Here is a 72,089-nt window from a genome sequence, read left to right on the forward strand (position 1 = left end):
TATAGTCACCACAGTTTGGTAGCTACAGGGAATCAGTAGTTCGATTTGTATTCCAAAACTTGTTGCCCACACATTATACTGACAATTTCTTTTCTCTTCTGATGTGAAGACTATTTTAGGGGAACATCAACAGGGTCAAACCCAGTCTCTGCATCCACTCCCTTTGGTTTACGGTCAAAGCTTCCAGAGTCCGACCGGCCGTCACTACAAAACCCCCAACGACTCCGCTTAGAAGTGCAATTTGCATGATCCTTTCTGCAGCCAAATAGCCATCCAGGAGTCATTGTATTTTTCTCTTTGTCTGAACACACATTGTGTGTGACAGCAAATAGTCCAACCAGCTACTAGTCTTGGAACGTCATGACAGCCCCATCCTCCACCTAGCTTCCAGAATAAACAGCTGCTCTGGCCTGATTGTGTCCTGTCAACGGGGACTGCAAGCTGCATACTTCGTCTATAGTGTGTCCAAGATGACGCTCTCCCCAGTGGACATATACTGTGCCTTCACTAATTCATACTATTGTTGTTTTCTCTGAGAGGGAGTAGACGTAGTGAAGCACAAATAAAGAAGCTTAATAATGTAAGAATGGATCTTGGGAGATCCCAAATTAATATTGAGAAAGATACTTCTGGATTTATCAGATTTGGCCCTGGAGGGAGGATGTTCTTTGATGAGTTCTGCAGTTTGTAAGCCATTAGACGGACCCATTATCAACACTGTTGTCGTCACTTCAAATTAAAATGTTCACGAAAGACTGTAGACTTGTTGAGAGACCTGCTGTTTTTCGATTTCATGGATTTGGACTGAATTAAATTTCGTCAAATATTGCGCACATATCTCATTGTTGAACACCTCATTCCAAAAGCATCAACATTGTAATGCTTTTATTGGCATGACACAACCTTTAGTCAGGTAATCATGAGTGAGGTCAGCCACTGACACTGTGACACAGTCTAGCTCACATTGGCATCCCAAGTCATCCCCAAGGTGTTGAACAGGGTATCTTTACTGAAGTCCTGAGGTGCTCGTTTTTTACTTGAGTGATTCTATTTTATTTTGCTTTATACTTGGGCAATATTGTCTTTCTTACTCAAAAGGATTTTCTTATAGCTGCGAAAGGTTTGAGTTTAATGTGGCTGACGACACTGTTTATGGCGTATGTGCATTTTGTTTCATCGTGTGTCACCAAACTCTATGTATTTTAAATACAGAAATGTAAAACTGTAATTTGTCCTACAACAAAACCAACACGGAAGAGAGCGAAATGTTAGTCAAGTCCAGTCTAAAGTCCAGGTCAACACCTGTGTTGGTAGACCATGGGTGTGCTGGGTCTTTAAACTACCCATCAATTTATACAATTGCTCAAGTTAGCGCCACCTCAGCGAGCTGCCTTCAAATACAGCTTATATTTTAAGGCATCAATAATACTCTCCTGATGTAATACATTTGATAAAAATAATCCACTGATGTGGGACCCCCATGGCTGAGGGGTTAGGATGCCAACCATTGACTGAGGCATTCTGCTTCAAGTCTGGCCATGGAGCTTTAAAAAGAACCTTTTGCTCTCTTATTTCTTGCCTTGAACAAAGGCTTTTTTTGCCCAAAATAACTGGGGTTCAGTATTTTGCCTAAGGGCACTCTGACATACAGACTGAAGGGGCCGGAGATCAAACCACCGACCGTCTGATGAATGGACGACCTGCTCTACCTCCTGAGCCACAGCCACACCTTCTGACCATGCAAGTAAGCAAGCAAAGCAATCATTTTTGGATGACCTAAACTTGGGTGACTTTTAATATTTTACACATCCGAGAGAGGGAAAAAAAAAAAAAAAAGCTTCCTTTGTGATACATTTCCGTTTGCGTCAAATAAGGTTCCTGCAGTCTCAGTGCTATAAATAATGCACAATATTTGAGAGCATTGTTTGGAAGTATCGGAAGGGTCTCCCCTTCTCCCTCCCTCCCTCCCTCGCACTCACACACACACACACTTGCTCTGCCTCCCCTCCACATGTCAAATAACATGACATTCAAACGCTCAACATGAACCGCAATCTCCCTTTAGATCCTCTCCTGAGTGATTGAAGCTGACGTTGACTTATGAGGCACATTTCTCCGTTCTTTTTATGACGAGTCACTCTTGAGAAGTGACACTGTGGAGGCATGAAAGGGAAGGAAAGAGTAATTTTATGCTAATGGTCTCCCTTGGGAAAAAAAAAAAAAAAGAAGGGGGGGGGGGGGGGGCTGATGGTGACCTCGCAATCACTTGGGAGGGAGCGACACAAACATGACTCACAAGAAGAAGAAAAAAAAAAAAAACAATCCCACAACACTGTGTCTCCAACCATCCCTGAAACTGATGTTACCATTAAAAACACTCTTCTAAATATAAGTACTGTTTGCTGAAGTATATATGGGGGAAACACTGTTATATATTTTGACAAAGCTGTATTAATTATTCATCGTATTTGTCAAACAAACCGTCTGTTGCTGCAGAACGGAGAATTCTTATATATGAGGATGATCAAGCTTGAAGATGCCTTGCTGTTTTTATTTTTTTATTTAGTTTTGGCAGTGTGCTGAGTCTGTTGTGATTTATTGTGCTTGCATTTACTTAACGAAAATGGAAAGATTCAGGGAGATATGACTTGATATTTATATTCTCTGCTCGGCAGCCAGTTCAAGCTGACAGAGGGAGGATTTCAGGAGTACAAAGTATGGCTTGAGAGCGGTATGTGCACTGTTCATTGATTGTCTACTTGTTAATTAAGTATTAAACATCATACTGGGCATAAAGATTAGCCCAGTACAGAGGTACATAGCTCCAGAGCAGTCCTTGTTTTTATTTGGTTTCTGTTGATCTTTAATATCATTCATTTTCACTTTCTGAATTTTTTTTGAATGCTCACTTTGGTGGATTATTTTACTTGCTAAATGCCTTCGTGTTTTTGTTTTGGAAGGATCAGTTTCCCATTTTTGGGGAAAATACACATTTAAATGAGGAGATTCTCATGTTTGTATAATCTGGACAAAAATTAAAGTATTACTGCATGTGTCAGAAGTATTTCTTCTCTGGGCCAGATATATCTATGAGAAGAAATACTTCTGACACATGCAGTCATTTTTTATATATATATCTATATATATATATATATATATATAAAAATATGAGTGTAATTCATTAACAAAAAAAAAGTAAGTTTTGTTACCGTTACTCTTTTAGGAAGTGGTTTGTTAGTTTGAAATGATTAAATATGAGGAGGCACAGAGCAAAAGTGACATGAATCTGTAATTTAAGCAATTATGTTTTAATACGATGCTGTATTCATGTCATCTTGTCATCTTGTCACTATAGCCCTGACTGTGTAAAATCTATTTTTCTAGGCCACGGGAGTCTTCAGCTTGTTTGGGCTCTCCATCTAGGCCATCAGGGAGTCCACCGGGGGCTAGACAAATCCTGATTCCAGATAGACAGACTGACACACACACACGTACGAGCTCGGTTCCAGTATGAAGCAAGTTGCTCTGTCAGTGCACCTAGGGGATAGCTTTAGCCACCAGCTGCCAGTCCCCAAATCCACTGACTGATCCAGTGCCCAGACTGTCAGGCCCTGCCCAGCCACTGCACAATCTTTCAACCTTCCCCTGCCGCTGCGAAGCCTCCAGTACTTCACGCTGTGTCTATAAAACCAGCACATGCTTGAATTAAAAAAGGAAAGGGAAAGGAGGATCGTGTGCACAAAACCTTTAATGTGGCTCGAGAGATCTAACCCAAAGGTAGAATAAGTGACAAAGTTGGCATTCGATGGAACATCAAGCTGTTTAATCATCAAAGCATGAAGGAACCGGAGTTTGGCACCTGATGCTTCTTTGGATTTGAGCAAAAATTTAAAAAAAACTGCTTTTGTTGTTGAAGTCGAGCTGTTGCATTGAATACTGGAGCATCTTAACATTGCTAATTGCTAGGAAATATTGTTTCTGAGTTTGTGTCAGAGGGTTGGAGGCAACAGCTTCCTTTCGGCTGTCTCCCTGTCATAGAAGGCTTTTGGCTCTGAGCACTCGACATGTCAGCACCCTTGATGCTGCATACATTTTCCTCTGTCACTTCATCTGACTTCTGATTTGAGACATATAAAAGAAACCGGCTAACTGAATTGATTTGTACATGCTGATATTCTCATTCGGATTTTTTGAATATACTGTAATTATCTTGACTATTTAAATAGAGGGCAAATGGTTCCTCTAGTGACTTGCAAATCCATTATTGCCTGCCTAATTGGCTTGGCAAGCCTCGCCCCCTCTTTCCCTTGCTTGTTCGCTCAAAGATTAAAATCCAGCAGTGATTCTTAATTTGAAATGGAAGAAAGTGCAGTCAAATGATTAGCCAGAACTAAAAAAAAATAAATAAATAAATAAAGTAAAATCTTATTTAAGCATTGCACAGCACACAATGTGCATCGGTGAACTTCACCCCAAATGTTACAGCATATTAACAAAAACTGCAAAACGTCTTTGGTATGAAAGCCTTTTCAATTCATGCTCAGGCTTTTTCTTTGCTTGCTCAGTCATATGCAAAAAGTTCTCTGTTTATAACAGCTTAGAAATTCAAAAGCAAACCCAAGATTTCAAGTGAAACTAGTGCAAAGAAGGCACAGAAAGCAGTCCCTGCGCATGTACAGATAAATGGAAATAAAACAGTACAGATCCATGTGACCTTGCATCCACTTCTTTCAGCTGTTGTTTTCTACCCTGAAGGGCTTCCATGAAGTGGCAGTTAATGGCTCCCGTTTGAGTTTTCATGGAAGTGCTTCAGGGAAGTGTCCACAAACCAAAAGTCGAGCTTTGCACTTGTGTCTTGATTGCGAGAATTCTCATTTATCTCATGGTGAGCATGTTTCGTTTCACTTTTCTGGCACATTTGCTGACAGGGTTTTCAAGGTTTGGAGAAGCTGGATACATCACGGGGCCTTTCATTGACCATTTGACTTCACTCTGTTTGGGTTTCACTTATTTTAATATAAGGATTTATTACATCTGTTGTATGTCTTGTAACTTCTTTGCTCTGCAGCTATCTTGGCCAGAACACTCCTGTAAAAGAGGTTTTTAATTACAATGAAAGATTTCCAGCAGCACATGGTGCAGTGGTTGGCACTGTACGAAGGCTCTGGGTTCAAACCCACCCACTCTAAATTGCCTGGAGGTGTGAATGGTTGTATGTCTCTGTCAGCCCTGTGGTTGACCTGCAACCTGTCCAGGGTTGAACCCCATCTGTTGCCCAGTGTCAGCTGGGATTGGCTCCAGAAAGCTACAACCAGCAATTGATTATCTTAACTTAGCATGAAGACAGGAGATTCCCTAATTCACATGTTGCATGCCCTTAATCCGTACAAACACGTCAAGTTGCGTTTTGACGTGGAGTTATGTGTTCAAACTATCTATTTCCAGGATTTGTGGACTTCCTAGACCAAGAAATAGTCCCAGCGAGACACATGGGATTACTTTGCTCCTGATCTCTTGCACCTGTCTTGGGTGTGCAGGACCTTTGTAGAATTTGTTGCCAGCTGGTATCTTGCCCTGGATGAAAGCAGCCTCTTCTCTGACCCTGTTTACAACCTTACATAATGTCCCATGGAAGAAAATGAAAAGAAAATGTGTCTGTGCAAGTTTAAACAGGCCAGGCAGACACATTTAAACAGCAAGGAAGTGTTTGGATGTGTTGGAAACTGGTTTTCCATCAACTTTACAGCAGCGGTTTGAAAAAAAAATCTGACTGCCAGGCCCATTGGAGGTTATGTACATTTATGATTTGGAACCACTATCGTGCCACAATCTGAAAATATTTTCTGCCCACATTAGACTTTCATTGCTGGGTTGCATTCCCATCTTTATAGAGAACATTCTCACTGCACAGCACGATACCCTTGCTCTGCTGTGATTCAAATTTAATCCATATCCTAACCATTTACTTGGTGGCAGTGGTGGTATTTTCGCTCTCGCCTTGTTTGTCATTGCAACAACTTACAAATGACCCGGTCCCAAATCGTTTTTGAGACAGAACACCACTGTGCAGTCAGTGCTTTAGTGTTTAAAGTGTATTTGGCGGATTGTAAATCAAAGCTCCTTTATGCGGATCATGTTCCTTACATCCACTCTTTAATAGTGGAATTAAATAAGGAGCCAAACATCTTGAAAGCACGACATGGATTTAGTCTGCTAATGATTGATTTCTTGACAGAATGATTAACTGACAGGCCGGTGAGTTAAACTTACAAAAGCACACTTTGTTGCCTGTGCATCAAGCCCTAAAGTGCTCTCATAACCTTAAAAGCCTTCATGCTCGCTGACTACAGTCAAATGAATGGACTTGACTTGGTTGTGGTTCATTGCTTTTGTTCCTCCGCACAGGGAGCTAATAAGTCAATCCCATCCACTCCCTGATACAGTGAGGATGCACTTATCGCATTGTCAGCAGCTCGTTTCATTAAAGCCCCTGGTTAAGTTTGCATGTTACCGATTCAACATTTTTAAATTACCTCGCTCGCGCTGGCTCGAGCCAAGTCATGGTAAAAAACAAAGGCAAGGGCTCCCTGTGCAACCCCTCGTCGCGCTTTGACCATCAATCATGGCTGTCAGAGCAGCTGTGCACTCGCTCTTTGGTGGGAACTCACACCAGAGCTCTACATCATCCGGAGCTGTGATGAATGCGCAGGCTTTAGCTCTGCTGCTTTTGATGAGAGGCCATGCCATCGACAGGTAACATCATGGCAAAAGCAAACGCAACGGATTATCACGTGTCAGGATGGGATTGATGCAAAGAAAACAACGAAATTAAGACAAATACAATCACAAGCATATTGCCTTTCTTTTTGCTGCAAATGTCGAATTAAAAGGTCCCATGTCATCCTATCACTACTTCAGTAGAACTGATCGCTGGCTTTCACCACACAGTGCATGCCAGTTAAGATTTCGGTCTGACAATATTGACGACCTGATGTTAAGCAGGTATAATAATAGTGTAGCATCTTGGTTTAGCTTGTTAGCATGCTAACACTGGCTACATCAGCGCCAAACACAAAGTACATCTGAGGCTGACGGGATTATCATTCGTTTTTAGTCATGAAAAGGGAGAAGACGAATTGACATTTTGACCTGATGATGACAATAACTGAAAAACTGAGGGATCACCAAAGTTAGTGCAATTCATCTAAAGGGGGACACGGGTATCTCCATCGAATTTTATGGCAATCTATCCAACAGTAGATGAGGCATTTCACACAAAACCACATGTTAATCGGATCTGAAAGCGTGGCCATACTGAATAAATGAACACACATATCACACTGACCTGTGCCATGGCTGGAGATGCTTGTCTTCGGCGAGGCATCTGACAGCTGGCAGTGATGATGATGATGATGATGATGATGCTACTGGCAGCTGGTTTTCCAGGTTTGGATCAGTCAGTCTTGAGCAGAACTGTCTTTGCTGGAGTCAGTTTTGAAAAAGCGTCGCTCACAGCAGCAGGTTGTTGCTTTGCAGCTCAGTGATCTCACGTTGCAGGTGCACGTCAGCTGATTCCACATGAAACTGTTCAGCAAAGACGTTCATTTCCTTTTGTTTAGCTTTAATTTCACGTCAAATGATTTCACATTTGAAAGCAGAGAGCTGAGAAGTTGGCTGGAGCTTGACGTTTAGCTCTGAGAAGTACTATTAATGTCACCATGAAGGGCACTTCTTCATAAATTGTCCCTCTGAATGAGGCTTCAGCTTGTTAGCTATTAGCTTGCTCACCATAACACTTACCTGCAAACTCCGCCGAGTCCTCACATCCAAGTTGGCACGTTTGGAGCTGTAATAATACTTTATATAAAAACTTAAAAAATACGCTTGTGGCCATTCCTCCTGAAAAGTGCGACACTCCGCGTCGACTTCCGTTGTGTTGCAAGGCACCACGACGCACTGAAGCGCTCGCAACCGCTCCGCGTGTGTTGCGTTCAGGGACCGCACGGAAAGACCTGTTTTCGAATATTTTAAGTTATTTCATTATTGATTGTTTTTGTTTGTTTGTCTGTCTTTTGTTTGTTTGTTTGTTTGTTTGTTTTATTACTTTTTTTTATTAATTACCTCGCAGGCCAGATCAAACGCTCTCGCAGATCCAGAAGCCTGAGGATCTGTAGGATCAGTATTCAGAGAGGCCTTCCAGGTCACAAATTATTAGTGTTAAAATTGAAATTTGATTTAAATAGTACATTGTCCTTTATGATATTTGCATTAAATGTTTTAAGGCAAGGACCATATCAATTTTGGTGGCATGATTGGTGGAGTGACACCAGCACAGAGCAACAGAACGCTTTCACTTTCCCAGCCTATTCATCCTTGGTTGTCTCATTAGGCTTCATTCCATTACAAGGCCAAATAGGGCTTCCAGCGTTTAGTCATTGTTTATGTAAAGCAATTTCTCCCAGAGAAATTTTGCGTAATTCTTATTATCAGCACAGAAGATGTGCCAGTTGGATTGTACTGTCAAACTTAAATTGTTTTCTAATTCCATATTATCAGCATTTCGAATGGATCCTGGCCCCAAAGACCTGTTCGAGACCTATCGGGCTATGACGGAAATTGCAAGCAGCACCAATTGGCCTCTGGACACACAAACCAGATGAGACCTCACAAGTTAATCATAGCACAATGCATGTCAGGCTCTCTGCTGACAAAAGAATTTGCCTTCTATTATGGCACACAGTTAAAATTGTCAATACACCTCCTGCATGATGATGAGTCCAAATTGTAATTTTTAGAAACAATATGAAGTTAAATAGTTGTGGTAGCTCAGGCCTTTAGATTGTAACTTTACTCTAATGCTGTCATCGTAAATATACAGTATATTGTTACATAAGGGCACTACCTATTGCTAACATCATTGAAAATCAGGTTCTAAGTCTGATAAGATTATAAGGGTTTCATTTTTATTTTATTTTTCAAGCTGATCTCATGGACCTACATGGATGCAGTAGAATAAATCATGCTTACTGAGCACACATTTATCCACTTATATTTACCACAAGCGCGCTAAGCCCCTCACTGAACTCTATTCATCAAGCAGAACTGTAAAATTAAATGAAATTTCTGGAAGATTTGTTCTTAATATACCATTGTCAAATAAATTACAAAAGCAGCCGATGGTGCAGTGCTGCATTGTATATTCCCACTGAGATGTTTTCTTTTAGACACATTTCATTATATCCCCTGCCCACTGCTTTTGGCTCATAGCCTGTCTACCGGAAGGCTTTTTCTGCGATATCAAAGACGAGTGAGTCCACAATTCCCAACTTGGGTACGAATGCCATCACAACTAATTTCACATCACCATATTCAGACTGAAGCGGTTCTGTGTTGACAAAAGCTCATGATCATGGTCTACCAACCCCGCTTTGAACAGCTTTTCCATTTTTTAAAAAAAGAAAGTTACACTTTTCAATGTCAAATAGGAACAAAAAGTTCATTCTTGATTGGTTGAAAGCAGATTTTGTGAAGACAGAGCTCACTCTGATTTGCAGGATGTGAACTAAACCTTTGTTCTGATTCATAGTGTTTGTCTGGCACGGTCATGCCAGCAGGTGCCAACGGTGCCAAACCATGCCAATAGGCCAGCAAATCTATGCCAAATTAAACAGAAAGTCGAGCTAAAATAACTTTAAAAATTGAATGGATTTCAGTTACTTGACCCGAGCTTAGACACAGGATGATATACATTATTTAATAGTGATTATGCTAATGGTGATGAGCTAAAAAAGCTTTCACGTCATGTTGAAAGAAACATTAAGTCAGGTTCGTGTAAAAGATACATGTTAAACTCACCATAGCGTGAACTTTCATTAGCATTTAATTACTTCATCATTTGCCCCAGACCTCATTATAATATTATGTGTTTTGTGCAGCTGATCAACAACAATGTTTTGCATGTTTCTATTAACCCATTAGCCTTTGAGACATTCATGTTCATGCACACACACACATACACAAACACAGCAACATCCATCTGTGTGTACATACAAGTATGTGGATGCACACAGAAACATTCCCAGACACACACCAGTGTGCAGACAAACTTTGACACAACAAAGTTTATATCTATAAAACTTGAGCAAACACACCACCATCATCATCCAGGCGCTACTTTATCAAGGGTATCTACCTCCCCCATCAGCAGTGCACAGTGTTGTTTAAGGCAAAAAAAAAAAAAAAGATTTAGGACAGCTACTCTCCTCTCTTTGATGCCACGATGCCTCTCAGGGGAACCAGCCACAGTCCCTTCCAGAGGGAGGGAGCAAACACCCTGCTGCATTACTTTCTCCATCGCTGTATCCCAGCCGGGGTTCCATAGATACCGATTTGCCCATCCCCACAGGATAGACCACTGTTAATACGATTACAGAGCTAGAGACTTTAAGATAATTCAATGCATCTCCATGGCTAATTTCAGTAAGGCGGCATGGATGCCACATCCGCTTATTGTCGCTCCTCGCATGCTAAAGAGAGCATAAAAGTTGACTTATTACCACACAATACTGACTAAGTGGGAAATCTCTTTGGACATGGCGGCCCACCATATGCTAGATTTAATTCGATTTTCTGTTCAGGCTTTAGTTAAGTGCTTCTAAACTTTCTTGTCCCACAGCAAGAGGGTAAGAGGGCAGCTGTGGCTTTGACTTGATTTGCTCTTTCAACAAGGGGCAAATAAGCCATGATTTGGTAAAATACAGAGCGCTTAGAGCAACATGGCAGCATTAGTAGGCTAAAGTATTTGGTGCAAAACTGGATTAAGCCTAATCCTACACTACATTCATTTCTTTCAATGCAGATCTCTGGTAAATTTATGTTTTCTGGGACTATAGGCTTAATCCATGTACTTGTAAGCATCCAGAAAGAGATTCGAAGTGTCCAAATGAATGTTTGCTTGACCTTATTTGTCTGATGGAACTTTAATATTCACCCTACTGAGTTAAAAAAAAAAATGGGTTAAAGGTTATTTTCATGAAGAATATGTCGCATTATGAGCGAGTACAGACCAAGCCTGTCAGTTCAGAGGATTCTGAGTTGGATGAAGCCTCACCTCATTGAGAAGGAGGGCGTAAACAATACGCTGCTAATAAGAAAATATGTTCCAGCAGTGTCGAGCGCGCTGCAATCATTTGAAAGCTGTCTCAAGGAATATCTTTCCAGGCTGAATAATGAAGGGACATGATGAATCCAGGATGAGTGTCAGGCTCTAAGGAAATCAAAAGCTTGCTGAGAAGAATCCAAAGTATGATGGCGTTACGATAATAAAAGAAAGTGTCCGGTTGTGACTTTCAAAAGCATGGAAATAAGATGCCCGGCTTGGTAGAAAATAGCTAAAGCTCTGAGTGACAAATCAAATGGTTTGTTGCTGCTGAATTAAAATACACTGACTTACAAAGTGCAGCCTGGAAATGCAAGCCTGCCAAGATGCCTTTTTCATCATTGTGCTGCCCTCTACGGGTCTTCTTCCAGCCTCCCTCTTCCTTTTTTCAGCCCCATCTCCCCCCACCCAACCACCCCTCCTCCTCCACATTACCATACCCCCTTAAAGAGTATTGCACGCATTAAATTGCTTTTCATTTGCGCGCTGTGACAGTCCTGAGATGGGGGGGATTTATGCATTTTTACGAGTGATTTCGGCTGACATACTATGGTAATTGTTTCATAATATGTCCATCGCTGTAGGGGATGCGCTGGTTTGCACCAACCAAGATCAAGTTCCACTAGTTGAAACGTTGGTGGGAAGATAAAGCTTGTGTATATACATAGGATATCTTGTGACCAATGCAGGACTGGAGAAACAGGGGGGATCGGATTCTTGCATCGGAGGCAAAAGCTGGAGGAACATATCCGCTGATCTCCGGTCGATTTGGACGGTCTGGCAATTGAAATAAAGAGACCTTGGGCAGATCTATACATAAACTGGTACAAGCTGCACCACTGGCAGCAGACGAGGGGATTCGTGCCTCTCTCCTCCGCTCCGTCAGTGCGCATGGATGAAAGTCACAGTTAAAATGCATGCGGCAAGTCTCGCCTGATGTGGGATTAACGAGTTTTCATTCGCTCCCCTTTTCTTCACCATGTTCGAACTTTGGTTTTGGCTCTTTTTCCGAGATGATGCTGCTAATTTCAGTCGCCGCTGGAAGAAGACAGGATCCCGTTTTGCCGCGCTGGCTGTCACGTTATTGGCCTGAATGAGACTGTGTATGTGCTCTTCGATGCCTGGTTTATGGAGCTAAACGCCGAGACTTGACTTTAAGGATTTTTTTTTTTTTTTTTTTTTTTTAATCTTTTTGACAGCCGACGGAAGGGCGGACATCACGAAATCCATGTTTGCACTGAGGTTGGAGAAAAAAGAAGGGGCACAGCCGTGATTTTCGGGATGCTTTGGCGTTCACCGGGATCGGAACGGTAAGGTTTTTCCCCCTTTTCTCTCTCTGCTGCCTGTCTGCGCTCAGGCGTCATATGCTTTAACATTTTTTTTGGGGGGGGGATCTGTCCATGGTGCTGAAATCTCTGTTTCTCGCCTTGCTGAAGTTGATCCGGATTTAAGATGCTGTTGAGCAAAGGTGTCTGCGGCTGCTGTGGCAAAAGCAAGCACAGAGCCTACATTTCTATGCTCACGTAGATCACAGTTTTATTCGTGCCAAATAACAGCCCACACTGCCTCTGCACAGGGACACCCGGCGAAGATCGACGCACTGGTTTGCAAGTTATCTGTATTATATCCAGAGGTGGTGGATATTTCTTAAGGTTATGGCAAAAAAAACACCCAAAAAACAAAAACCCTCAAACGTAAAAGAAAAAAATAAATGGAATGAGGTGAAAGTGGGTGTACCGCTCTGATCCAGCGACCACACAGTGGAAGCTTGCATGTTAAAAATGCGCATATTTGGGGAGATTTACTGGCTCGATGTGTAGGCTTTTGTGTTCTTTTAAGGAGCGCACACAGACCAAACGTGTGTGTGTGTGTGTGTGTGTGTGTGTGTGTGTGTGTGTGTGCGTGCGTGCGTGCGTGCGTGCGTGCGTGCACGCGCGCTCACGCTTCTGTGGCGAGAGAGAGAGAAGGAGAAAGAGAGAGAGGGGGAGAATCTGTAACCTTCTATATAGCAGATGCCATACAGAATACTTGATTACAGAATTATTTACCTCCCTCCCGTCAAAATGCAATTTGGATCAGAGATCCGCTATGAGATCAACAACACTTGCTTATTTGCCTTTGATCAACTCCTCTCGTTTCTTTTTTTCGCCCGTGGGCAGAAGAAGGGCTGCGACTGTCGCCTTCTAGGCTGATATTCACATTTTCTATCGCAGGCCGGATTTTAAGATGAACACTGCCTGCTTCTCTCAGCCGATTCGTTTATGAGAGCCGGTGGCATTCTTTTTTCCTTTTTTTATTCTTCATTTTTTTTTTTGACTCTGGATCGTTTTGATCACAGCATAAATTCCCCGTCCTCATGCTGTTTGTTCGGAGGTGGAGAGCAGAGATCTGACAGTTTCCCCACTGTTACCAAGTCGTCGCGTATGCGGGGTGAGTCTGTTTCGGAGATAGGAGTTGCATCTTTGAGATTTTAATGTGAGTTTGGGCGCAAAGGTTGCATCGCCAAAAACAAAACAAAACAAACAAACAAACAAACAAGATGCCACATCATGTGTCACCCGAAGCGACGTGGCTTGAGATATTTTGACAGTGAGCCGTTTTTTTTATGTGTGGAAATGCTCAAGGGATTGAATTAGCAGATGACCAGATCTATCAGTCTGCACACGGTGGATGGCGAAGGCTTTTTTTTTCCTCTCTCTCTCTCTCCCTCCCTCCCAAGATGGATTGGAATTCGGGCGAGCTATCAAAAATGCGCAGTGGCCATCCACCGCGGGTAGTTGTGTTATCAACTTGATTGTATATTATCGTTTAAGTATGCATGTATTAAATATTCATCCCGGTCGCTTGTTTTCTGGCGCCCTGAAAACCGAATTGATCATACGGACATAAAACATCTGCATAATGAACAAACATTAATAGGCCCACTTGTCTTTGCTTGTGTGTGTTTGTTATGAATGTCTAAGACTTGTTCATCAGGGGTTCTTTTAGGAACCGATTGAAATATGTGCCTTTGGTAAAGACTACACATGTGTCACATGTATTTTCCATGGTTTTTAAAACAGAACCCATGCTTTTCTTTTCCTCCTTAGATGACACCTCATACTGGTACCGCACTTGAGTGAGCTGGGGCATCCTCTCCCAGGAAAAATGCATATCTGGATCCTAAAAATAATCCTTCTGATTGCATCATCTCTGAGGCTGATCGAGATGTATGACAATTATGGGGAGATCTGTCGAAACCTGTGTACATGCGAGGAGAAGGAAGGGATCCTGACGGTGAGCTGCGAGAACCGGGGGATCATCAGACTGACGGAGGTCAGCCCGGTCCATTTCTCCATGTACCACCTCCTGCTGACAGGGAACCTCCTGAAGAAGCTGTCAGTCAATGATTTCATCAATTACACCGGGGTGACCATCCTGCACTTGGGGAACAATGATATCTCTGAGATAGAGTCAGGTGCCTTCAATGGACTCCAGGGATTAAAAAGGTTGCACCTGAATAACAACAAGATTGAAGTTCTGAGGGATGACACCTTTGCAGGACTGGAGAGTTTGGAATACCTACAGATTGATTATAATTACATCACCAATATAGAGCCCAACGCCTTGAGCAAACTGCACCAACTGACAGTGATGATTTTGAACGACAACCTGCTCTCTGCCATGCCCCCGAATATCTTCAGGAATGTTCCCCTTACGCACTTGGACCTGAGGGGGAACCGGTTAAAAATGTTCCCCTACATCGGCCTCCTGGAGCACATGGACAAAGTTGTGGAATTACAACTAGAGGAGAATCCGTGGAATTGCTCCTGTGAGCTCATCGCTCTGAAGGCTTGGCTGGAGAGTATAGCCTACACAGCTCTGGTGGGAGAGGTGGTGTGTGAGACACCATTCAGGCTCCACGGTAGGGACCTGGATGAGGTGTCCAAGCAAGAGCTTTGCCCAAGAAGACCCCTAGAAGACACGGTCAGGCCTGCACCCCCTAGCAGCACTAATGGATATTACCAGACCACACCTGCTGCTGTCACAGCCTCCGCCACCTCCTCGGCTGTTTTTAGGTCCTCTTCTAGGCCTACCAAGGGCACACGCCAATTTAACAGAACTAGGTTAAAGCCCACCTCCCGAATACCAGGCGGTAACCCTTATAACTATGGCCCCATCATTGCTTTTCAGACCAAATCTCCTGTGCCTTTGGACTGTCCCACTGCCTGCACGTGTAACTTGCAGATATCTGAAATCGGACTAAATGTCAACTGTCAAGAGAGAAAGATTGAAAGCATTTCTGATCTGAAACCCAAGCCATACAATCCTAAAAAGATGTATCTCACTGGAAATTACATCCCTGTGGTACGGAGATCAGATTTTGTCGATGCCACTGGATTGGATTTGCTTCACTTGGGAAACAACAGGATAAGTCTGATCCACGACCGGGCCTTTGGGGATTTAACCAACCTGCGTAGGCTGTATTTAAATGGTAATCTCATGGACAGGCTTACAGGAGAAATGTTTTTTGGTTTGCAGAACTTGCAGTATCTTTATTTAGAGTACAACAAAATCAAGGAGGTTGATGCGGGCACTTTCCGCTACCTCCCTAATCTCCAGCTGCTCTTCCTCAACAATAACCTCCTGAAAACCTTACCTGTGGGCATCTTTTCCAGCCTCTCCCTGTCTAGGCTTAATCTGCGTAACAACCATTTCCAAAACCTGCCTGTGAGTGGTGTTTTAGATCAGCTGAAGCTGCTGGTGCAGATAGATCTGTTTGAAAACCCCTGGGACTGCTCCTGCGACATAGTGGGGATGAAGATATGGCTTGAGCAACTCAGCGCAGGCACTGTGGTTAACGAGGTCGTGTGTGAGACGCCCAGACGTCACACAGGATTGGACCTGCGCTCGATCCAGTCGGAGCAGCTCTGCCCAGACTACTCTGATGCTTATGTCTCGCCTACTACCCCTACGGATGAGCCCATGGACGACCGGGTCGTCACTACAGATGCCCCGCAGAAGTTCAATACCCCCAGCAGCACCGTCCCCCTCTCTGTCCTCATCCTCAGCCTCCTGCTTGTTTTCATCATGTCCGTCTTCGTGGCCGCAGGGCTGTTTGTTGTAGTGATGAAAAAACGTAAGAAGTCACAGAGTGACCGCACGAGCACCAACAATTCAGACGTCAGCTCTTTTAACCTGCAGTACAGCCTCTACAGCAACCGCTCTGGCCCCAAAGTCAAGGCCCCAGCCGGTCACGTCTATGAGTATATCCCCCACCCCATGGGCCATATGTGCAAAAACCCCATTTATAGGTCACGAGAAGGGAACACAGTGGAGGATTACCGCGACCTCCATGAGCTCAAGGTCACGTACAGGAGTACCCCGGATGAAGAGAGGGATAGCAGTACCATGAGGAGCCCTACGTACAGTGTTAGCACCATCGAGCCACGTGAGAACCCCTCCCCTGTCCAGGATGCAGACCATTTCTTCAGAGGCATCCTTGAGCCCGATAAGCAGCCCCCCCATCAGTCCATCGCATCCATCCCAGCAGGCGCCAATTTAGAGTACAAGTACACAGGGCCTGTGTCATACACGTACAACCCAAATTTTGATGTCAGACGGCAGTTCTTGCACCCGGAGAGGATAAGAGAAACAGTGCTCTATGGCACAGCACCCAGTACTGTTTATGTTGAGCCCAACAGAAATGAGTATTTGGAGCTAAAAGCTAAACTTCAGTCCGAGCCTGATTACCTCGAAGTTCTTGAGAAACAGACCACCTTTAGCCAGTTCTGAGCAACAGAGTCATTAATGTAATGAAGCATTTTCTCTCTTGACCTTCTTTGAAACAGTGGCTCAGTTTATAGGGTGCCTTGGCACAACACAAGCAAAAGCAAAAGGAGTTTAAAACGGGGTGTGCCGAACAATCTTATTCTTATTTCTGAAACATGACATTACAGGAATGGATACAGCTTTCTGAAACATGGATGAACAAAATTGCTCTACTTAACTGATGATGCAAAATCTATTTTTCTATGGTGAAGATCGAATAACACACAAAATGTAAGTGTACAGGTAAATCTTACCCAACTTCATTTTCAGGAATATAACCATACATAAGGTATATTGTGAATCAGAAAAGAAATGTTTATAAAAATCACTCCTGGACAAAAACACTGTACAGCAGATCATCAAAACTGTGTAGGACTATTTTCTGCTGTAGTCTGTAAGTAAGTATTTATTGATATAATCTGCCATGTCTTTTCAAAACTTTTGATTCTACATCAATATTACCTGTGTCATCATACTCCATGATCCTCTGGAAAGGCTTATGTTTGTAGTTTCATTTACTGTAGCTCTGCATTGTAAAAGTGGCTTTTTTTGAAAGTGGCACACCCCCAGTGTTCAAAAAAGACTGCGTCATTTGAAGAAGATGAAAAAAAAAAAAAAAGTGTCTTTGTATGCTTTCTGCACTTTTTGGAATTGGAAGGCACGTTAGCCTTCACTGAGCTCTCATAAAGAAGATTATTATATTAAAAATGAATATGGGTATTCATTCTTAATATGTAGAACTGATATGTTATCAAAACAAAAATCAGAAATGATATTTGAAGTATTAATTATGTTGTGTAATACTGATATTTTAATCAATGTAACACCTATTTTTATACAAGCATTCGCAGATTCTCTATCCCTTATCAATTTTCTTTGTTTTGATTGCTTTGCACTTAATGCACTATATTGACCAAACTATGTTATTGTCATCAAATAAACATGATGTCAGGTTCATATAATGTGCTTATGAGGAAACTAAGGCTGGTTGTTGATAATATGAAGAAGGCTATTTGGGTGTGGTCCAATTTCTGAGATATTGCAAAAGAGTGGGTGAAAAGTTATTTTATTTTATAATCAAATCACAAAACATTGGCTGATAAGAACTGCCTGTGCTGTGCACTCAGTCAAAGACAATAAAGATACAGAACATATGCCTCACTCAAAGGGGCAGAGAGTGACTCAGTAAGGATTAGAATCAATGGCTTTCAGTCAATGAGTATTATCTGAGGCTGTCCCTTTGCAATTATCCCATGACAACAGCACCCACATTGCCGCCTGGCAAGTGATGAGCTGGTCATTTAAATAAACATCATTGGAGGTGACTTGAAATTAAATGCTATTTTCACAATCTGACAAAGTCAGTTCACATAAACTTTGACACTGATTGAGACTTACAGCTGCTGGGCTTTGGTGTCTCAACCATTTCTATTTCTATTCTTTGAACTGGTTTGTGTCAGTGAGCATCCTTTAGGTATCTTCCTTTACTTAAAAAACAATATGAAGGAAATATTGTGTGCTGCTTGGTTTGTCACTTGTTTTCTTTTTTGTTAAGTGAAATCACATCCCTTTTTGTCCATAAAACTAATGTCAACGTGTTTTTAAAATGTATCGCTAATACTTTTTTGTTGTTATAAAGGAAGAAAAGAGGTGGTTTGGGGAAATATCAAAATGCTGCTTTCTGTCTCAGGCAGCTGGAGGGGCGTATCAGTGTCTGTGTTTGATTGACAGCAGCTGGCAGGCTGAGTACCGGTGTTACACCGTAGGGAATGAGAGGCAAAGTAAACAAATGTGCGCTGTAGTTTACGTGTCATGGGTAGACAGTGTGTTAGTGGTATTGAAGAATAAGGACCACACTAGCATCTAGCCAAAGTGGCATTCGCAGGTACGGTCATATGCCGTTTAATATGCTGCAGCTAAGTAGCTATTTTAGCCTGACTGACGTTAGCAGTGCACCTTTTTTTTCCAAACTTGCTCAACAAGCTAAGGTGCAGGACAAGACGTTCAGTCTGTGTCTGGGTCGGTGTGACCCTCTGCCTGTGACCGAACTGTGATGTCACTGCTTCACGCAAGATATGATTGGCTGTACGGTATGAGGGGGCACCATCATGAAGCCAAAGGAGAACACAGCCTGTGTGATTCACAGAGCAGATGTGTATGTTGTAGCAGATATGAACACAATAATTTAATTTCATTTGGGCTTTATGTTACTGTTCACTTGGCCCACTTCTATACAATATGCAAAGCAGGCTGATAAAAATGCAAAGGATGCACAGTGCCACCGTCTTCAGTGTACAGCGAGCATCATCGTTTAGGAATTCAGTGTTCGCCAACTTTGACAGGCAGGGGTCTCTCTGCAGAGGAGGCAAAAAAATAATAATAAAATAAAAAAATCTTTATGTCCGTTAGTCTCTCATTTGGATGATTGTGAATTTCTAATTACTGCAACAATTGCATGTGTCCTCTGTCAGCAAAGACCTGCGAAAATAAGCGTATTTTTAAGCCATTTTCACTTCATTTCAGTGAGGCGCCAGCTGCCTTTTCTCAATGACAGAAAACTGGAAAATGAAACCTGCCTGCTCAGGGTCCTTCTTTTGTTGGATCTTTTCATAGAAGCCCAGAATGAGAACAGAAGGCACCATTTGGGAGATGAGGAGTCCTGGAACCGAGTGTAACTGTGGATGTGTCATACATGTAGCAGGGGATGTGAATCATAGCCAAGAAGTGTATGCAGTCGGCCAGCATTGGTGGCCTGTGGGATTGCTCAGTGTTGACATTTTTTGACATGGATTTGTTTATTTATTATTTATTTTTCTGATGCTAACATGGAGCGATCATTCACAGTTTGCTGAGATGCAACAAGAAGGGATCATAAACCAACCTGGTCAGCGCAATGACAGAATGTTTAAAACGTAGCCCAGATGACAATCTGCCGTTTTGTCTTTTATGTTGTTTTAAAAAAAAAAAAAATTTTTCAGGCTGATTTTGCTAAATTCACAGAACTCCTGTGCAAAAACTCATTGAGCACAATTGCGTAATCACTGAATCATGCATTCCAAATGGGCTTGTTATATTGTATCTATGTGTATGAACATCCCTCCCACCCAAACTCCCAGCGTGGAGGTTTATCACTGTTATGACCCAACACCCTGTCCCAGAATAATGGGTGCATGAAGCATCCTACTGCAGGAGGCTCGAGTGTGTGTGTGTGTGTGTGAAGAGAGAGAGGGAGGGGGAGACGCTTGCCAGTTGAAATAATGCTTTTAATCAGCCAATGGGTCTTAACACAAATGGAAGCATCAAGGAAGGGCAAAGAGTACATGATACCTTTCTGGATTATTCCATTTATAGCCTTTTTGTTTTAAAGTTTGTATGATGAAGCTCTGATGTTCCCTCAATCACTCATGACGCTGTGATGCAGCTGCACGTGTGTTGCTACGCAGTCTGCAGTTCAAACTATTCAAGAACTCCCAAAAAGCAAAGAGTGAGATTTCTGCAGTGGTCGACATCTGTATTCGGAAAAGGAATCAAGTTCTGAGGTGAAATATCTCGGTTTGTGTTGCCTCATGCTACACAAGAGCCCCCCTGATTTATGGCTCAACCTATTGTGTGGAATCTGATGCGGGGCTGACGCAACACACGGCGTGATGTACGTGCAGATGTAGCTGTCACAGAAGTCTCACTCTTCGCACGGCCGCGTACGGCAGCAGTTCAGAAGACGGCGTCTGCATTTGTTCTCAGAACGGCACAACACATACTCCAACTTCTCTTAGATGAAGAGGTGGGAGAGACAGTGATGGACAGTTTGTGTTCCAATATTCTCTCACACGTTCTGCTTTCGCACCATTTGAGAGTTAATCAATGTGGAATGGTACAGTGCATGAAACCCGTCCAAGCTGCTCGTGTTGGCTCATCGCTCGGCTATTTTCAGTACACTGAGTTTAACTTGGAAGCAACTATTTTCCAACAGTGGCCTGGAAATATCCGGCTAATTTAACATTTTCTGTGTTTGATTTAGCGGTGACTTGCTATAAACTGTGTTGCATCACTTGTCAGATGCTGTTGGCAGAATTTTCTGTTTATGGTAAATAAAATCAGCTTGATGCTACACATGCACAGGGCTGGATAACGCTGCTCAGAGGGCCCTCATTCACCCGCTGTTCCTCCCACTGTCTCTGCATTGCGTTTGCGTGCTGTTGCAGGTGCAGCTGGAATATTGCTCTGTTTATTTGTGGTAATTTGATTAAAGATAAGTGTGTCTAGGGATATGCACCATGCAGGGATCATCTTAACTGAAATATTTAAGGTATTTAATAAGATTTAGACTTTGCACAAGACAAGGGGCCACCTTAAGGCCCTTATTGTTTCTGAAATTTGCAGTTCAGAAAATTCCACATTAACTGCCATTGAATCTTGGACCTGTGGCACCCCTAATTGTCTGGGTCCCTGGACAGTTGCTTACTTGGCCAAGTTGATAATCCAGCTCTGTGCATGCTGTTACGTAAAACAGGTACAAAAAGGCAAGAATTTCGGTTGCATCATTTATCAAAAAAAATTACTGTTGATTCCAATTATTGTATTTTTTTTTTTGTCTAAAATCAGGTTGATGGTGGAGAAAAATGTACAAAAAACTGCAACAGCATTGTCATATGGAGTAAGGGACCGATTTGACATGACTATATGATATTTGATTGTCAATGGAGGTGAAACAATTGGTTGATTAATCAATCGTTCGATCAACAAAATGCCACTAACTAACTAACTACTCAGTCATTTCCAAGCAAACATGCCAAACATTTGCTGGTTGCAGCTTTTGAAATGTCAGGATTTGCCGTCTACGTGTCTTATATGATGATAAACATAATATATTTCTTGACAAAACGAATTGGCCATGAAAATAGCTGCTAATTGTTAGCTGCGGCTCCAGATGTAAATTCAGCATATAGCTTATTGTGACTGACAGCTTAACTGACACTGTGTGAACTCTCTTGATGGGACAAGCCTCAACCATCTGCTGCACGACTTGCAAGAATGCGTTTTTTTTTTTTTTTTTTTTAATCAGTGCACCCCCACATTTGGACTGTGCCACCTGACATGGCAGCAATATACGTAAATTATAATTAGGCTAATATGTGGCCACCCTCTGTACGCTCAGACAGATAGAGTGGGTGGATGTATTCCATATGCTCAAGCGTTGCCCCCTCCCCTTGCTGGATATGCCTCATCTTCAGCGCAGCCTCACTGCTTACCTGCCACCCAGTCCCCATGATGATGTGTGCAATTGAGTTCAAGGAGATCTGGGTAATTGAGAGGGCAGGGATGGCATCTGACAGGCACCGATGGCTCCAATGATTACTTTAATCAGAGTGGTTAATGGAATTCCTTCAGGCATGTAGAAATGCTCAAATGTTCATCAGCACTCAAGCAATTTTTATCCCCAACAACACCTCCTCTCTTACCCCATGTTGCCATAATTACTGATCACTTTTCTTTCTTTTTTTACGCTTGCAGTTTCCCTGTAATGCTCTGCTAATGTGTTTGCTCCTGCCGTCTTGTTTGAATCCAAGTTGTGAATCATTACAGGAGGACGCTGGATTGTTTTCTGGTTAAAATGCATTATGTATGAAATGTTTTTAACGTGAAATGTCATGGCGAACCTGTGAGCACACACAGGGACAGTTAAAGACTCAATCCAAGTTAAGCAGCACATGCTCACGGAATAGAAAGATCGCTTTATGACTCATGGAGGTATTTCCAATCAAGATAAGGCAAGATTGTGATGATTAGCTTTTCTTTATTTGGGATCATGATTAATTTTCCTCTTGGAGACCATTAGCTTCTTCAGTTCTAATATCTGTTCCATCATTAGCTCCCCAACTTGACTATTCATTATCAGCTGTGAACTTAACACTCCCACTGTCCAGCCTGTGCCGAATTCACTTCAAGGAACCATCCACAGCACTGAAAAGCACAGCCTGGATCGAGACTCTAATGCCATCTGCCGAATAAACATGCCCACTGTGGCTGGCTTTCATTCTGTTTATTTTATAGGCCTGGAGACATTTTTTCCCACTTGTGATACACATGTTGACAGAATGTGACAACTAAATATGATTTTGAATTCTGTGTTTTTTTTGTTTTTTTTTATGTATATATATCTGGAAATAACCTGGGTATATCTTGTTTGTAAAGAGTGATGACATTCCCTTTGGCTGTGATTTTTTTTTTTTTTTTTCTATGGACCTATGCTTATCATGCTCAAGTCCACAAAAGAGTAAACACATGTCAGCTAAACAGCATGATCTGAAATATTTTCATCTCCTGGATCCAGTTCCTCATTATTTTCCTATATGTTTTGTCTTTTTTTTTTCCTTGAAAGAAAAGAAGTAAAATGTGATAAGCTCATGATTATCAAGAAAATTAATGATGACATTTGTTTTAATATGTAGATGTGTACTTAAATTCTTGTGGATGCGGGCTTGAATATTTGATCTTCCATCATTTGATCCAAACGCAGCAATGCAAAAAATGTTCTGCTTGCACGTCTCGTACACACCACTGCATATAGTAAATGTAATCATGTGAGAGAAAGATGGCAATTTCATGTACCTGATATCCTGCCATTAGCGTTAAAGAGATTTTTTTCTCGCCTTCCAGTCCAAACTGAAGAGCAGATAATGGAGTTAATATGAAGATGGATATTCGAAGCACAAAATGGATACCAATTATTCTGTCACCTGCGGATGCCATCTGTGGACTGTTTCCATGTCATGTGAGAAAAAAGGATAAGCTGACATGTGTGCATGTGGTTGGAGACGCGGTAGGAGATACTGTATACAGTATATGATCAAAGCTGCTGAAGAGGTGTCTTTATGTCGGTGTCTGCGTGCACATGGAGGAAGAGAGATAGAGAGATGATACAGTATGTTTCATCTTTTATTTAGTCTTTCTTTTTGTCAGGGTTTCGCTTTCTGTCTGCAGCACACTACCTTGCTCTCTTTCTCTGCTCCCACCGGGCAGCCTGGTTGTATTCATCAGGCCTCCCGTTTTGTTTGTTTGTTTATGGCGGCTGCGCCCGTTGATCCGGAGCCGCAGTAACCCTGTCGTTTGATAAATGGCAACCATAGCATTACTGACTCCCCAGCCGCGCCTGGTGACGCCCGGCCAAAAAAAACAACAGGTTGATGTATGGCTTCCTTCAGAGTGTCAAGTCATTTAACTAGAGCCTGTCCAGGCACTGTGCTCCTATGTCTGTATATGCTTGGAATCCAGCTCTGTCCTATCCCACCTCGTGTGTGTCCCCAGATTGCAGACTGAATGAGACTAAATGGGTAAATCACTGGTCGATCATGCGTGAAAAATGCATGTTTTGAGGGTTATTGTCGGGGAAATGCGTCGTGCAAGCGCAAGTTACAGAATCAAGGTCGAGTCGGGGAGCTTTGCTGTCAGGATTTAGGACGTATGGAAGGAAGATATTTTTATTCCCAGTTTGGAGGTTGTTTGAGATGTTTCAGATATCAAAGCGGCATTCTAGAGATTTAATGCGGCACTACTATGTGTCAGGGACTTGCAACAGAGATTTAAACAAGATTGCTCAAAATCATGTTCCATGACACTTCTCCTCTGTCTTTCAAACTCCCTGGCCTGGGATTTTAATGCAGGCATTCTTTGCCGTCAGAGTTTGTGAAATCAATGGAGTGCCCCATCAGTCAGCTCTAGTTGTGTCACTTCAAAAATATAGTGCATCTTCTGTAATTTCTGTCCCAAGATCACCCTCTTTGAAGCTGTTTTCATGCCTTTCCCACCTTCTGCAGATGTCCTCCACCTGGGAGACTTGTTTTCCACAGGCTCTTTGAATAGCTCCATGATGTCCAACAGCATTTTAATGCACTGTATAGAATTTTTTTCTGCCCTACAGGTTCACTCATTTCTCTTCAAAAAGAAAATGGATTTATTTTGTATGAGTCTGGATTGCAATTAGACGCTCTATTGTTATTGGTAAAATTGGCCTCTCTAGAGGTATGTGTATGTTTCCAAGACGGATTGTTTGAAAGAGCCAGATAAGGCTTGCATGTGGGTGGTTTGTGCTCGTCTTTGTGGGTCCGTCTCTGCAGAGCACCCATACGCCTGTGCATACACTTTAACAGGTTTCTGATTTACTGTAAATTTCCACTCGTTAGCTCTCTTTCTTTCGTCTCTCTCTCTCTCTCTCTCTCTGTATCTCCTGCTCCTCCTTTCTCTCCTGTCCCCATTTTGTTTCCACCGCTGTGGTGTTCAAAGTGTGGTGAGGAGTCTGCAGAAACCGGGGCCTTGCTAAAGGAATTAGACTGCGCACTGGGAGATCGCTCAGATAATGAAATGGTGGGAGGTAGAAAAACTCATTTTCTCACTTGTGAGAGAGAAACATACTAATGTGCCTATTGAAAATTGCACTGAATAGCACTGACAAGGAGGAAAAAAAAAGACAATTCCAAAAATCCCACAGTGTTATTTGATTTCAGCTCATGAGATGTGGACTTGCTAAGAGGATAAAGTTCGGGGCTTGGTTTTAACCATCCAAAATGGACTTGCCGTGATGGGAAAACTATTGTTTTCCAACTGTCCTCCTCCCAGAGTGCAGTGAGTGACAGTTTGCTTGTGTTTGGACAATAGCAAGGCTGAAGTTGGCAGAGCGTGGGTGTTCTTGTTAAAAAATGGCTCCTGTGGAGGGGCTCTCAGAGCTCTTACAGCAGTATTGACGTCAGCTACTTGTGCTGTTCTCTGTGCTGTACCTGCAAACGTGTGTGTGTGTGTGTGTGTGTGTGTGTGTGTGTGTAGGCTACATGCACAGAGAATAGAGAGTTAGAGTAGTGTAATGAAATTCACAAGGGCTGAATGGTGAGATTCAAAAACAAACAGACATGAGAAGTGATGCAATGTGCAGCCATTATTAATTTACAAGCAGAATGGCCAGTTAACACTGTTAGTTATAAAATGTCGATGTGCAGGAAACATTGCACCTTTGAGACCCTGAAAATCTTTACATTTGCCTTCTCGTGCACAAGATCCATATGTGGAAAAATCCAAATAAGTGCTGCAAGGTTTGCATTTAGCATCTGGGTGCCGTTCTTAGTTTTCCATATGAATTGCGGCTTTTCATACAAGCCTATGACTTCACACTGCAAGGATGGAGTTCTGTGTTGCTTAAAAAGCACTTTGCACAGAGATGATGGCATTTTGGTTTGAGCTGTCCCAGTACGCAAGGGTCAACACGCAGTCCCTGTGAGTTCAGCATTGCATTCCACTTCTATTTGAGCAGAGGAAATGATTGTTGGTGATGAATGATTGATGAGTGATTGTTTTTGAAACCTTGCAGCTTTATTTACTCCAATTTGTCACCATATTTATCTCAAGCTACGATCACCAGGCTCACTCTTTTTAGCACTTACCTGCTTCCTTTTCACACTCTTATACCTGAGCGCTACCTGGCTTAATCCATTTTCTGCAGTGTGTCACAAATCAGAGCAGTGCTGGGAATTTAATCCAGCAATTTTACCTTTGCCTTTCCACCCCGTAATCCCCAGGTGCCCCCCCCCCCCCCCCATCTTTACCCACCTGGTCCGAAGCGAGGCACGATGCAGAGAGTAGGAACAAGCCAGCGCCGTGTATCTCATTTGCCGTGTTAAAGTGTGTTAACAGGAGGAATTAGCACCAAATTAAACCACCAGAGATTCCCAACTCATCTAACTGCCAAGACGTTATTATAGACTCCATATAAATGTGTAAGGTGTCTTGGGAGAATGTGGTTATTGAATTATGCCAAAATTAAACCATTAGCAGGGAGGAATCAATCTAACCAACTGGAAACAGCAACGTGACTCCGCTCAGTGAGAAAGTACGGTTTCATTTTGTCACAGGCGTTTTGCAGGGCACTTTAAAGTCTCCATCATTTTCTGGCGTGCGACACTTTGCAGCCGTGTTACATGACAAATGCCTTGAAAAGCAATATAGATTGGTTAAAACAGTGACCTATGGCAAAAATACATTCCACGGGTGCAAACAATTCCCTCTCCTGCAGATACTGCATAACCTTCCCAGGGACTTTTCCCACATAAGAAAAAAACCCTCTGTAGAAAATAGAGGGATTTAATTGGCCAACAAAAGGTCTGTCCATTCCCCCACTTGAGGCCAACATTCTCATTTTTAAGCTGCCTTTGCTGCTCGCAAATGTTAAAGGCTGTGAATCTGTCAGGCACAAGGAGCATGGGCGCTGGTCCCGGGCTGAGGTCCGCCATGTGGCTCACACATGATGTGACAGGATCCACAGGTTTTCAGCTGCTTCAGAATGGATTTAATCGCGTAAATTAGCAAGCTGGAGTGATCACTTTGTTAAGGCTATTTTTAAGTTTAAATGAAGTGCATAACTAAAGTAAACGCAAATTACTCTTCTCCTTTCTGCTGACTGAATGTTAACTGCTAATGGCTCCGCAATTGGCCAGTTTACAGATGGCCAGTTTCTAATGTGATGATTAGAGCGTACGACCTTTGCGCTCTGTAAAGGATCCAATTTAAAATGGAGCGAGAGCAATATTTCAGTCAAAGTATATTTAAGCAAAAAATAAAAGCCAAAAACTGTAATCGATCAGATACACTGTTGAAAAGTAGCTGCACATAAGTTTTGTAAATCCGGATGCAACTGTTGATTTTTAAATAAAAATGATATATTCATGACTGAAAGATAGTTTTGAAACAATAGAAATGTCAAACATCAGTGTCATCCTCTCTCCTCTCTCCACTAAAAGAAAACGTGATATTTCCACTGTTATGATCAAAGTGCTTAACTGAAACGATTACATTTATCCAGTCACACTGTGATGAAATTAATAATTCATATCAAGATAATTACATACTACTGTGCCTTAAACATCCATTTGTGTGTTTCAAAACCTGTTAATAGCTTTTAAATGAAAACTTGATTTCAAAAGAGGATAATATTCAAATGCTGTGGAAATTGGGGTCCCTGTAGGTTCCAACTTAATGTGAAAATTCAAATAATCAATTTGTGCCTCTGAGATTACTTATGTGGTAATAATTAAAGCCAGGAAGGCTATTATAAACACAAGACCCACGTTAGCTGGAGTGTTATCTGGGAGACCTACTTTTTTTGATTTCTGGTCTCAATACGTGCTTCTTTTTTTTTTTTCTTTAATAATATTTCTTCTAGTGAGATTTTCTTTCAAGTTGTTTTTGAAGCTGCAGCTCATCAATGGAACTCATCACCCTGTGTCTCTAGGAGAAAATGTTGATGATGAAAAACCTTTTCATTTGGAGCAACAAAAGGGATACTCGATGTCTGGACTGTTGGCTGCTGAGATTCATCAGGAACAACTGATGAAGGACCGCGGCTCAGCTGATCATCTTCACTCGTCTTTATTTGAGACTGGTGCAGGTTTTTTTTTTTTTTTCATGATGGCTGTTTGATTGGGAACTCAGGATGTGTTGCTGCTTAATCTGCTTGCTCGGGAGCGGACTTCATTTCCCCACCCGAAAAATGCATTTGGTTTTTGAGCAAAAACGTGCTTGGCATTCTTCAGAGTTTCCCAGTGTGACCACACCGTCAGTACTGGGAACTCTTTGCTCAAGGGCATCACAACAGCAGTTGTTGCTCGCATCCACTGCCAAGAATTGTCACGCCAGAGCCAATGAATCTCTAAATGCTTCCTGATCTCCAGCCTGTTCGGTAAACCTCTGCCCTTGTTGCAATCATGCCCAGAATGCTTTGAAAGAAATGTGTCCTTTGACTCCGGCTGCATTATCTAAGATCGACACCACAAGAAAAAGAGGGTTTTGAAAACATGCTCTCAAAAGCAACACCTTTGGACTGAAGCTACCAATACGTGATATTTCATGCTGGTGCAATGCTTTGAGCATGTTGATGTCTGACCATTTTCACGCTGGAAATTACACACATTCACGGTCACCCCATGTTGATCAGAATTTTCTCCCAGCTGGGGTGGAAGAGATTCTAAAACTGCATGTAGACTATCATGGTCCACTAAAACTATCCCTTAATCTCACTGCAGGGATCTTTCTCGGGTTTACAGCTGCTTAGCCTTTCCATGCAGTGGAACCTGCACTCTTCCATAAGCGGGTCAATAATAATAAATACAGTATTTTGATATAATGTATAACTGTGCACAATATAATTATTTGAATTTTATGCTCACTTTTCCTGAAGCAGTTCTGACATTCTTTTCATTTCTGCCTCGCCAACATATGTAAAATTGTCAACAGTTTGCTAGCTATCAATCAATAATAATTTGGTTTATTAAAGATACAATATCATCGAGTATTAGGCTATAAAATATTACAGCAACCATCCCTGAAATATGCTATTTAGCAACAAAGTTATTTACGTCAGTGTCACTTGGCTTTCATTAGGCTACAGAACTCAAAAATATCGCCTCAGTGATGCGTTTGAGACTGTGTTCATCTCGCTGTGGACAGGAAATGCATCACCCAATAAGCCCTTCCATTTCTTCAGGTCATATAAAAAAGTTGATCTCAAAGGAAGTTTCTTTTGAAGTTAGTTGACAGCAGCACAGCCAGGCCTGGGTCAAAGTGTGCCTCTTAATGATTCATGGCGTTTGTTTTAACCTGCCTCGAGCACCATATGGCTGGGATTTACCTTGTCAAGACAATTTGGACCATGTCAGGTAAGATGCCAATCACATGACATATTCAAAAAGAACTGTCAAATGCTGTGCGGCTGCACCTGGTATGCAGACAAAACTACAGACATTTAGGGTGAATTGGAAATTTTCTTTCCTATATTATACAGCGTTATTCCTTTTCATGATATATAGATTTAATAAGAGAAAATATGACAAACTGGACATTTTTTCTTCATTTTAACTGGAAAGACAAGTGGCTCCAGCATTTTATACATTCAGTTTATGATTTATAAGTATAATGGCCCATATGAAAGAATGTTTAAAGCACAGCTACGTGACTCCCAAAGCAATTTTTCTTTGGGATGAAGCTGCATCAGCAGGGCAGCCTCAAATGAAAGAACTTCCTCTGCAGTATAACCATTGTATCAGTCTCAGAGTCCAACCTGACAGACGGGCCTCCCTGGTGTCCTTGTGTCACCCATACAAGCTGATGGTCCTGCACTGGATGGCTGAACCTGTTTTCTCCATGAACAAACTCTTGGCAAAGGGGGGTTATTGATCCTTTGTTCCTTTTTAAGGCTAATTATCCACTCCACCGCCAGTTCCTGTTATCGATGTCCTGCTCTTCATCCCTGCTCATCACGTTGAGGGCTAGCTCTTAAAAAAACACCACTGATGGTCATCTGCCCGGAGGGAAGAAGGAAGCACTTTAGCCATTTCCGCACTGCGGCCGCTTCTACTATTCGCTACTTATGTAACATAATGCTTAAGATAGTGATGTCAAAATACAAACCGACAAATGTGGTGACTAATGAGCGGCCAGGCCTGCAGTTAGCAAGTCTGCGTCTCAGAATGGGGGTTCTGACCTGCAATTAATGAAAAGAGAGCCTGTGGCTGTCACATTAATCATTATGTGAGCTTTCAGATAATTCTTAAATATAATCATATTGTGCTCATGCTAAGAATAAAATAAAAATAGGCTGAATATAATGCAGCGTGTCTGAGGCAAGACAAAGACATGATTGATTCAGGATGTCAAATAACCTCATAGCAATAAAGGCACATATGGCCAAAATGTCCTTGACGCAACCTTTTTAGCAATAAATTGGCAGGAGCTTTCATAACAAACAGCTGCATTATTCGCAGGAAAGGTGTGCTGTGAATTCCAACGTCACCCTGGCATGAAAAAGGACCGGGCCCTGTTTATTGAAGCGGTCCAGCCGTGATAATGAAGGAACATTCATCTATTCCAATGGTTTGATAAAGCATCGCCAGAGCTCGCCAGCCACGCTAATGGATTAGAATTTAATATGGGGCCCGTTTTTATTAAAACAAGTGTCCCTTTAGGAAAACCCTTGGCAGAGGGTTGTTGTGGTAAACAACGCCTGCGGACTGACGAGCTTTCTCTCCTGTCACATCTCTTCTACTTCTCTCTGTCTCTCCCCCCCGCCCCACTTCACCCATCACTATGCAAAGGAAGTGATTGATTCGCTCTCTCTTGTGAGCGATGATAAACTGCAAACTCATTAAGATGGCTGCCGCCACATCCTAAGAGCATGTTGCGCAAGATCCAAATCATATACCCTCCATCCTCTTTATGTGGAACTTCCTGAATTATTGAGGCGGCTTATTTACTTGAACTGCTGCCCTGAAGAATACCACCCATAAAGAGGCGGATTGGGACTTTCATTCAAAGAAGATTCTGCCTGTTTTGTTATTTTTCCTACTTGAGAGACTACAGAAGATGGATTTAATCCTCAGGGGAAAATGGTGAGCTGTATCTCTTGAGACTGAGAGAAAATAGATAGGAGAGGGATGCTGGCATAATTACTGTTGTGATTTTAACTGCTGAAGGAGCAGCAGTTACAAAACTAATGGAATCAAGCCAGTAGCAGGTATTATACCTATATGTCTGGATAAATCATGTTTCACAGGCAGTTTATTGGCTACACCTAGCTAAAAATAATCCCACCTCCATGAAGATTATAATTGTTGCTGATGGTACAAAACATCCCATATGTTTTTGTTTACCAGAGGTAAACAGGCATTGCCTGAAATTCAGTGGAGCGGATGTTCAGTGTCATTAACAATAGAGCTTTCCTGTGTACAGCAACATTCAGTACAAAGACACCCTGAGCCAGCTTGTTGCAGTCTAGTGTCTGGTGTTTGTTATCATAGCAGAGTGAGATGCTGATATTTTTTTTTCAGCACAAAATGATTAACATTTATTTGAAGAAGCAGTCTTAACAGAAATAACCTTATTTTTGTCAAACCTGGCGCCTACATTACCCACAATGCACCCACAGTTCAGTTGGACATTTGTGTATGTTATGGTTGTTGTGGCCAATGCGGCCTCGAGCTGCTGAGATGGAGAGTGGGTGACACAGGTCTGATAAGGACACTTGAGGACATTAAGTCCAGAGGAAGCTGCATGAAATCTGATACAGACTTCCCCAAAACAGACTCTGACATGTCTGACTGAGAGACTTATTCGTATGGATGCTGCATCCACTGCTTTATTAGGTTGTAATGCTGTTTTATCAATCAGTTAGAATTAAAAGACAACATCAAAGTACCATCGCTGAGTGACTATGCAGCAACATAATGTTCTCCAGGCAAACCTGTCTTCCCTTTTTTGGTCAAATAAGGACGCGACAGGGTGATGTTTGGCAGAATGCACTGGAAGTCTATCATACCTTCCATTAACATATGCAAATGCAATTAAGTCACATTTAATCACACGAGGTGTCACTCAGCTCGGCCCTCATCGCGTCCACCACCCGCTTGGCATCAGACTACACAAGCGGAATTCCAGAGTCCAAGTGATTTAACAGAGATTTTCATCTGAGATGACAGGAATGTCAAAGGACTCGAGACCGGCGCCCCCCCTCCCCCCCCCCGTTCCCCTGCCAACGTTACCTCCGCAGGTATATCTGGGGACCTCGAGTTACCTCTTTTACATAACACGCCATTACTTCTGCACTGCCTGTTGGGGGAAGTGGCTACAGGCTAAATACACAGAGACATTTCTAACTTTCTTTCCCCATTTGCGCCTAGTCAAGCATGATCATTGGAACGGCATGGCAACCCACCAGAAAATGCCGTTGACACGAAGATGCCAGTAGTGGACTTGTACTATTCAACCTGGACGATGGAGCATGGTTCAAAAGTACAGAGTTCAGTGTGCAGAAATCAGTCTAAATCCACGCTCTCTCCTCCGATGCAGCTACTTCTGTGGGTGCCATTAACATCAATGCACTGTCATCAAGCTCGCCCAGCTGTGTAAGGGTTAATCGTCCTTACACGTGCTTTGAGAAATTCATCTGCTCCTTTCATTCTGTCTCTGAATATAGCTTCCAGTAAAGCCTCGGCCCCAGCTCAGTGGGAGACAATGGACAGGTTCACTCACACATATATTTCCTAGGTGATGTATCCGGTGAAGATAACCGGTGCCAGATTATCAAATATCTTCTTAGAAGCATGGTCGAATAGCCTCTATTGTCAGAGACAATCCTGTATCCGTCATTTGGGTAATTTCATGCAAATCCTTTGAGTTCATGACGTCTGAATTTGTGGAATTGAGGTAATTTACTGGGCAACACTCGACAATAGCCTCACACATTCATGTACATTAAATACTGATCAAAACAAGTGGTAGCTTCAGAGCGCTGAGCCCCTGAAGTGTAAATGCATGGTAATTGTGCATGCTCCAGGAAATCTTAAGAATATCTTAACCCTGCTTTGAGTGTCTCTGCTAACTATCTAGGATGTTTGATTGCAAACAGGAGAAAATGATATTCACTATCACACCGGGAATGCGATCATCATCATCGGTGTTATGTTGTTCAAAACTAACCTTTCAACTGCCTGTTGTCCAAAATGTAAAAAATACAGTCATACTGACAGAGTTCATTTTAGAAGCAAATCACCACCAAGCCTGTTGATCTTTGGTGCAGATCACAAGTCAAGTCTCACTTTAGGAGGCGTTTTATGCTCATTGCTTCTTCTTACAAGGCTCACTTCCCCGGTGGTGTACTGCTGGCTTCAGTAGGCTTATGGCTAGTACATCTAAAAGCTGCAAGATCATGACTTCAAGTGTTTTGTTGTTTAAAAGTGCTTTAAAAATAAGACCACACACACTGTTCTGAATAAAACAGAAGAAAGCGTTTATAGCATTAATAAATCGTCCACTCAGCCCCATGCCGGTCAGTTCTCCGCTGAAGTGTGATGGATTATCAACACGACTTATCTCGCAGCCCAGATTTACCCCAAACTGTTGAATTTGACTCTGAAGTCCCTAAAGGGCAGGGATGAGTGTCTGATACAACTCCACTGATTGCTTTGAATGTCTGCTTTTCTGTGGCATAATGCTAGTGATTAGCTAGCAGAAGTATCTACATCTATAATGAGTGTGCAAAGAACAGATTGTATAAACTGAGCACAGAAAGCACAGTTAAGGGGATAGCAGGTTTATGTGTTCCAGTATACTAGATAAAACCAGAGGATTATCAGAGGGGCTTTAGCCAGATTTCTCATGTACGGAAATATAGCTGTTGGCTGAATCCCTCTCAGACGCTTATGCAAAGACACAAATCTCTCGTTGCATTTTGTGTAATTTAGTTAATTCAGTGGTCAAAATCCCTTAAATACTCACTGATTTTGATTAAGTGTGAAAGTTTCCCGAACTTTCTCACTTGTGAACACCGGCGTGCATTGACAAGTATGGTATGTAGGCCATGTGGCGGAGTGAATAAGGGGGACAGGCAGGCAGGAAGACAGGGAAAGGCCTGCTGCTATGTGCATGAGCACACTCCAGTGACGTTACTTACAGGATAACAAATTGATAACTAGTGACCTTTACCCTTTACATCTACCTCCTCTCTCCCTCCCATATTGTCTGCGGATCAGTGCACACATGGGTTTGCAGTTCCAGATTCATCCAATAAGTGCTGAGCTTTAAAAGCGAGAGGGCTGGGTGGTATAATCTCACTCCAGTGGCTAGTGAACATTCTGCTAGGTTAATACGGTCATAGGTGTGCATATGGCTCGACGCCCGTATAGAGCTGCGCTCTAATGAAGCATGACTCTGCAGGGAAATCAGGAAGTCAGGCCAGTATAGAACGTTTAGCATGACAGCAAAAAAGGTTTATTGTTATTCTTAATGGAGTTTTGAGTCTCTCAGGATTAGAAAAACAAATGAACAATAAAACCCATGGCACTGCCGTCTGCTAAAGAATAGTTTCTGCAAGGTTTCAACAAGGTTGCAACTCAGGACAGTTCTCCCAGATCAGCTCTCTCCATCCACAGGTCAACAGCTCGCTTTGAGTCAGATGTCTCTGTGGTCGTCTTTGACAAGTGAGTGTGCGTCAGGGCTGAGAGATGAGTATGTGACAGACGAGATCTGGACTTGGTTTTTGTTATGTTACAATGTGACAATCCCCTCTCACATCTGGACTTCACAAAGGCATCATAACAGACAATGGAACGGCCTTGTTGATGCTGGAGTAACAATCCGCTTGTATTGCTTACTCACAGTGGAGTCTCTGTCAGGTTGCAAGGTGATTTTTGTGAAGTCCTCTGATCTATCAAAGGGCGGCCTCCAAACTTCAGCACACTGCAGCTTTGCTCTTAACTCCTCACTGGTAGTTTGTGCAATGCTCTGCATTATCCATGTTCCTTCTTCACGTCAATACGCACCTCTGACATTCACTCTTTGCCGCTTCAGTGAAGAAAATCCTCAGCATGGGAAGATATCGGACATGTGTGTTTTTAGCCTTATGAGATGCTCAGAGAAAAACATTTCATACAGCTTGCCCTTTTCCTTCATTTAACTTGTTTGTTAGCAACAGCTTGTGCCACATTCATGTACTCCGTACTCCTTTGGTGTTCATCAAAAAATGGATTACTGAATTCTTTCCTCCAGTTTCAGTACAATGCATCTGTTTCATCTGCTAGATATGAATGTGAACAGCATACCTTGCACCCTATTTTCGTGTGCTCATTGTTATCTTACGGCATGTCTTGGAGACACTTTGCAGAGAAAAGTATTCCGCATGCATTCGGTTAAATGTGTCTTTGTAGTGGGCAGAAGGCCAAAGTAGCCATGACTGTAGGTTATTTCATTAGTTATGTTTGTGGCAATTGGCATCCACGTGTTGCATTAAAGCCATCTGCTTTATTGATGGCTACTTACAGAGTCCAGCCAAAAGTGATCCCATTGTACATGCTGTAACCCAGACCCACTTTAGCTCCTGCGTGGCACACAGCAGCACGTTTTGAAACCACTGAACGCACTTTTGATTTCTGTCATGCATGCGTACCTGCAGACGTGATGGGTTATCAGAACATAAGAAAGCCAAGAGCCTGTCCTAAGTAATTTACTGACATTTAAAATTCTAGACTCAATGACATGAGAAAGTGAAAAATCAATGACCTTTAAGCTTACTAACATTTCTAATTGCAAATGTGATGTCATATAAGAAAGTGAGTAAGTTATTATCATGATAATAAAATCACTGTCTCACAGAGCAGCTTGCGCGGCTGCAGATCGTGTGTGCTGCTGATCCATTTAACGTGACTTCTTTTTTGAATTCATGTCATCTTTTTCTGTCAAATCAATGACATTTAAAGAGAAATGAAGCAGACACAATGTGACAACAGTCATCCTCACAAACCTTGTTGTGACCTCTGCACACAGTCTGTTTTCAATATGTGTGTTGTCTCAAGTCACCAGTGATCTTCAATGGATGCAACAATGATGGAGTGTGACAGGTGACACATGTTAGGTGAGAAGATGGATGGCTGGATATGATGCTCAGACCTTGACACAATAAGTTTCAACAAAAAAAACAAAAAACAAAAAAAACCCCAGACACAGAGACACCCACACACACACACACGCGTTCACCTTGAGTGCCAACCTACTTCTCTGCCTGCACCTGCTGTGTTTTATCTGGGTTCATTGCTCAGTAATAGTGAGTGACACATTTCAACCGGGTAAGATAGATGCGAAACAGCATTTTGGAAATAGTGATTTGACAAATTTGAGACCTAAATTCAGCAAAATCTATTCTGGTTTGCTTTGATCAGATCAGCGGAAGACAGTGAGGACTGCCTCTCTTGGGAAAATAGGATGAATTCCCTGTGGAGTTTCACTAGACACTGTGTGTGTGTGTGTGTGTGTGTGTGTGTGTGTGTGTGTGTGTGTGTGTGTGTGCGCCCCTTTCTTCAAACGTCCGTCCATGCATGTTTGCGTGTTCACCACGGTGCGCGCCACAGACATGCAGCATCTACTGCAGACACCCAGTTGACTGACAGGGCAGGAAACAGGTTAGTTCAAACAAATGGTGCCAAATCCAGCTCCATTTCTCCCCTTCTCTCCGTTTTTGATCGTCTGCTCGTTGGTTCAGATCCCCGTCGGGCTGTTTGTCACTCTCACAAACACCTCCAAGCGTGCAGGACAACAAATACTCCCGAGGAATTTCACTGTCTCCGAGGGTTTCTTTTACTTTTAATGATGCCCATATTAGAGAGCCTGGTGGGAGTTTTCTCCCACTGTCTCCTCGTGCCTCTGCCCCGGACTATTCCCTTGCATCAGACAGCCAGTGATGGATGGCTTAATTAAGGTGAAAGACAATGAGTGAGTGCTTTTCATTGTGTTTGGTCTCAGTGGTTTCTGACACAAAAAATGGATTGCTCTTTTAAAATGGGTCTCCTTGGGGAAATGTCACATATATCATTTAAACACATCTATCCGGTCTCAGTGAAATAACACACACATGTACATTCTTGACATTTAGATATGTCAGATGTGCGACTCTTAATAAAATACTTTGGTTAATCTGCTGTGATTTGATGGCTATTTTTCCATTTACTCGTAAGATTTGAACTACATTTTCTGGATTTTTAAGACATTTTTTTTTTTATTAATTATTAATTATTTTCAATTAATTAATTAATTAAATTCTTGGTGTTTCTTCCACCACTGTAACTAAGACCAACATCATCAAACATCAGAACCTTGTACACACACACACACACACACACACACAAACACACACACCATGATCACTCTCCAAAGAATACCTTACCCACACACAGTCAAGCTCATGTTATGCCCACACAACCTTGCAGTGCCATTATTTTCTGTCTTTATCCCCTCCCCACCCACTCACACACAAACATACTTTTAACCCTTTTCTTTCCAGACAAGATGATTGAAGTTACACTCAGCGGAGATGGTTTTTTGAAAAGAAACTCTCTTGTCTCAATTTGCACCGCCTCTCATCTACCAACCAAATCAGTGTGCATTGCTCTTGCCAACCTGCCATGCCTGTGACCAGCTGGCCAGGTCAAGGTGGGTGGCCATGGGGCTGGACAGCATCGCCTTTCAGTGCTGGCATTTCAAAATGCTCTTTTTCATGTGGCTGTAACGTTACTGCACAGTGCAAAGCTTGTTTAGCAACTGTGGAAACGCTCTCGACATTGAAAATGCTTGATGTCAAACACTGAGCAGCTGTTCTTATGGCCAAGTTTGCAGCCCACAGTTAAGAGTCTGTGTTGCCTTTCAAATTATGTTGAGCAGTGTGAGCCTTCCAGGTGATTTCTTTCCGTGTGCTGTGTTGATGCATAAGTGTTTATCAATTTACTTCAATGACTAGAGAGACTGCTTGGCTTGAGGAATTCAACTTTTAGCTTCTGGACGCTATTTTTTCAGGCAGCTGTGATGGAGTTATCAGGAGGACGGCTGCGTCACCCCAAAAGATGTTCACTGTATGAACCTGGACTATGTGTGTGACCTTTTGGGTGTGTAAAAGAACACAGAACATTAATCAACATTAGATCTGATCCTGTAGGCGTGTCTTGAGATTTAAATAATCACAAATCAACACGCTGCTGTGCTTTGTGCGTAAATGCGTGCAGCGTCTCTTTTCATGGAAAGACGCGCTTATCATTTCTGCTGCAGGCAATGTAATTAATATTTTTTCTCATTAATGATGCATTATTTCATCCATCTGCAACCCACCTGCTCTTAGTCAGAATGTTAATTTTTATGACCCGGCCTGCAGATATAACTCAGATCTGCGCATCACTATCCCAGACACCCCTGCCGAAGATCTGCACCCTCCTGACTGCACTCATCTAGTTTCCACTGTATCTACAATCTTTTCCCGAAATGTTACCATCCCGCAGCTGCTGTGCACAGATATCGTAAATGTTCTCATTGGATTTGCACAATTGTCCAACAGCAACATTCTAAAGCTGCTAATATGGCGGCAGCCGATGCAAGCTATTTCACAAACAAGACGTAGTCAAGTCAGTTTTAACCTGAAGCTCAAGGACAAATGTGACCACCATATTTGAATCCTGTGCATGAGCCATAATTATTGTTCTTTAGCTTTGCTGCAACCTCCCTGCTCTCTTCTTTCGAGCCTCACCTTGATGTTACAAACCAGCTAGCTGAACGCACACTGCAGCCTCTTAACAAAACCGCTGTGCAATCTTTGAAAAGTTCATCCGAGGCTGAGGTCCAAGAAACACACATTGATAAAGTACCGTTGTGACTGGAGATGCATACGGCTGCTGTGAGAGAGCATTGTTATTTACAGCCTTTGCAGCCTCGGGGAGAAGCTGCTGCGGGCGGAAGCAGCAGCTCACCTGGGAGCTGCCAAGCACAACCACAGTCTTCAGCTGCCGGATGGAGAGCTGCTCCAGAGACGCAAGCTTTCCATCAGTGCCTTGCTTAAGGGCACTGCCATGTTAATTGTCTAGTAAGGGAGACAGTCTTTGCATGTTAACCCTCTCTGCGCACCCCATCCCTCAATCTTTCTCTTATTTCTGCCACTCCTCACCAGCAACTTTGCCTCACATCTCTCCGACCTCTTCTTCCTCACTATCCCTGGCTCCTCTTTCTCCCTCTCTCAGCTTCCTTTCTCCCTTTCCATCCATCGTGTTATCTTTTAAATAATTCCCTCTGTGTTGAGTAACATTTCAATGTTTTTTCCCCCATCCCACAAAGGGACGAGCCTTGAAGCGCTAGTTCCTGGCAGTGCTTGTTTTGCGCCAGTGCTCCATCCCTCTCTTTGTTTCCTGCCATTCCTCTGCTGTCATGAGATTCTGCTGCTCTCTCTTCTCGGTGACGCCACGCGGGATTACAGTCCTCCCACGTTTGATCTGCCGCCAAGAGACATGTGCCGTGTGTGCGTGTCTTTCTCAGACTACGTATCTGACCATTTGTATCCACCTCTGTCCCTGTCATGTTGTTCGTCAAGCTAACGCCCACTCCTCCAGTCAGTGTTCCATTTCTCACACAGTAATTTTCTCTGCACATGCAAGCACAGGCACAGTCTTGGTCTTCCATAAACAACAGGTATGACATGTTCCATCCTTTCATGTCTGTGAACCTGAATGGATATGGTGGATGCTGCTTTAATAAGCAGGGCTGCAAAACTTACTGCGCTGGTTCCACACTAAACTATACTTTCTCTCCTCTTCGGCTTTCCTCTTATATATTCCAGCATTTACTGCACACAGACATGACTCTCCCATATTTGTTGTGTTGCCAGGAGATATGCAGCATCCTTCTTTGACTGTGCATGATCCATTTCTTTTTTGTTTCCCCCCAGGCAATAATCGATTCGCTGTAACACGTGTGAGACTCGCATGAAAAGTTATGGCAGCAGAGGACAGGAATGTTTCCTAGCTGCACACTATGCAAAGTCTGGTGAAACAGTCATTGAGTCTTCCCCTGGAAATTCCATTCAGTCAAAATAAGTACACAGTTTTCACTTTAACTATTGATTTGTCTGAAAGTGTGAAAATGCTGTGTTCCTGTTGCAAGCGGTTACCACAGTTTACATTAAATGAGATATTTGTGTCCTGGGGAGTACTCAGAATGCCTCTGATGACAGAAAATCACAAGAAATTTCAAGAAAATGTGAAATTGATCTTTAAGTTAAACAAAACAAACAATAATAACAACAATAAGTCTTGGAACCATAAATAGTTTGAGATGCAAATAGTAAATTTAGAATCAGATTTTCTCAGATTTCACTCTGAGAACAACTGATATTTTCTTCTGGGTGTTCAGGCTCATAGTTGAAAATGTATAAAGATGTTCATGATTATTGAATGATGAACAGCTAGCGGGTGTTCAAGGTGAAAACAGACAAGAATAAGGATCTACAGCCATACTAGCAGTTCTGTGAGGCTTTTCTTGGACCAAGCAGTGCTTTGAGCTCAATTCTCACACTGGCACGCTAACATGCTCACATGCTGATGCAAAGCAGTTGTAACATTTACTGTGCTGCCATCTTAGTTTAGCGTGTTAGCATGCTGACATTTGCTAATTGGCACTAAATGCAAAGTGCAGCTGAGGCTGGTGAGAATGTCATTTGTTTTCAGGTATTTCGTCACAAATCAAATTATATACAGGACACATTCAAGTGTTCTCTAGAGGGGATCCCCTCTAGAGGGGAATCGGTGGGATTCATCCCCTGAACACCATGTACAGAGCTTCAATCCTGGCCCGACTGACAGACCGACAGTGCCATCCCTAGAGCCATGCAACAAGCAGGGCCAATAGAACCACACGCAGCTGCACTGGTGGTGTGTGTTGTTTCAGGTACCGTTGAGGCAAAGTATGCTCCAGGAAGGCCCTGCGTGAGTCACAGATGCATGAGTTTGAAGGCTCATCAGACGGCAAAACACTGCGCAGTGGTTTTTTTAACACGATGAGACAACATTTGACATTTGACAAGACTGGAATGTTATCACAGCAGCGATCATTTTATCCTGCTTCCCAACGGTTGGCTGATAAATTGTCGAAATACAACCTATATCAAGCACAGATTGAGCCAGGTTCAGGCTTTTTATCTGAAAAACCGTGGAATCGTCTGTCAGTGTCTAAACACAGCTTGAGTCATCACAAATTCCCTGTATATCTTTTTTATTTTTTATTTTTTACACCCAACTATTATTTAGCCAAGATACATGACCATGAATAAATGATTGTTTAAGCTGAAGGCAGAAACTCTGAAAACACTGTTTCAACATACCAATCCATCATAGTCACATATTTTTTTGATAAAAAGAGAAAAAGAAAATCAGTCCTCCCACATTTATACGCGGACCAGGCGACACTGTTTGTGTTACTCCGTGCGTATCACTTCACTCTCGTGTACGCCTCTTCTTCCCACTTATGCTGTGCCCTCCGGCGGCCCTGCTTTACCCCACCCACATCCCAACATACACTCTCTTCCTCACTTCAGCGTGACATAGGTGACACAGTTCCGGGCAGTTAACGTGTGAAAGAGTGAGACTGATGTGTGGCTCTGCCTGTGGCTCATGTCATCTTACTCTCCATGCATCCCGTTTTACTCCTCATTTCTGCCACATGTGTAGTTTCTGCAGACGCTGGTCGTTCTGTCCCCGCTTGTCAGAGCAGGTAGAGGATAATACACCGTACAGCACCGTGGCAGCAGGAAACTGAGCCACTCCTTGACTCCCTGGCTGTGACACAACGTGTGTGCATTTGATTTATTCCAGCTCGTCTCCCTGCATGTTGTCAGTCAGGACAGAGCGTGACATGTCACCCTCTTGGCAAGGGAGATCTGAAAAGGAGTTGGTGCAACAGCAAACGATCTGTCACTTTCAACTTGGGTCGAAATACGAGGAATCATGCGTGTGATTTCATTTTTGATGGAGCTAAATAGAAGCATTATGAAGTTTATTTTGACGGGAGAAAGCCGCAAAGTAATACGACACAAGTTTTTTGTGGATTTGTGAATATTAAGACCTTTAGAGGGGAAAAGGATTGCTTTGGCTCTTTGGTGCAGCGTGTGCTGACACATGATTTGTACAACAGCAGTAGCACAGAGCATGATTTTAATACTGTCAAACAACCAACAGGCAAACAATAAATAGATTAAACCAGAGTGTCTTTGTACTAATTTGTCTCAGCTCAGTAGACTAACTCTCTTTTAATATTTCTGCAGAGAAAAGTCAATAACTGTGGCTAACTGTTCTCGTCTTTCTGTTTGCATTGAGCTTCTTGCAGTGTATCTTTAAGAATATCCATCCATTGACACACACACTCTTTCCCTGCACTGGCACCAAAACTAACAGGCATTGATGATTACCAACACCTCCGGCTTTATTATGGTAAATAATCCAGTGTGCATTTGACTGTATTTTGCATATTTTGCAAGCGGTAGATGAAAAATATTATTGTTTGCTGTTATGAGAAGCAGCATTGCGCCAGCAATGGTTCTATTGAATATTGATTGAATAGCATAATAAAAAGCTCTAAAAGGCTCAAATAGGATTTTTATTATGAAATATTTCACAAATTTTATATGAAATTCCTTCTTAGTGCATTACATTCTAGCATGCTGGCATGTAGCACCTTAGGCCCTGAAAATTAGCCTGCCCTTGTGTGTGCACAGCAACATAGTGAATTATAAGAGCAGGTATACTGTCCATTATAACAGATAGGTGAAATAGGTGAAAATATCTGGTGCAGTCCTTCAATTAGCTCAACGATTTGTTTCATAGCTATATTGTTTGCATAGGTGTGTAAACACATGGGTCACGTCAGAATATCGATATTATCATTGAGGGTATCAGTCAAAGTAGAAACTCATGATAATGAGAGTCCAGTTTCTGACGACAGGCCTCTCAGTCTGAAGAAAAGATCTGCTCACTGAAGTAACTGATACCATTGATCAGCGCTGCAGTTGAGCAGCGTGAGCAGCGAACCTGGCTGCATTCTACCAACGAGCCCAACCGGGCAACACAACCCTGCCTGCTTTCCAGCCAGTGAGTATCGACTTGAAACACATTCATTTAAAGGACATTTGAGGAAAACGGAAAGCTGACAGACACTTTGTCAATGGGACAAGTTTAATAACTCTTGTCTATATGACACGTGGTTTTCACTTACATGTGTGCATTTGACCGCTGCCAAAAAAAAACATTTGTTCACATTAGTTCTTCACATCCAGCCATCCTCTTGTCTACAAGCCTGAACGGGATGAAGAATGTTTGGCACCCTAACTGCCTATAAGCAGCACATCTTGGATATACTGTCTTGTACATTGCTTGCACTGCCTGTCTTCTTCTGTCTGCCATGTCCTGTGGTTGCTGCACCATGTGACAGCATGCACTGTGTTAGGATGAAGGCTGTCTCTGCCCCAGTGTCTCCAGGAAAAATACCTGCTCATTTATTGCACCAGGCGAAGAAAGTGTTTTCTGATTCTTCTCTCTGGTTTGTTGATTTTCCTTGTTATGAGCATAAGCTCCATGTGACATGTCGCACCTTGGGGAAACAGAGCTCGACGTTTGGCTCCGACTGCGAGACAAACTAAGTGTGTTTGTCTTTGCAGTTCAGCGAGTCTCCTGTGTGTGCACAGGCGACAGAGTGAGTGCAGTTGCAGCACTTTGGCTTGCAAGCTGTATTTTGTGAGATTTTTTTTCTGGTTCTGAGACTTTGAATAATTTGCAGGGTGTCTGACTTTTAATCTTGCTGTCTCTTTGAGATGAAAGAGGTGGGCTATTGCTGTTGCTGGTTGTCTCACACACACTGTGACAAAGACGAAAAGCGACATGTTGGGAGGCGCCGGCACAGGAAAATAATGTTACCCAGCGGTGTCTTCGGAGCAGTTGCTTACTTTTCATGTGGAAAAAGCCTGCGCTCAGTTGTGACCTCTCTTTGTCGACTGACCGCTGTCCCATGTTGCATTTTGGCAGGAGAAATTAGCATTTGTCGTCCAGCACTAATACTTCCTCTCTGCGTGACATAGAGTGTGACTTTGGATAGCCTGACTCAACGGATGTTTCATGGGGTAGCAGCGATTTCTTCTTTCACTGCACAGCTGGTGGACTGTCAGCTCCAATTGTTTTTTTCCCCTTCCCTTCTCCTTCCTCACAATTTTTTTCTTTCTTACATCAGACCCAATCAGTGTCTGCTTCCCATATAAGCGCAAAGGTAATAAAACGTTAGTGAAGGAACACACAAAACCTGTTCGTTAGACAAATACCCTTTCTTTTTTTTTTTTTTAGCCCATCCACTGTTCCCTCTTGACAGTGACTCCACCTCGACACATCTGTGCCGGGAGAGTTATGAAACAATGTGGAGCAAAGAAGAAATTTGTCCTGGCGACGTGAGTGGAAGATCTGCTGAGGTTCTTGACGAAAAACTAGAATAAGACAAACAAACATGAAAAGAAGGGGAGGAAAATCTAGTTTGACATATGTCACAATGATGCAATCCACCTCACTCTTTCTAAGCATGAAGCACAGCTGGGCGGACTTTAAAAAACAGGGTTTAGTTTCTGTTTTTTAGGTCATTTTGAGTCGAACTTTTTTGTTGGGATCTCACTGAGGAAATGAGAAAATATGACAACAATCTCATGATCATGATTAAGGAGACAGGTACAGCTGAGCACGCCCAGTCTTTTGTGTAACACAACTCTGCTCTTGACATTGTTTCCGCATCAGAAACGTAAGAACCAAAGCAGCTGTTTGACCAGCAAAGAGAAAACAATTATTTCTGAAAGGAACAGCTGAGCTACATTCTTTTTTTTCTTTTTTAATCACAGATGACCAGAGAGAAAACTAACATTTGAATCAAGCCCAGTTTATTCTTCTGCAATGCAGCTTTGAAGGCTGGTCAGTAAAATGCTTCTTAGGAATTAAACTTCAAAATATTACACCAACCTTTTCTTCCATTGACCTAGATTTTACTTTTGAGATCCCTGGTAGAGCCTCTGAAAAAAAAGAGAGCATCCATCCACTTTTGGAAGTTGTGGCACCTCTTTCCTTCGCTCCAGCCATGACCACAACAGCTAAAAGCCGAGGTTTTCCAGGAAAGTGTGATGCTTTGACGATATCTTGACCGCTGTCCCGTTCAGAGCTCATATCGTCCGAGCTAGCTTTGTAACTCCCATGCTCCAGTTCTGCTTTTCAATGATCTGATTCATAAATGGCAGGAAAACAAATTCCCCATCATCGGTACATCTTCATTTCCGGAGCTGCTGTTGTCCAGAACCCTCCAGCATTGGCCTCTGTATTAAACCTGACACCCAGGTGCTGCCCCATCATGCTACCGTGACAGTAAGCTATCAAAAACAACATCATAATATAATCATAATCATCATTACCTCCATCAAGGACGCTATGTTTTTGGTTGTATTTGTTGGTTGGTCTCTTTGTCCTTCATTAGGATTAAAAAAGTGTTGGCCCGATTTTCATGAAACTTGGTGAACGACTGGAGCGAGTGTCAAGGATGAACCCACTAAATGTTGGGGAAGAGCTGAATCACGAGCCTGACGCTCCATCTGGGAAGGTAAGAAAACTAAGGCGTGTCTATGGAAACAGAAATACACACACAGACACACACTCTCCACCAGAGATATTAAGAAAACATGCTCAAACTTCAAGTGATTTGCATATTTGCATATTGTAGAGAAGTGGACGATTGGCCGTAATGGAGGTCTGTGCTCTGCCAGTGCCCTTCGAGCTACGGATTTATTCATAGAAACAGTGAGACAGCAGCGCCACCGTGAGGCCAAAAAGGAACTGCAATATTCCCCATACCCGATCACTTGCATCTTGACATCCAAACGATGTTAAGAACAAATAGTTTGAGGAGTACCAGGGAAATGAGCTATTTGAATGAATGAATTAGCCCGGGTTGCTAAAGATCTGAGGTTGGCATTTGAGAGCTATAAAGTTTCTAAACCCAGCTCTCAAGAAAAAAAAAAAAAAAAAGAGTAAAAGAAAGAAATAAATCAACAACCTCAAAACAGCTGAGATGTGCATTTACTGTGCAGCTGTACCAGATCTTATCTTTCTATTGCTAACTGGAGTCTTTTTTTTCCCCCCCTCTTCACCATTCATATACAATTGGCAATAACACATGTACATACACACACATACACACCCACACAAGTAAAAATACCGCTGCCACTGAAGTGGAAATCCAGCCTCTAATTGTCTTATAGATCTTTTCTCTCCCTCCCTCCTTCATTCTCCTCTAACCATTCCAAATAGATGGCTGGTACTTTCACTTCTGGGCTCAGGAGACTGAAGTAACAATTGCCGCTCTGGTTCAAAACTGCCAAGGCATATCTGCTGCCTGACATCAAGGATTGGCTTCATTATGACTGTTTCTGGAATAAAAGGAATATTGCTGCCTGCGTTTGTTGTGGATGGGGCGAGAGTGAAATTTGTGTGATTTGTTTGGCACATAAGCAAGCGCCGTACACAAAACAAACAAACTGCTTTGTGCTACCTGCAGATGCACACCTGCAAGTTGATGAGCAAATGCAGAAATTAAGGAAACAAATACTATATTTATGCGTGAAAAGATGCATGAGTGGACAAATCAGTTGATTTATTAGCCACAAAGATGAATTCATGGTTTAAATGAATAGTATTTGACTGTAATCGCTTTCTGAAGCACTGCTGAATCTTTCAAGAAGCTGGGGGAAAAACGTTTCAAAGTTTGTGCACCTGTCTAACTTCAACTGCGGTGCAATGGCAGCTTTTCTGACGAAAACACCTCAAAAAACAACATTAGTCTGAATCTCTGCTCTGGAGCCAAAACTAGGCCTGTCTCCAATAGATTTATTCACTTTATCTGTGGAGAAATCTGTAAATTTCATCAGAAAACAGCCTTCTTGTGCAGGAATATCACTCAAATTTATTAATTTATTACAGACACGTCTGCCATAAATACCAAAGAGTGGGTTTGAAAACATACATACAATCCCGATTCTGTGTTTGATGCCCCTTTCGTCACCAATCATGATGCCATCGCTTGTTTCCAATGAGCCCGTTTACCTGTGGAATGTTCCAAGAAAGACTGACAACAGCAAGCAAAATTTAGTCAAATAAACAGGTTCCATTCAGTAAAATGCTTAATTATGCTTTGAGAAAGATGGAGTTTGGTTTTAAAAAACCCACTAAGGTTGGGCGCACTACACATCCATCCACCTGACTTCGCCTCGCTACATAAAGGGCCCATCACTTCCTGAATTGGCACCTCATGCTGGCATTGAACGCTCAATGTGGTGGCGCTCAGAGTCATCCAATATAAACGTAATTCCTGGGGATACTGGGCTGAGTTTCAAGGCCTTGAAAAAAAAACTTCTTTCAATCAGTCTCTTACTGAGAACAATAGGATCCTGACACGTGCATTTGCCATTTTGGTCCTTTCTTTTCTCACTGATTTGAAGTCTTGGAACTGAAATGAAAACGTGGGGACTGTTGTGGGGTGGCTTGCTCATGCTTCCGGCGCCATCGATGAAATGTGATCAGACCGTATTTGCATTGTACTGACGAAGCAGATTAGCTGAATTTTGAGTGTTGAACGCTTCATAAATAAATGAAAGAGAATGATTTGAGTGTTTAATGTAACTTCCTTAACATAACTGGCTCATAATTAAACTGATGAACTATAGATCTGAATTATATATGTTCCAAAATACAACTTAAGCAAATGTTATCAGCCAATCAGAAATTTTCTGAGGTCATTGCAGCTCAAGGTCAGTACTATTTGCATGCGGGGGGGAAAAAAAAAGAAGTCTTTTGTGTCTCCATAGGGAGCTGCGCGAAGTCTGATAAATGTCCTCAAGTCTCCAAATGAACAGTTGGCTGTCGAGTTGCATTGTGGGTAATGTAGGTCTATTGAAAACATTCCAAGGAGTGACAAGAGGTCAGGGACGCATTCTGACGTGTAGAATTGCAGCTTGTAAGTGGGTGTGAAGCGAGGAGGATGGTGCAGGAGGGAGAGTGGGCCTCACACGGGTTACACATCTCCTTGGATCTCTGCCCTCCATTCACTGAAGGCCTTTGATTCCATCCTTTGATCCTTGACTTTTAGAGTGGACAGTATCTCATAAATACAGAAGACCAAAACAGCAGGTGTGAATGCATAACTTACGGCCTCTGCCTCGCCTCAATCATCTTTACCTCCGTCATTTTTTACACCTCCTGCCAACACGCGCCATCTCCCTCCTCCTCCTCCTCCTCCTCCTCTCTCTCCGTCTTCCAGCCTGTGACGCAATCCTGTTGCCATGTCGTTGTCATTCAGCGTGGCAGAATTAGCTCCCGCTCTGCGCCGTGGTGTGTTTCCAGTGTGCCCATACGTCTTTTTTTTTTTTTTTTAATTTCTTTTTTTATGTGAGTGCATCCGAGTGTGGCGCTGTTTGCCTCCCGCTCGCACTCGTGCACTTTGTGTCTGAGCGTGTGATTTGTAGTTGCCGCTGATGTGCGTTGTCTAATTTATTTGCATGCCCGCGTCAGGCTCGCTCACCATAAGTCTCTGTCAAGGTTGCCTGACATTGGTGCTCACCTCAGTCTTAGAGAGCCGAAGGGAGCCCGGCTGCTGAGTCAGACTCTCTAGTGAAGAGACTTCAAAGTGGGTGAGGAGGGAGAAAGACATATAGAGAAGGGGGGCGCAAAACAACAGGGTGGGCCTCAACTATCAGCCGGTGTTTTGATTTCATCACCTTTTTTCCTCAGCAAGGGAGACAGCCCTTCTAGCCTCGCTCGCTAATGAATTACACCCTGCCTCACACCAGGTAGCAGAGATCTAGACAATGACTGACTGTGTGTGGTGAAGGGAGGCAGGAGGGAGGGAGGTGGAGAGACGGAGAGATGGAGGATAGGAGAGGATACAGTGGAAGTCAGCTAGCCGGAGTCTCATTACTCTCTACTCCTGTGATCTCTCCCCGTCAAGGATGCTGAGTAGGGCTTTGTTGAGTCAGAGAGAAAGAGAGGAAAGAGAGTCGAGCGAGGAAATGAATAAAAAAAAAAAACAGACAGAAGCAGCAGCAGCAGCAGCCTAGGATGCAGGGAGCAACACAGCCACAGTCAAACGAATAATTTACCACCTAGTCCTCATCTTTTCTCTTTTCTACCCCCCGCCGCCTCCTCCTCCTTTTCTGGAGGAGAAATTGGAAGATAATCCATTGCCCTGGCTTTGAGGATTGGCTTTGTGGGATGAGACAGACAGGCCTGTGCCAGAATAAGAGAAGCTAAAATGTTTTGGGTGTTTTGATGGCTCAGTAGAAGAAGCCTTCAAAAGGCGCGACAAGGCAGGCCAGCTGCTTAGCTTTACTGGTATTTGCAGCATACAGGCTTACATGAGCGCCACAAGGAAGCGAGCCACATTATGTCAAATCATGTTATGCTTTCGTCTGGTTTGATTATGTATGTCAGTGGTATACGGAAGATAGATTTTATTCGTGAATGCATGTTCAGTATGGACACGACTGGATGCTCGAAGATTCGGTGTCCTCAGCAGGTTTTCCCGGAACAACAAAGAGAGAGACAGACTCCCCACGCTGGAGCCTTCAAAAGCTTACAGTAGTTGGCAGGGGTTGACTCTACTTTCCCAGACAGTTCCAAAGCTCGCCTTTCACTTCAGCTTGTTTGCTGGCGCCGTGGCAGCCCGCCGCTTGGCTCGCTCGCAGCCTGCAGGCCGTCCGGCCAACCTCCACTTCTCTTTACAAACGGCTTTCCTGTCAGCACCTTTCGATTGAGGTCCCGCACGGCCTCGGCTCCTGTGACAGGGGGCCTTGTTCTTGCTTGTCACGTTGGGCGCTGTGTCGAGGCAGCGGCGCGTCAGTCTCCCCGTCCGCGTTGAGATGCGGAGGTTGGCGGCGGGAGTCTTCCAATCCAAGAGGCGAAAGGAAAATGGCGGGATGGTAACAAAGCAGTAGTGTTACAGCTCTGCCACAGTGTCAGACTTGGCATGAATACACTTACTCTTCCTTTTATGCCTTTTCAGACACCTCAGGGACTTAAAACCGGTGTAGATGAACACGGTCAGGAGATTGGGAAACAAGAAGAAAAGAAATGATCATGCAGGATTGCTTCTAATGACCTCTGTCACAGCTCTTTTTGTTACTTTGGTTAACAACTTAAACAGTACGGCACAAACCAGCTCGTGGAGGATAGTTCTTGATTCCTCTCGCATCTTTCTTAATATTTTTTACTGGCCTTACATTTCTCCATCAGTGTTCAATTAACCTCGATTGTGTCAACGATGACACTCGAAAACAATAGGACACTGATGAGATCTTGCGGGTGATGAGGAGAATTTTAAAAGGAAAGATGGAGGAAGGAATGTGAGGAGCAAGTTGAGGATGAAGATTTTTATGACAAAAAACAGTCTTCAGAGGGAAATTCATAGATGAATTTTACATCCTCCAACAAACATGAACTCTTTTCTCTGTCTTCTCTTTGGTATCCCAAGGAGCGTCCATGTTGGCGAGTAAGCAAACCCGCCAACAATAGTACATTTTACTATCTTTATGACAGTTATGCCATTTGGAGTTTGCAGAAGTGGCCTATCGCAGCTTTAGATATCCAAGCGACTTTCCAAGAGTGTGTCAGGTCACAAAGTCATTTGACCAGAGCGGCTTTAACCGGTTCATGTCAACAGAAAAGCGGGACAAAACCTGGACTCGTTATGCACAGGGGAGAGGATTGTTTAGTCAGCGTCGAGGTCAAGATAAAAGCACTTTGTGCTGGAGGGAGCGCTGAATAATTTATTCAATGCTTATGGACGCACTGGACATTTATGAAATAGTGTGAGGTGCTTCTGGTTTACCTAACCTAATTTTGTTTTTGGGGTTCCTCCTTTCCAGATCTAAAAAACACTTTAAGTTGCTTTAACATCTCACTTCACGAAATTTGATGAAAATTGTTGATATATTTAAAGTGACGGTATGTTTTCGGAAGTCGGGTACAGAACATGACACATTAATTCTGTTTGGGGTTTCAGAGACTGTAGCTATAAAATATGGTTAAATACAAGTGATTTTTATAAGCTCTATATATGTGTGATTGGGGTTGACAGTACATTTCAATGAAGCACTACCCAAATCCTAAATAACTGAATACAACTGTCGGTTTGCATTGTTGTTATTGGACTGTTACATCTCTCTTATGGTCTAACTGAGCGTCAAACATCGAGGTTCACTTCTTTGTGAATGGCTCTTCGGCAAATGCAAGAAATGTGGATATATTGTTCATGCAAAGCTAAATAAAACATGAAATATTTCCTTATTTGCTTAACCTCTGGGCTTTTCCTGGACAGCATATACAGCAAACGATGAGGAAATACAGCCAATGTCAACAAAACACAAAGTTTAATGCATCCATAATCTGAAAGCATTGCAGTGTTCAGCCTTCACATTCAAACACGAGCAGGATCACTTCACTGATTAGGCCCTCCTCTCTGGCTCAAGGCACGCTAAATGGCACAAGGTTTGACAGCATGACTTGGGGTTTCAACCCTGTAATGTAACGTTTTTTCTTGCTCTTAAACCCAAATCATCAGTTGTCAGTGTGGTAAAGACTGCAACTGCTTTACAGTCCGACTCAGCACAGAAATCTCCCCCTGGACGGAAACCTTTAATTTGTTTCTCTAATGAATGTACTTTGTGAACTGAGCCTGCTTGTATTTTACACAGCTAAGGTCACATTCCATTGCTATCTGCCAAATGTTGAGCTGAAACCAAATTTCCCTTTAGCGCTCAGACTCTAACTCCGGTTTCCTTCATCAACACGCGTACAATTATACCTCTTCCTCCGTAGGCGTGATTGCAATAATCACAATACTTATCAAACTGACGCCCCTGCATTCAGCAGGTTACATCTTCTGATTATGTTTGAGGTTGAAACTGTATGACTGCACCACCCTCTTTTTAAGTTCTTAGTCATCCACCCGCCTTGTGCGCCCCGGGATAAAAACCGAAAACAACCTCAAAGACACTGGCTACCTCTCCCTGCCATTTTTGAAGCAAACTGACTGTTGCCCATGCTCATACAAACGTCCAAACAGTGTCTTCCCCTCTCCATTTAAACCCATATGGGATTAAAGTAAAAGGGATTCTCTCCTCTGACTATTCCTCTAATCTCCTTAACAATGTGTTGCTCCCCTCTTTCTCTGCCGCAGCTGAAATTCCACCAAAGCTTGATGATTCAACCTCTCAACCGTACCACTGTGCCTTTCTCTCCTCTCGCTTTCTCCCTTCCTGTATTATCCTTTTTGGCCCAGGAATCGGACGCCTCTGTATCAACTCTCTACCCTTCAAGAAAAGACAGCGGCAACTCAGCACCAGTGACTTCTTTGAACGTGATTTAAAGAAGAAATCAGTCTTTCATTTTTGATTTATGTGTTTGTCTTTCATAGTGGCCTGAAATGGAAAAGGAAGCATTTAGTCCAGGTTTAACTTGCTTGTAGGCCAATGCACAAATACACATAATAGAAACCGGAAAAAGAAAAAAAAAATCACGTTGCAATTGACAAAAAGTATTTTTTTTGCAAAAGAAATTAGTAGTTTTCTGTGTCTGGATGTTTTCTCTGACTGTGGAATGGAGCCAGTTTCAAACATATGCAAATGCAAAACCTCATTTGTTCTAAATTAATGAAAAGTTTTGAGAGTAAATGTGCTGTGGTGAAAATGAAGAGGAAGATTAGCTGCAAATTTATTACTTGTTGCCATATTTTACAACCGTAACTTGCCTTCGTTAATCATGTTATCACTCATCTGTACATTCTCGGTGATAATGCAAATATTGTGTCTCGTATTGCCTGGCTTGATTTGCATATTATGCATAACCCCTTGGAAGAACCACACTTAATAAGTATCTGTTTCAAGGAGAAAGCTCAGCGGTTAGCCCGTTAGTGTTTATTATTTTGATATGCTGTGAATATCAACTTGCTATTCTCCATTGTGCTCTCCACTGTAAGCACTGTCATCAAGCACATATGCACTCTATGTCAATGAGACACTTTGATACATCTGTTTACATTAGGCTGCTTGCCATTCCAGCTTCAGGCATGGAATGACTGATTCAGCACCATTTGTATCTTATGCTGTTGGCACGTTCTTCCTGTTTCATGATGACACAGGTCTCTCAAATGCAGATACCTGCTTCATGCCATTTTTGGAGCACTTTGTGACTTCAACATCTCACAGCAAGTTGCTTCTTTTGACATATTTTTTTTTTTTTTATCTTCTCCGCTTTACCAAACTGGAACCTACTATCTGCCAGTTAGAAATGCAACATCAGTCAAAACAAAATAATAAGCTCTACTGATGGCACAGTTAAGCTGTGGGTGCATGTGAGGGCACCAACTTCATGTCATTCACTTCTGGACAATTCTACCCCCTCACTCACTGCTAATGATGCATACCTGTTTCCACTTCCCCTGATTGAGCAGCTGATGCACACAGACATCACAGGCAGAATGAAAACAGCAATGAATGAACACGCTTGTCTTCTATTATTTCTATAAATGAACTGATAAATCAACAGATTAAAGGAAACAATGGACTGAAATGAGAGTATGATCTGCATTAATGCTCCACCCATTTAACAGTGTCTTGTTGTTATTATTGTGCACAGTGTAATCCCCATTAGCACCCATGCACTTCAACCTGCATGCTTTGAATGTGTGCTTACAAGAAGCCTTTGTCAGGGACAACATTTTGACAGGGTGCTGTAGGAAAAGCATTTCTGCCAATAAGAATAATAAAGGCTGAATCCCATATAGCTGCTTCAGTTACAGGGTTGTGGTATTGTCATAGTCAAACATGTAGGGGTGCAGCTGATACCAATCTACAAAAACAGGCCGGCAACAAGAAGTGAGAAAGCAGGATAAGGCAGCTCCCAGAGCAAAGGTGAAATACAGAAAAGCTCACTGCAGAACAAAACATTTAAGGATGAGGAACTCATCGTGTGAATACTGGCAAGCAACAAGAGCAGACGTCCTGACAACTGACGGAGGGAAAACACATGGACTGAATTCACAAGAGGCTAATTAACTAATGAAACACAGGTGATACAGAAAACAGGCGGGAAAACACACAAAGCCAGGAAGTGAAGACAAACAGGAGACACGAGAGTCACCTTCAAATTAAAACAGGAAGCGTGAACGAAGAATGTCACCAGCCACTCACCCTTTAGCACCCCAGGAGCTGTGATGCTATAAAAGGACAATATATATATAAAACTGGATGGTTCCAAGTGCAAATGCATGTCTGATCTGTTGCCTTTGCCATAAATTGAAGGTAAAGCTTCACAGCTCGGCCGAAGGGCTCAGTCTGTGATCATAGAAGCACAGTTACAATGCGCTACTATCACAGTTAATGATGTTCGGTTCTCGCTGCTTTAATCAAGAATCAAAGTCTTTGTTACCGTCGAAGAAATATTAAAACACAGACTGCAGATTCATATACCAGCTGGGCAGATCTTAGAAAGCCTCCCAAGACTTTTTTTTTTTTCTCATTTCCCCTTTCATAAGAAAAAAATCTCTCTGATGTCCTGTGATTATAGTAATAGCCACATTTCACCAGAAGATTATGTAAATCTAATAGCTGGACTAAGTCCCAGCCTTCCATATTAATGTGGGTAATTTTGTGGTTAAATTGTAAGCCAAAAAAGAATTTGTCCCCCACATGCACCTATCCAAGTCTACCGGACTTGTGTTTGCTATTGAAAGTCTAATTTTCATTTTTTCTGAAAGTTCTCACATTCAAGGACCAGTGTGTAGGATTTAGGAGGATCTATTGGCTGAGGTGGAAGAAGTATAATATGCATATATATGTGTTTTCATTAGTGCATAACCATCTGAAATAATAAAATAAATACATATAATATAATATATAAATAAATAAACAAACAAAAAAAAGTTTTCATTACCTTAGAATGAGCTTTTAATATCTTCACAGGAAGTGGGTCCTCTTCCCTAGAGTTCGCCATGTTGCACCGCCATGTTTCTACAGTAGCCCAGAATTAACAAACTAAAGAGTGGCTCTTGAGAGCAAGCGACACAACGCAATCTGCAACCTTACCACTAGATGCCACTAAATCCGACACACTGGTCCTTTGAAAAATGAGGGAGGTTTGCCATAAAAAAAAAAAAAAAAAAATGAAATGCATATAATTGAGTGCTAATCAGGATCACGTATAAAATAACAAGAGGCTTCTTTGTACTCAATATATGTGCTGTCTTTTATTCATCTGGTTTATTGAGGCAGTGATTGATGCCTCAGGCAAGCCAGCTGTTTGGTGCAGAATATTTTTTTTTTCCAAAGAGTAGAAGTACAATACTGCGTGACCATGATTGATCATTTTACAGGCGAAACTTCCATCTGGCTGAATATAGCTGATGCATTTATTATCATAAAGCACTGGTAATCCTGACTGATACTGCGATGTTAAGTGGCTTTGCATATGTCAAGCGTCGTGTTTTTACAACACCACGCTTCAAACTAATTTCAGCTGGTTGATTGCTGGAGATGAGCTTTTGATTTTGAGTCCCATCATATTTCCCTCTGAAGTACTGTTTTTCTAGCAGGGAAATATTGATTGTTTACAAAAACACATGGCTGCAAGAAGCAGCACCTCTCGAATCCTTAATTAGACATAGAAACCTGGATACTCTAGGAATGTTTCAGCCCTTTGAAGTTAAACCACTGTGGAACGAAAAAAGAAAAAAAATAAATTATGAAATATAAAAAAAATGGAGTGCTTCTCAGAGGAATATAATACTTCAAGAGCACACATCTCTCTCACTCTCCAATGTTCTCACAAGCCACGGGGGACGTGCTTAACAGTATATAATTACTTCAACCTGCAGCTGTGCAATACCGTCTGAAAGGTAAACTTACCAGAAATTCCCTGTGAGAGGCCATCTTACTTTTGCTCTTTGAGAACAGCAGTTCTTTGATGGTGGGAACGCCATCATCTCCGCTGCAGGTATCCTGTTTTAGAAACTTCCTATCAATCAGATGGAGATGCATGAAAGTTTATCTTGAGGCGAAGCCGATGGGAATGTGTGTATCTGGTTAAGTACAAAATTAGTATAGAATAATTGGAGTGCTGCTCGTATCGTGGAGGAAATCCTTTAACAAGAAAATGCTCGAGACACTTCCACGTATATCTTTTTTTTTAATTTATTTTTTTTAATCGTCACCGGTGGAAATGTTGGTATGTTATTTCTCGTTATAACCTGACAGCAATAGAGAAAAAAGGCAAAAGGGGGCTCACTCCTCAGCCCTGTGATCTTGTTCCTTGATATCTCCTCTGCACCACTTCTATGCCAACAACACACTGCTCTATTTTTCTTACTGACCATTATAGACTCAGGCTGAGGTGCATGTCTGGGCCTGCCTTGGAGACGGATGGATGTGTCCTGACCACCTCATAGTCAGTCTCAATAAGACTGACCGGCTCTTTTTCCAGGAAGTTCCTGGAAAAAGTTCCTTCACAGTGTACTAGAACACAGCATCCAAAACAAAGGTGTGATGTTGACAGACACACAGTTGTGTAAAGCTTGGTTGAGCACTGATCCTGTGATTAGTCTGCCAAACCAGAAAGTTGGAATTCGGCGTAATATTAGAAGAAGGTAATGTTTAGGCGTAAGAGGAAGGAGCATAATGATACACACTTTACGTGGCGATTGGAAAACACGTAGATGAAAAGAGTAACATCTGCACACTAACTCTGAGCTACACCTTTACTGAAACGGACAACATTTTGTCTTCGTCATCACATCAAAATGACCATTTTGACATCAGTGTGTTGAAATTACGATGAATTTCTGTCTTAGTTGCAGCCCTACTTTGTAGTTCCAGATAAAGGCTATTTTAATTCATATATTAATGTCAATATAACATGGAAAATTCCAGAAGTCTTCTAGAGCCTCACGTTACCTCTTGTTCTCACCTGAAGTAACAGTCCAAAACCCAATGTTATCAAATTAAAATGATCTCATTCATTGTTTATGATTAACAGGTTAATCAGTAATGATTCATTTGCTCATTGATAAACGACAACATGTGGTGATTTGGGAAAATTCGAGTATTTTCTTGTGTACTGTGGAGAGGTGTGGCTTCACTGTAAACCTGGATAAGTAGACTCTACTTAAGAAAAAAAAAAATCAAGGTAACTCGTTGCCTTAAAATTTTTAAGTAATGAAGCATTAGTTGAGTAAGTGAAGTGGACTACGTTCAATGTACTTGAAGCTCCTAATGGAATGGAATAGAGCATTTAAGTTGAATATACTAATAACTGAGTTACAGTAACTGAAGATACTTAGTTTAAACAATCGTTCCCCACCCATTTATTTAACTCAGCTTGTTTAGTAAGCATTACTCCAACACCAGTTCAACTAAATTGTATATTCTAACTAACCAAACTTAAATTCATGTTTAAGTAATACAAACTCAGTTCATTTGAGTAGAAACTATTGATTGGACTTAAAAACACAATTACTATAAGAATGGACTTGAAAAGGTTCACCTTAATCAGAATTAACAAGTAATGTCAATAAATTAGACACATTTAAGTAATATGAACTCAATGTCTTTGAGTTGAATCAAATTCTGGGTTTACAGTGTTGGTTCATGTGTGTCCTTTTTTTGGCCAGAGGCTGGGCGTGGTTCTCCAGGTGGCTTGGGAGCTGGCTCCAACACAGCTGGGACTCATCACAATCAAGCACTGCATTAAGACTGTGGACTGCAGAGGACTCTTTGCCAGATTGTTTCCGTTGCTTAGTCAGTGTATATTTAGTGTCTGTTTCTCTCGTGTGGATTACCAGTGCTGGAGCTCTTGTGTCTTTATTTCCCCTCTGTGCTCTGAAAGTTCTCCTGCACCGATCTCCAGCTCCAGCGTCTCTGTCACCACGCTGCCACGAGCCTCTAGTCCACTACAAACACTACCTGGTTTCATCTGTGCCTCTACCACCACATGTATTCACACCACCTGAGCTCTAAACTGCTCTCCACCTCCGTGCCTCGTGCCTCACCTGCTATTCCCAGCTAGGAGTTCCCTGCATACCTGGAGTCTCAATAAATTCCTCTTTGACCCTTACCCCCTGTCTGTGTGTGCTATTGCGTCCAAATCCTTCCTCAACACAACAAAACAGTGTCTGGTTTGGTTTATATCCTATAATTCTTTGAGCTATGGAGCACCACATGGTTTCATTCTGTCTTCTATACACAAAATATGCGACTCCTGGGTTTTTAATTCATTGTTTTAATAGCTTTTCACTTTTATGTGGATGGCACTTGGCTGCACTTGTCCATCAAAAGTACTGCAACAGATGAAATGATCTGAAAGACTGCCTGGACTCAGTTTACACACGGACAACACAGAAGCTCTTATTATTGGCAGAGAGAAAAGAGCCTGCAGCACATCAGGCTGTAAACTAAGAATTTAAGTGTCCAATTTAACTGGCTTTTTCTATCCTGATATAAATTGTATGTGTGTGTGTGTGTTTTTTGTTTTTTCCAATAAAAACACATTTTTATTTTGTCTTTCTGTTTGTTCCCGTCCTGCTTGATATGCACTTATTGTGAAGAACTTTGCAACTTCTGTTTTGAAAATCTAAATAAATCTTAACTGACTTTTGGTACTTTGGCTCCTCGTTTCAGCAACTGCTCCAATGGGATCCAGGGTTGATAATGAAATGCAGACACCTGCACTGCTGTACAACCGAACTTTCACAACCGAGCTGCTGACAGACATTTTACTGCCTAACTAGCAAAGCTCATTTCTCAAGCATTATATCTCATTTCTCTTCCAATTTGCAACCTGTTCCTTTTCCACCCACCCCCACCTTCCTACCCCTCTAGCCGTTCCAGAAAACTGAAGCTGGTCTCACCTTCAACATCCCCAAATTGCTTCTTACATTCATCCTGGCAGCCCGAGTCTGATTGTATCAAATTCAGAACACTGAATCTGCACTGCACAGTTACAAGAGCTCCACACCCCCATGGTCCCGTTTTTGCTCAACGGTGCATCATCTGCCACTCCTGGACACTTAGCACTCCCTCTCCCTGTGCTGACCTGTTCATGGAGCCAATCAGTCCTGCCCCTCTGTCTCTTCAGGCTTTCCAGCAGTAGAATGACCCTCAAGTCTTCAGTCAGGAGAGTCATTCACGTTTCAAGGTCTTTCCATCAACTTCTCCTCACCGAATCACTTCCCCGCTCTCCTCTCCACACTCTAATTGCTCTCAAAAGTGTCTTCTCTCTCCCACCTTGTGCTTGTTAAAGTTCATTTCTGACCGCTTCTCATCTAAATTGTTATTTTGTGGTTGCAGGAATATCGTCAGAATAGTATGGCAGTGAACCTTGAGCTATACCTTTTATTAGTGTGCTTTTAATTTACGTGAAGGAAGAAGTAATGTTCATTGCGTTGCTGAATTAATTAAAAGCCGTTGTTAGAAGCCAGGGCTCTTTGCAAAGGCCATGAATGTTTAAAATGCATTTTGAAGCTTACTGAAAAAAAATAAAAAAACATGCAACCTTTAGCTGCTGTAACTCATTTCTTAACCTTTTGAAATATTAATAATATTGAAAAGTTGTTTCAAATGCAAAATATGTGCTGATGCATTTGACTTAGAAAACCTTTAATTTTTTAATTGCTGTGCAATCCTGATCACAGTCATTGCAATATACAGTGAGCCATTTAGCCGATCCCAAGGTTTGGTGAAAAGTTCCAAATCAATATCAAATGTTAATGTAAAAAGAACAAATCCAACATGAATTTGCATCTCTGTGTCCTGGCAGGTCTTGACAGTCTTTCTCTCTCAGCTTAAACTTTGAAATGAAATGTGTGAAGTTGCATTAATTTCTAAGGCAGTTGCATCATTATTCCATCAAAGAAAATCTGCTGGAAAAGGGTGTGAACAAGTTATTTCAGGGTTTGCTCTTGAAAACCAGGTATATTGAAAATTGGACATGGTTGTATTCAATCATACAGTCACATTTGTGGAACAGAAGTGTGTGGTGTGCTGTGAAAAGGGGTGGATGTGCTGGACAGAGAGTATAAAGGATTTATAATGACAGCCTTTCTGTTATATGTAATGCTGAAATAATGATAGACAGAGAGATAATTACAAGGCCACGGCATTCGCAGGTACTTGCAAGTTAACTAAAATGTTAAGCTCAACTCTCATAATGAATATTTAAAGCAAAGCACACAAGAAATAATGGATCTGCAGGAGGAAGCGCATGGCATCTGCTGGAACAGTGACTGCTGCTCATCTCCACAAACCCTTCAAGACAAACTGATGCTTCAGAACTATTTTTATGTCCTTCTGAATGAGGTTTCAGCTTCTTAGCTATTAGCTTGCTCGCTACAGTCAGAATGTCAGAATGTGGGCTTGTGAAAGCTACTTGCTGTGCACCCAAACTCAGTTGAAGAGTGTCAACTTTATCCAAGCACATTTGTTCTAGCATCTAATTCAGTTTAGAATGTTTCAGGCTGTGATGAGATTGGCCTTTTTCATCACAAGCTAACACTGGTTTGAGTCCACTTCTCTTGGAAAGTGCAACACCGCTTGCTTCTACTTTCTTGACAGTCGCCATGATGCACTGATGTGACATCAGTGTCACCGCAATGCACATGTTGCATTCAGGGACCATTCCGAAGGATATGGTAGACCACTATTATATGTTATTTTCTGTTATGTGCATGCCGTATTACCAGACACTAGATTAGTGTGTATTTTCAGCAAGACAGATTGCATGCATGTGAAGCATGTTATGTCCTAGATCAGTTTTCGTGCAGTAAACCAAAAAGCCAAATTCTTAGACGCTCCATCAGTATCCAGTAAAATGGGGGACATGTTATCCAAAGCTGTCATTTGCGATGGAATTGTAGCCACAATAGAAGTATTTCTAAATTAGTGCAATGGGAGAAAGGAAGTCACAATGTGTCCAAGCTGCACTCCCACAACAGCCTTTCTATTTATATGCAAGCATTACATAAGTTGTGCATGTGGTGGCCATGCATAACAAAGGTTTCGGCCAGTGTGCACATGGCAGAAATCCAAGAGTTTAAGAATATTTTGATGCTGCTGCAGTAGACTGGCGATGCTTTTTAACTCCTCTGAAGGAGTCCCATTTATATGCCCTCATTTCACTTTAACATGTCATATATCTCTGTAAGGAGCAAAAACTTCATTACCAAGTTCTTTGGCGAGCATCATTAGAGCAAAGGCCAAACAGACATTAAAGAATACTTATTTGAATAGAAAAGTCATTTATTTTCCAGTGTGTTATTAATTGGTTTTATATTTTGTGAGCAGGAAGGACCACAGATAAATGGTCTCCAGAAAAAGCTTAGAGGGACTAATTTGGGGAGCATTAAAACTTGTTGTGTAATCTAATGAATTGCAGGGCTTTTCGTAAGACTAATAAGTTCATGCAACATCTCTCTCGTGGAATGTTTTAGTGAAGCAAAGAAGAATAGAAGAACATAAAACGAAAGAGTCGAAAACATCTTTTCAACAGAGCACTTTTCTGTGTGCTTTATTGTTCATTGTTTTTACCACCCAGAAGGACGTTGTTAGACACACTGGGGTGCAGAACGGAGTCAAAAGCTAATGTGAGCCATTGCGATTGTGGCGAGAAGGAAACAGAGACAAAATATGGCGTTTAGCTGGATCTTTTGGGGGGGGGGGGGGGGCAGTGTTTGAAAAATACAACAGCTCAACAATATCTCAGCAGCAATAGAACCTCAAAATGTGCTTGGGGGGGTATCAAACGGATGAGGCTGCATTTAATTTTCTTTGAGGTGGCCCTGGCAATAAAGTGTGGCTCATGGTGATAAGCAGGGAAGAGCTGAAGCACATCATTTCAGTTATGTAAACCATTGGAGGGATACAGTGGGCATTCTCCTACACTGTGTGTGTGTATGCGCACGAGTGTGTGTGCTCTGAGCAGGTGAAGTACATTAAAGCAATTTCTTTGCTTCTTCTAAGCTATATAATCCGTTTCCTTCTTCCAGCTAAATAATTTTGAAGAAGTATTTCCAAAAAAGAGATCTAATAAAACAGCAGAAAGGGTCGTTGGTATATTTCGAGTTCTTTTTTGGTCTTCTTCAGATGAAACCACAAACTGCTCAGGGTGATTCCCGAAACCTGCCTTTCACCTCCAGCAAAACCTCCATCAGAGCCATTTGTCAAAACCGTAACGGGCAGGTCGATGCCCATTCAGCATATCTCTGCGGCTAACACTTACCGCGCAGAGTCTTCCCTTCACCACTGCTTGACCTTGATACTGTATAGTAACTAAACCCTCCCAGAAGTCTGTTTTGTCAGTCACTAGTCATCCTCATCTCCATCCTTAATATAGAGTAGCAGTTATTCCCTAAATCCCATCACAGCCTTCAACCAGAAGCCGCCAGCTCCCAACACTGAGTCAAGAGGAGACGAGATATTTTCTGACAATGGGAGAAAAAGCTGGGGGAGGCCGGGTGCAAGTTGAAAGCTGTCAGCCAGCCATCAAATGCAGTTCACATCAAATGTGTGACCACGTTTTAGGCAGGCACACTTCTGCTCTAGTATCACTGCTACATTACCATAATGACGAAAGGACTCTTCCTCCTTGTGTTTTTAACCAAGTATTTTTTTGTATTGTTAGTCTCACACATATGATGTCTTTGTTTTCCCACTAACACTCTTGCCCATTCAATGCCATTAGCCGTGTGTAGTGTCTCCTCAATTAAGGCCTCCCTGAATGTTTCAGAGAGCGCCAGGATTGGAAAACAGCACACTATATTCGGACGATGATAACAATAACAAGATGTTTAATTGTGTTACCTTAAATGCATAATGATGTGTTATTAATTTTCAGAGCAATTTTGCTAACTTATGAACCATATCGGGAACGCAGAAGCATGAAAATGGGTCAGCAAAAAGCGGATATACCGGGGCATAAAGATTAATCACAAGTTACATTTTAATAAGGTACTACGTGTTGCTGTTATTTATTCATTTATTTCACTTGAGTGTGTGTACAGGCGTATGTGCAGTATGCCAAAGGAAAGACAACACTTTCGCAGGAACAAAATACATAAACAATAAGAGTCTGCAGCCGGACTAGCAGTACAGTGACTTATTAGGCACTAGGGATGTACCCAAATCTGAATATGTTATTTGGGAGAGCAGGAATAATGCAATAGAAACGTATTTCTTCTACACAAAGTTGCTTGTTATTATTTGGGAAAAAACGTCAGCGCCACAGTTGACATGTCTATGTGTTGGCCATTTCTTCAAATCGATGCATATTCATAAGATAAAAATGGCCATTTTTAACTGTAACTGTCCTCCCTCCCTTCAGTCGAACCTGACATCTTGGGAAAAACCCCTGTGTTCAGTCAGCGGGGAACCCCTTGGGAGAGCTACGTCACACATATCAGCGTACACAGATGCATCTCCCTTTGGATGGTGAGGAATGTGGTAAAGCTTTAGAGAGCAGAACAAAACAAAGGCGTTAAATCAGCAGCTGCAGCAAAGAAGCTGCTGTTATATCTGCGGCTGCAGGAGAGCAGAGCTCCAGAGAGTTCCATGTCCGAGGAGGAGAAACTCTGGAAAACATGTTGAATGTGTATGCTCACTGGCTGAGTGTCGGGGGGCTGGGGGGTGCAGTCTCATCCGGGCTGGGCCTAGCAGTTGGTGAGCAGCATGACAATGAAGAGTAATGCACAAAATTTAAGGATGACATCATTACGGGTATTTTTGGGTATTACACCTCGGGAGAATAAAAAACAGGTCGCGTCAACCTTAATTAATGACTGATTTAATGCATCACCCAGAGAGCACCGCCAAGTGACACAAATCAAACACACCCAAGATGCTGCATGACCAATAGGTGCATGCTGGTTTTGGCTAAATGCTAAATGCTCACAGTGGATCCTCCAGCGGCGACTGCCATGTAAGCTACATGGCTAATGAACACCATCCGGTGAGGTGTGTGAGGCCTCTGCTGTGTGTGACTATTTCTGTCACAGCTGTGACTGCAGAGCCTCATTCAGCTCACAGTGCTTGAAAGCTCCGAGCAGAGCACTGGGACAGAGAGGTGGACTGGTTATAGTGGGACAGACTGGTTATAACCAAGTGCAGATTGTTGTGAACAAGGCTCAGTGTAAAAACTGTGCAGCTCTCTTTGCTTTAATATGTGTGTGGTCAGTGTTCTGTTGGCCTTGGTGATATTTTATGATGCTGTTGCTTGCTTGCTGGTTGTGTGGTGTCCATAGCTCTTTTCATTTAGTGTTGATCATTCATGTTTAATTGAACTGAGTGTTGTTTTCTTATTCTGGTTGACTGTAGTGAGGCCATACGGAGGAAGTCAGACAGTCCATAAATAAAACTAATTGATAAATAATTAAAAATAAAAGCACAGTGTGAAATTGTGGAAATATATTTCATGTTTAAGCATATGCCAATATTAAATCAGCTTGATCCTTTGAAGGCACAACAGCTGCATTGCAATGAATATTAGTAAGTATGCAAGAGAAATTTTACATTTAACACCTTTTCAAACAAAGATAAAATGTGCTGCACAGGACAGAAATACAAAAACATATAAGGCACGTCACAAGTGGACTCAAATGCAATGACTGGGAGAGACGGCCATGAGGAGAGATGATGGCTGGCTGGGCAGAGTGCAGTCCTTGGGGTGAGGATGAGGAGGCTGATCCGGTGGCTGGCTGGCAGGCAGAGAGGAGATGCGAATGGCGGCGGAGAGCAGGCAGGTAGGCAGAAGATTGAAGCAAGCAGGTTGACAGATGAAGGAGATCTGGAGCACAGGGGAAAAACAGCGCACAAGGGAATAATCACAAAGAACAAGACTAGTGTTTAAGGTTTCGCCTGGAGCGTAGCTACCACTGAGTGACGGAATGATCTGGCAAGACTGCACTGCAAGACCTCAGCTCTCTCAAGAAAAAAAGAGAGGAAAAAAAGCAATGCAACGGAGGAAATATTACTTAAAATAAGCAAAATTATCTGTCAACAGAAAAGGAAAATTTCACTTCCAAGATTTTTAAAACAAGTATAAACACATAGTCACAAAACCCCACTTATCTTAAAAGTCGAGCGGCCAGACTAAAAACAAGTTCATTTATCTGAACACAAAGAAATTCGGACTTCAAAGAAGCTGTTTTGTACTAATCTGTGTTCATCAAACTGCTGTATATTTTTTTTCCCAAATGTTAACTGATTTCGATAAAAGATCAGCAAGAATTTATATTTTATTAAGATAGTTGAGGATAAAAAAACAGAAAAACCAAAGAAAACCAAAAAAGCTGCGTGGTAAGATGACGCATCAACGGTCTTGATTTAAGCCATTTCATCTTAGCTCGACTTTGCTTCTTGCTGTGTGGAGGGAAAGGTGTGGTAGAAATACTGCTGCAGTTGATGAGATGATTACTAGCAGGTGGGCCATCCAAAGAAGCTGAGGAGGGAGACAACGTGATGACAGACAGCTGCTGAAACGCTGTTTCCTGCCGCTAGCGTTAGAAACCCCTTTAGCTCTGCGTTGTCTTGGTCTCATCAAACTACTTGTTCAAGGAGCCCTCCTCTTGACAACTTCCTGACATCCCTACTTAAAACGACACATGTCAACTCAGGGTGTCTGAAGAAACTCTCGTGCCAATCCATCCAATAGTTGTCTAGATCTTTCATTCTGGACCAAAGTTGTGAAATGCCCAAGCATTTAACAGACCAACATTACCATCCTCAAAACCACCAGCACAGCTAGCGTAGCTAAAGACAGATTCTAATTAAGTGGACATTTCTAGAAACCGCCTTGTCACTGAGAAAGAAATGTGGTGGCCTGAGTGCTGAGCAAAGTCTAAAATGCATGCAGTCATTTTCCTCCAAACTGGTAAAGGTCAAGATTTCGATTCTTTCCAGGAGCCATTAGGTAAATCAACACCAATATTCTGTGAAGTGCATCATCCTGTGATGTCGGCTGCAGTGAAAGCCAGTCCCTAGTCAACAGCATTAGAAATTATGTAGCGTGATGGATTAAAACGGTGGAGGCTCTCACAAAGTCTCCGCTTCGGACGATCATATCTGGCCTCGCCTCTCGTGGAACGGTGCGAGTATCTCCCCTCCACGGTGGATGAGGAATTTTAAGCAAGATGGATTTTCATGTATTTTATTCCTTTGAAGGTTCCAAGAGGTTGAAGCAGAGCTACACGGACACACACACTCTTTTACACACATCCCCGTGCGCACACGGCTTTTTACAGGCGGAGTGTTTGAGGTTCTGAGTTGATGAACAACTCGAGGCAGAGGACCGACTGTATTTAATTGGTTTGTGAGACTTCCCAAGCTTAAACCTGGAGATTAATTAAAAATGAAAGAATGTGATGTGAAAGAGCAAGAAGAAAAAAAAAAAAAAAACACAAAACAGCTTCTCTGAGTTTTGGCATCCGTAATCCGAAGATATGAACCATTATATTTCCTCATGCATCCACTGTGACACTGCGGTGCCAAAGCAGGTCATTTTCTCATTGTTTTCTATCTTTTTAACTCCACATAACCTTTAACAAGGAGGTAGATGCTTATGCAATATTCATCTTGCTTGTTAGTCTCTTCTTCGGTTGTGCCTTGCTGCTTATTCATACAGTAGCTGCTACAAATTACATCAATAAATACAACGCATCTAAAATATAAGTACTCTAAGTGAGAGCATTGCTTAAGCTGGGTTGACACTTGAGGCAAAGGGTGGTGTATGCTTGTCTGTTATGTTCCTGCTCTTGGATTCACTTTAAGACGTGCTCATATATGAGTTCACACCTCAGCATCTCAGACAGAGGTGCCGATGGAAGCATCTCAGTCATCAGCCACACACTGTGTTGTTGTTGTTGACGACAGAGACGCATTCTGACGACTTAATGCGGCAAGGTGTTAAAGCTCACGATTCCATGAAAAGGCCAAAACCAACAATGAACTGACATTACTAGGATGTATTTTCTGTGCACCCAGAGCCTGATATACCCTCTCAGGCGATCCTATCCTGTGTTACGCCTCTGTGCCATAGAGCTCCATTGTTATCCTAAAACTAGTGCACATCACATCAGTGAGCCACACTGTTGCACCGGGCAATGTAGTTTACTTTCAGCCAATCCCACGCACTCCATCATGCTGCCACATTGTAAATAACCACACATGCGCCTCATAATCCACACCTAAAAATAGTCCCCAACATGTGAGCTATTTACTCTTGTTTGCACAGTTTTATGGGATTTATTGATACCACAAATACACAATAACAGCAACATTTGGTTCTTTTAAATAAATGAGTGCACCATATGTAGCACATGTCGTAGAGCATGCATACACTGATTTACCTTCAAGTTAATGATCCCTTCCTAAGGAGACAATGATTCTAACCATGTCTATCACTACAGTCTAGTCAGGTAACAACACAGACGTCCATATTTTTAAATAATGGCACAGGCGTCATTGTAAGAGACCAGCTGAGAGGCAAATGATGTTTAAAGTGCAATACATGAACTCTAATGTGCTGAATTTTCCCGCTTAGCTCTGCCTGTCTATTTATATCCACTTCTGTTTATCATGCTAATCTACTGTGCAAAGCACCAAGATAGTGAGCACACCAGCACCAGCAGGGTTTGCATGTCGGCACTGTACATGATATTTCCTCATCACTGATTTGGTATGGCAGTATCACTGTGGGTAGTTATCTTTCCAGTTACATGGTACATCTCGAAACTGACGTCATATCTATCTTAGACTGCGTTGTGCACCTCTTTTCTCAATAAAGTGGTGTCATCTCTGATGGAGTGCCATTACCTCAAAGCCATCAATGTTATCTTTTTTTTTAAATTTCTGTTCTTTTTACTCGGTGGGCATTAACATGTAATTTCAAGTTTTACCGTGCATGACATAAAGCTGTCAGATGTACTCAATGAAATTAATTACTCAATCAAAACCTAATGATGAAAGCTCATTAATTTCTGAAAAGCAAAATTCAGACTGATTAATTGAGATAGAGCACTCAAAATAGCATCTTTTAATTCAGGACAGTGTCGATGATCTTTCTTATTTCTTCAAGTTTTTATGTTTTTCATATTTTGCTTCCTCTTAGCATTCATGTCGTGCAATGAACCAACAACAATAATTAAAAAAAAGAAGATAATAATTAGAATACATCACCAGCTCAGCCTTTTTGTGCCTCTCTAGTATTTTATACTCTTAAAATCATTGCAATATTCTTCATCTATGTGACACTTTCCCCCATCTTCTCTCTATATTAGCTCTATATTTGCCTTTCTGAAGCCCTCTCTGGTTTTCCCGCTCTCATTCATTTATTGGTTTACTTTAACCACCAGCACCAAACAGATGGGACGACCATGACAGCGACACACTGCTCGGGCAGCTGTGCAAGTGTGTAGACAAGAGGTAATGAATAATCAGCCACCAGCCTCCAACTGCTTCATATTAATAGCTAGGTGTTCTAATTACATTTTCACAAGTTGTTGGGTCTATACAACCAAATGTGGATAATGGAAGAATCACAGTCACTTCAGTTTCAATGCCAAAGGATTTACAGTGCTGGAACACATTCAAAGAGAAGCTCTTTTAGTTCTCAGTTTGATTCATCGACTTGAATATTAAAACTAGCGAACATTAGAAATAAATAACACCACACTAAGGAAATTGGATTATGCTGCAGCAAAACAAATCTTAGCTATGTTTCATTCTCTAATTTAGTTTTCACCAGCGGCACAAAAATATAAAATTAATTATTTGGACTAACATCCAAGTCAGTCCAATAAGACTCTGACGCAGTGCTCTCCAAGGTCGCTGCCGAGCATTCATTGTTACCGCTTTTGACACGATTGTACTTGACTCCGTTTGGCACCGTGTCCAAGGCACACAACAATTGCAGTTTTGAAAAACAACCTTGATGTATTGTGTCTCTGGAGAGTTATGTTGCGTTCTCCCACTTCTGCTGTGGCTCTGCTCTGCAAAAAACAACAACAACAACAAAAAAACAGATGCTGCTTATTGCTCACACACCTACCCGGTGAAACACTGAAAAGCCCGGCAATTCTGGGCCCAAGTGTTTGATGATGCAGCCATGTGTCAGAGCGATTTATTTTACTCAAGTATGGCTGATTTCAGTTTGCCAGAAAGAAACAACATTAACAACTAGATTAACAAACAACATTGCCTGAGTTTGTTGGAGGACTATTTGTCTCTCTGGACACAATATTTTATCATATCAGACAAAATCATGACCATATAGTGGATTATGATATATGCTTACTTCATTTGTTGTACTGCAATATGCTAAAACATTTAAAAACTGCTTCTCGTTGCATTGCATTTATTAGTATTTTGTAGAATTCTGTAACTAAAACTGGAAATGTCTTAAAGGGAAAATCCACCTTAAAAGTCCTTGTGTGGACAAAAAAACGTTAATATCTACAAACCAACAGATGTCTCCCTATGCTGGAAGTCAAAGCATTAAAACCTCAGCTGATGATGTCATCAGGGGACACTTAGTGGAGATGGCCCATTGGGAGTGAATTATTGACCCGCTCCGGCTGCTCATAGAATAGGTTTTATGTGAATGTCGGGCTTCCAGCTGTGTAACAGAATATGTGCCCATGTGCCAGTAAAATCACTGTGTCTGCTGTCAGAGTCGTAGCAGTTGATACATTATTCACTGTCTGTGGAGCAGCTTCGGGGTTTGTCTCTGGATGACATCGACACTACAGTCTATTACAGTGCTATTCAGCTTCAGGAGAAGCTTTGTGAAATGCACAAATTACAACTGAGCCGCATTATGCTGCAGCGACAATGCACAGTCAACCAACACGAGAAGAAATGCACTCGTCAGTTGACATCACGATTACAAGGTTCCTGCATGTACAGTGAAAGTTCATGCTAACAAGTTCTACCCCTTGCTGCAAAGTTTCCAACACTGCTTGAGCTTGCACTTTCCCCCCCAGACTTTTGATAATATTCAACACGCAGCTCTTGAATGAATGAAAACTAAGAGCATTATCGTGGAGCTGTGGAAGACACTGCAAGGGTATATAAAGGTGCTCTTGAGATAGAAGCAAGCCTCAGTGGTGCCTATCTCTGTGACAAGCGGGGGGTGTGAAGGGGTGAAGTATAGCGAGATGGCAGGCAGGCTTGAAAACACCATGCATATGGATGTTACAGTAGAACCAGATGGGACAGAGGCAGTGACATTGTCAAGGTAGCGAACACCTGTGCACTGGCTCTCCAGGCCCCGCTAGTTTGTGATCAAAGTGCCTTGTCTGCATTTTTGATGAACATGTGCGTCAGGCTCTGACAGCACCAAAGTGTACGATGCAGCATGACAAGTGCGGTAAAGGAACACGGCCCGAGGGGATTTGTGAACTCTGAGCCGTGGAGGAATTATAAAGTAGAGACAACGTAAACATGGAGTAGATGTACAACGCTTGCTGCCTCCGTGCTGTGTCAATAAGTCTCAGAGACCGCGCCTGAAAAGTCCTGATAGGAAAGAATTCACCCTGTGGTGGAGCATAAGCATGCTTGGTAAACTTCAGGCTAATCCATCCATTACATTTTGATATGTGATGGTCAGTGTTGACAACTTGTTTCTGCAAGTTTGGAACTGTGTTGAAATGGTTTTGGAAGGCACCAGCAAACAACACTGTCCTGCTGGTGGTGGCGTCACATCAGAAAACGTGGCAGTCTCATTTCACTTGGAGGACGTTTTGACCGCAGCTGCTCATTAAGTGGTGGTGCTTCATCCTGCTGATATTGTTGGTGTTCTTTTTTCTATTTTAGTATTTTGGATCAGTCCTGCATATTTTTGGATATAGTGCACCTGCTCTGCAATTGCTTCCTGCAACATTCAGAATTGATTTGAAGGTCCTCCTCCTTGGATACAAAGCCCTTAATGTTAGGCCTAACGCCCAGATAATTTGTTTGGACCCAAGGATGCAAACCAGAGAGGATATTAAAGATAATAAACAAGATTTATTTCAATAAATAATGTGGCAAACGAAAGAGGAGAACACTAAAAAGGAGTGGAGGAGGAAAAAAAAGAAAAGCGCACTCCAAAAGAGAGTGGTGAAAAACTAGGGAAGCGCTGTTGAAACGGGTCTGAGGCAACTGAAACACACAAGCACACAATAAGTGGCAGTTCATGAAAAGACATAGCAAACTCATGAAGAGAGGAGACGGTGTTGCAATCTGCGGCTGCTGGTCTAATGGAGGTTTCCAGCAACATTTGAAAGAAAATTGGGCATGCAGCCTTTGTCCATTGTGCCCCAAAGCTCTGGAGCACACTACCTACAGATATCAGGGGAGCCAGCTCACCGAATACTTTGTGTATTTAGCATTTAATGAACTAGCTGTGACTTCCTGATACAGACTTGTGCACTGCTGCACTCCGTAATATGTTGTATTTGACTTGATTTTGTGCATTTTATGTAATCTATTTTAACTTATATTTAATTACTTTATTGTGTGGCATTGTCACATGCATTGTCCTAATTTTTATTTTTATCTTCTGTCATCATCAAGTGGTTTATCTGTTTTTTTTTATGTCCATTCTGTCATTTTAAAAATGATGTTGAAATCATTTGTAAGTAAAAAGTGAAATACTGT

General features: G+C 42.2%; 1 protein-coding gene across 2 annotated transcripts; it reads left to right on the forward strand.

Annotated features, from left to right (window-relative positions):
• Positions 1-11,628: 11,628 nt before the first annotated feature.
• On the forward strand, positions 11,629-19,330 carry slitrk5 (SLIT and NTRK like family member 5). Of its 2 annotated transcripts, none has more exons than XM_076723179.1 (2): positions 11,629-12,468; positions 14,248-19,330. In XM_076723179.1, the coding sequence occupies exon 2, from the start codon at positions 14,306-14,308 to the stop codon at positions 16,931-16,933; it is 2,628 nt and encodes an 875-aa protein (XP_076579294.1). In that variant the 5' UTR covers positions 11,629-12,468; positions 14,248-14,305; the 3' UTR covers positions 16,934-19,330. The 2 variants fall into 2 exon arrangements, with proteins under 2 accessions (XP_076579294.1, XP_076579295.1); XM_076723180.1 differs by lacking the exon at positions 11,629-12,468 and adding an exon at positions 12,987-13,588.
• Positions 19,331-72,089: the final 52,759 nt, after the last annotated feature.

Source organism: Chaetodon auriga, chromosome 23 (genome assembly GCF_051107435.1).
Source record: "Chaetodon auriga isolate fChaAug3 chromosome 23, fChaAug3.hap1, whole genome shotgun sequence".
Taxonomy (NCBI): Eukaryota; Metazoa; Chordata; class Actinopteri; order Chaetodontiformes; family Chaetodontidae; genus Chaetodon; species Chaetodon auriga.

Bases quoted from the DNA above. Each gene is read 5' to 3' on its own strand.
- slitrk5 (XM_076723179.1), top strand. From the start codon at position 14,306: ATGCATATCTGGATCCTAAAAATAATCCTTCTGATTGCATCATCTCTG.